Source organism: Haliotis rubra, unplaced genomic scaffold (assembly GCF_003918875.1).
Source record: "Haliotis rubra isolate DU_JTF1 unplaced genomic scaffold, ASM391887v1 Scf402, whole genome shotgun sequence".
Taxonomy (NCBI): Eukaryota; Metazoa; Mollusca; class Gastropoda; order Lepetellida; family Haliotidae; genus Haliotis; species Haliotis rubra.
In genome coordinates this window covers 950,192-1,011,503 of record NW_025767083.1, presented here as the reverse complement: position 1 = coordinate 1,011,503, position 61,312 = coordinate 950,192, and the positions used below count along the sequence as shown (strand labels likewise).

The 61,312-nt window shown below is 41.3% G+C and overlaps 3 protein-coding genes across 5 annotated transcripts; 2 read left to right on the top strand and 1 right to left on the bottom strand.

The window, feature by feature from the left end:
* Positions 1–7,729: 7,729 nt before the first annotated feature.
* LOC124287607 (endoglucanase 4-like) lies at positions 7,730–29,117 on the bottom strand. Of its 3 annotated transcripts, none has more exons than XM_046724103.1 (16): positions 29,038–29,117; positions 26,724–26,779; positions 25,703–25,900; positions 24,881–25,181; positions 24,256–24,416; positions 23,741–23,945; positions 23,337–23,507; positions 22,776–22,960; positions 22,190–22,349; positions 21,636–21,747; positions 21,364–21,514; positions 20,842–20,989; positions 20,020–20,185; positions 19,731–19,862; positions 8,149–8,207; positions 7,730–7,820 (listed from the first exon to the last, which is right to left on the bottom strand). In XM_046724103.1, exons 3-16 carry the CDS (start codon positions 25,874–25,876, stop codon positions 7,765–7,767), a joined length of 2,181 nt encoding a protein of 726 aa, XP_046580059.1. In that variant the 5' UTR covers positions 25,877–25,900; positions 26,724–26,779; positions 29,038–29,117; the 3' UTR covers positions 7,730–7,764. The 3 variants fall into 3 exon arrangements, with proteins under 3 accessions (XP_046580059.1, XP_046580058.1, XP_046580060.1); XM_046724102.1 differs by having other exon boundaries at positions 8,149–8,221; positions 19,745–19,862; XM_046724104.1 differs by lacking the exons at positions 7,730–7,820; positions 8,149–8,207 and adding an exon at positions 19,170–19,270 and having other exon boundaries at positions 19,672–19,862.
* LOC124287611 (endoglucanase E-4-like) lies at positions 27,602–37,155 on the top strand. Its single transcript, XM_046724110.1, has 12 exons — positions 27,602–27,656; positions 30,135–30,310; positions 30,858–31,065; positions 32,267–32,440; positions 33,014–33,201; positions 33,432–33,591; positions 34,215–34,326; positions 34,577–34,727; positions 35,295–35,439; positions 36,084–36,255; positions 36,662–36,852; positions 37,051–37,155. The coding sequence occupies exons 1-12, from the start codon at positions 27,617–27,619 to the stop codon at positions 37,113–37,115; spliced, it is 1,782 nt and encodes a 593-aa protein (XP_046580066.1). The 5' UTR covers positions 27,602–27,616; the 3' UTR covers positions 37,116–37,155.
* A 7,521-nt stretch (positions 37,156–44,676) lies between these two features.
* LOC124287612 (endoglucanase E-4-like) lies at positions 44,677–53,718 on the top strand. Its single transcript, XM_046724111.1, has 10 exons — positions 44,677–44,785; positions 46,995–47,207; positions 47,623–47,810; positions 48,163–48,322; positions 48,565–48,676; positions 49,501–49,651; positions 51,039–51,183; positions 51,815–51,986; positions 53,252–53,442; positions 53,608–53,718. Exons 2-10 carry the CDS (start codon positions 47,000–47,002, stop codon positions 53,670–53,672), a joined length of 1,392 nt encoding a protein of 463 aa, XP_046580067.1. The 5' UTR covers positions 44,677–44,785; positions 46,995–46,999; the 3' UTR covers positions 53,673–53,718.
* Positions 53,719–61,312: the final 7,594 nt, after the last annotated feature.

Here is a 61,312-nt window from a genome sequence, read left to right as displayed (position 1 = left end):
ACCTGCCGGTTCTGCATTATTCTTACTGTTTTCATTATGTATACGAAACGTTGAAAGAAAACGTCTGTGTGGCCAGACGGACCAACAAGTAGACAAACGTCACTGCCTACCAAAGATGGAGACATTTTAGTTTGATGTCGCCAAAACATTTGAAACTGCACTTACCGTCATACCATCCTCCAGTGAGGTCCTCCCCATTATCGCCCTTGTCTCCGAGGGCGGAATCTGCTCTCCAGGGGATGGGGTTGTTGGCCGGAAGTTTGCCTGACCTCTGAAGCGTCATAGAACAGAATGGACTTGTAGGGACCTCATCGTAGTTGTACTTGGTGCCTCCGGCTGTTAAGTGTATGGCAAACACTGATTTCATGTGTGTTCTGTTGACTTACATAATCAAACTACAACATGATCATTTTCCTACTTTCAAGTGGTTTTGCAAACTCTGTGCAAGCTGTTTATTGAGTCAGTGGACTTAAGAGGGAAATGAAATCAGAATACTGAAGCTGCCTCCGTCCAACCCACCCATCCTGTCCACGCCCAACTGTGAGTGCTAACCAAAACAAGGCTTTATTCTGATGCTCCCTCCTCCTCCTCCTATCACTTAAGTACTGTCTCTTCACGTTTGGAAATCCATTGTCGTCGTGACCGAGGTTGGTGGAGTGTTGCGACAGCAGTTGGAGCGATCGACGCCTGTGTGTTGCCAAAGAAGGAGTTTCACAGTTTCTTTGGAGTAGAATTCTGTCTCTTAAGCCATTGATGACCACTCCAGTTTTTGCCATCCGCAGACTTTCGGTACACATCATCTAGCTGCAGCTGTAACATGACATTAATCGAATTTTGATAAGCACTAGTCACATGAGAGACAAGGAACCTTTATAGCAATAATATACAATGTACTTAAGTACACTCGGTACATTCAGGAAAATCAACTTGGAAAAACTCAGCTATCTGGATATAAAATATGTTTTTGATCAAATGGTTTTGCCAAAAGCAAACTAAAGGATACAACGGACATAAATAAAGAATAGCCATTCATGTTAGTGTGTAGGCAGCTTGTTTGTATTGGTCCCAACGGATGATGATTAAGGGGCAAGACGTAGATTGGTAACGTTCCATCATACGCAAATACAGAAACTAAAACTCCATGGCATCTCTACGTAAAAGCCGTTTAGTCAATCTGTCTATTGATAACATAAATATTTTGTGCTTTTTAAAAAGAAAACTTTCGATTGACTGACGTATAATCAGAAATTCAGCAGGAAACTGAAGACTGACAATAATCAACAATACGCCATGTTCCCATGGCTATCCCTCGCAAAACGATGAACGTGAAATATTACTAACCGTCCAGTTTATCAACCAGCTCTGAGAAGTTAATTTGGCCACCTCCCAACCTTCGCGGTACCAGTAGTAGCAGTGAAGGAAGGAAACTCGGCTTCGGTAAACCTGTTCCCCGATGCATTGTAGATCTGCATGTTGTTTTGCTTAAGCTGATCTCTTCCCACCACCAAATGCACCTCTTACCTAGAAACACAATAGCAGAGTGGTGCAGAAGAGCTATAAATTATGTACATGTATTATTGATGCTGTTCAGGGTAACGTGCCGCTACTGCATTGTGGAGTATTGTGCATCTAGGCGTTGCTGTGACTCGTGCAACCCGAATACGGAAGAGGCTTTAGTTCCGACAAAATTTAGAACTTAACTCTTGCCTGTGCCAGCGATGATCAGTTCCAAGTGGAATTAGTTCCACATCGAATATGTCTATTGCCAGTGTAAATGTATGGTGGAAATCTGTGGCCTGGCGATACTCATTATCCAGGAGAACATAATGAAACAGGAGAAATTGCACTTCAGGAGCAGATAGTCTCTGACACTTAGGAGATATCTAGAGAACTGTATGTACTGGCTATATGATAGTAACGTATCCAAACGTGCCTTTTAGGTGGAAGGTAATCTTAGGTTTGCTCTAGCAGACATCTGATGTCATCACTTACTTTCCAGTAATCCATGAATATATTATGTAATTTGTCTTCTTACGCCTATAGAATCTACTTCAGCAGAAGTTCAAAAGTGAACGTCAGTGGCATTGACGTTTTGAAAAGTAACTGAAACTAGTATTTAATTTGTGGTTGCTTATATAGGTATGTAGAGTGCACATACTACTTACTGACATTCGTAGATATTGGGACAGTCACTGCTGACACTCCGGTGTTGCAGCAGTCTGCTGGTTGTTGTTGTTATTGTTGTTGTTGTGGAAGGGTTTCCTATGGTCCTGTGCTGTTCATCCCTTCTACAGACATCACGTCACTTTATGACTGAATGTCCCCCAGTAGTTTTGGCCACTAAGTCCAAACAAAGTTTATCTCCTACATGTTCATTGGTAATTCCCAATGTTTGTTGGAGGGACAAACTCCATCCCCCGTCCATCATATGGACATCTGCAGTACCCGTCTGAGGACAGATCAATTATTATAGTTGATATGTATATGTTCACATGTTCCTGCGATAATCTGTGTTTTGGCCTAACATCGTTTTGTGCAAAACATGTATTTCAGCTATGTCACGATATAGTCAGCTTTGGACGGCAGACATCACGCTGATGAATCAATCGCAAATGGGTGTTCCCTCGCATCATTGATGACAACAGGTGTACTGATTGACAATAGGTGTACTCGTGATGGCTCACAGGTGTACTCGAGCTCGTCATGGTGGTCTGACAGAACAAAGTTCTGACGCGTCCGATATCTTCATGAACACGGTATGTGTCAAAAAGAGACAGACTCAGAGGAAGCAAGTACTGGGTACATTCCTGGGGTAGAAAATCCTGGTCTGAGAAAGAAAGACTTTTCCTTCCGAAATGCAATTTTAGCATCTCTGCGGCGTAGTGACTTTAGGCTAACTAGTAATATTTTATACATATAGAGGCGAGAAATTCGTATTGGAACATTATTAGTTTGTGTGTGTGCGTGCGTGCGTGCGTACGTTCGTGTAAAAAATGGATTTGCTAAAAACATTATTAGAATTACATTTTGAGACTCAAATACGAGCAGATCAGGTAAGGGGAAAGCTTTGACGAGTGGTCCGCAGCTTACAGTGATTCGAGTCAACTCAGAGTCTGTTTGCAGCGGAAAATGGCCCAGTTATTTATCAGAGTGCGAGATTCAGATAACTATTTATTATTATCTCAAACTAATTTCGTGTAATAATCTACTCGCTAATATTTCCAGTTTATCCAAGAGGAGGTTTTATCAGTTAAAGAGATACGTATTTCACTGAGGAGGTTGCCACAGCTACCTGAACAAAACCTGTACTTTTCGACATCTTAGCTTTTACTGTCTTTTCAGAAAGCATCGCTGGGATTTTTATCATTTTGTAATCTTTCTGTAACGCGCAACTGAGCTGGCAATAACCTGGATATTAGAGCGCGATACAATCAATTTGTCATTCATTCATTCATCTTTGATAGACAAACCTCAAAGGCCTTCCGACAGCCTGGTCAAAACTTGACGTGGACTTTCCACGTGTGCAGCTCTGTAGTGACAGGTATGCAGGCTCAGACCTGGAACCCCCGGGCCAGTGGTTGCCGATGTTTACGTTAAGATCACTCACTGAAAGGGCGACAAATGTCGCCAGCAGCACTAAGACAAACATGTTAACTGCAACAAATGGAATACGGTGGATGATGCTCAAAATGTTTATTGTTTATCCACAATATCCTGTTACTGGCGAAAGGTTTACACGTATCACTACAGGTACATGTAATGAGTACTGAATGAATGAACAGACAGGAACAGACGAACGTCATACATGTTATGCAGGACACAGAGTCAGCCGTCTAACCCTCTCAGCCAACGAAGGCTGGCTTCGTATGCTTTGGCGATTAGGTGCTGACCCTGAGCATGTAGCATATGTTACAGGTAAAGTGTTTGACAATCCACAAGGTATTGCTTACACTTGTCTAGAATACTTTAAGGGATATAACTCCCTTTTCTCATATTATGAAGCATATATATTTGGAGACAATGATTTCATGGAAGTTGCCTGTGTTGAAGCCCGCAATGATACATGACGAGGTGCCACCAGAGTCCAGATCCACTGCATGACCAGCCACCCACTACAATAACACATCACACTTAATGTCAAGTCAATGTGAATCTATTGGGAAATGTAAATAAAAATCCATACATATACCTGCTTGAGATACCGTCGGTCATGTCATATGCTACACACGTTTTGCGATTTTTATTTATCAATCTAATTAAAGGTGTCACCTCTGATAAAGGACGGACACTTCTTGTTCAAAAGAGAAGACACATGCTATATATGGGTATGACACCTTGACCTGATTTAGTTTCAGGGGCATCACGTATATATTGTATGCACCGCTTATTATATATTATATCTATCAAACATAAGTAAAATGTAATGCAAAGCACTAGCATATGGCAATGACAAGATTCAAAATAGAAAATCTTAAAAATCCCCCACTCTAAATACGCTTTATTTAATTTTCTTTTCCTGAAGTGTAGGAACCACACGGTATGGTTCACTCTTATCTACTGATAGGAGGGAACATGACTTGTTCTGTAATGTTTTTTTACCTTGATAAAAGAGACAAAGTTTTCAAATCTTAGCGAGACAAATACTGGTAAAGTCAAGTAAACACGTGGATCTCAGGAACAATTTTGATATTTTGACACATATTCACAGCTGTGCTTGCTGTTTTGTACTGTTGAGGGGCATTTGGTGATCATAATAAGAAACATCTAAAGGAGGCGTGTATATGTTTGATGGCTTCTTTCCCGGAGACCTATGTGTATTTAGAATTACAGATTTCTAATCTAGGGGTAGCCACAATTAGTTAAGAACATTTTTCTCGTCACGTGGAAAACCCGCGCCCCTTTCCCACGTAGTGTGAAGCCACATCCTGTTGGAGTTCCCACCGAATTTCATTAGCCGTGACTATAGCTAGAAGCGTCGTAAAGAAACATGCTCACTACTCCGCTCACTGTAGAAGAATATGCAGCAACGCACTCGTTTAGCTTGTAAGTACGCTTCACTTCGTATGACGTCGATGTTGTGAATAATGACAGAATTGAGACTAGTCAAAGGACAATGGTCAAATCAAATCCTAATTGGAAGATATTGCCAAACTTAATGTAATACTAAAATGTAATTACCTTTTGAAAACAATGGGTCAGTGTATGTGGTAACCACGTATCGGTTTTCAATAAGGTTACAATGGAAGGGGAAGAGGTTTCAAATGTTGTGTGTCAAATTCCAAGTTGGAAGTAGCATGGGAGGTTTCAAGGGGAAGTTTCAGAATGTTGTGTGTCAAATTCCAAGTTGAAACAATACTTAAACCAGAAACCAGTCAGTTCATGCAATAACAAAGAAACCATTCAAACCATTTAAACAATAAAATAACAAAGAAAGTTTGTACAATTACCAAATGTAATCTAATGTCAACTAAGTTTACAAACCAGTATGTATTACTGCTAAGGAATTACAATGTACAGTTCAAGATATACTGGCAGTATGAATCCAGGAGCAATCCAATAAAAAGGCAGTGATTATAGCAATAGAGAGAGTGATGCTATCATCCATCTCGGAACAACAGTGGTAAAGTTTCCTAGAGAGCTTGGCTGGGATGCAGGGTGAACAGATACTTCAGCTTCACAGACATAGTGCTGCTCTCCATGTAATGTCGTAATGTCAGGTGATAGTCACGAGAATGTATTGCCGGTTAATCCTTTGAAAGAAGGACGTTGTTTTTACGCAGACACCGACACGACAGAGTGTATTCAGTATAGATTAGTAAATCTACATACATAAACACTACCTTTTGACAATTCCGCTGTGTAAGATAAAAGTAATTAATCAATCAGCGTGTTATCGGTTAATCCTTTGATCGATGTTTATAATGTTGAATATTTACTCCAGACACAAGAAATGAAAAATGGGAACCTTTGTCGGGTAATATAAGTGTGTTACCACTAATTATACCTGTTATAAATTCATTAACTGACCATCAAGTGAATGATGACAAATAACATGTGTAGGTTTATACCACCTAACACGGGTTACAGCAAGGGAGTATTAATTGCTGTATTGCATGGGAAAACTTATGGGCCGACACTGTTTTGAGAATACAAACAGAATTTTACATGACATGATTAAATATCGAGGTAAAAAAACACAGAAATGGGATCAATTTGGATCAGTCATTATACAAATAGGGCCTAACGACACCAATCGATTTTGACAGAATCGTCTATGAAAACAAGTTGTAACTCGGAAACTAGGCAAAGCAGGAGACAAAATTAAATGACAGTAGATTGTGAGAACATATAGCTTTCATTTTCCACAACAATTGTCACGATTTCAGGTTTATACAAGCCTGTAAACAAGATAATTTAACCCCTAAAATGTAGATGAATTCTGCATCGGCCCTCAAAGCTATTCCTCATAACACGTCACAGAGGCGCGCCGCTCTGATTGGTTGAAATTTCGTTCGCGGGTGAGAATTGTGCACTGTTGTCAAAAAGGTCGATTTAATTCAATTAAAGATCGAAATGAGTAGTTTTAATGACGGGGTTTCATTTATAACGATGTCAGTTATTGATTTATGTATTTGTACCCCCTAGGGTTTATGTGACCTTTAAAAGTTTTCGTGGGTGTCGATAACAAGTGTATGCTGCTTTTGGACACTGGTATGTACATTCCAGTAGTGATTTAAGATATAGTCGCCAAGGTTACCAGTACGCTGTTAAGGTCACCTGTCCTCTTATGTACTCCACGTGTAATGTGGCTGCCGTTAGATGTATGACCCTGACCTTGGAACAATTTGTTGAATATTTAAATACTTGGAGTAGAGAAATATTTTTATAGGCAATCCTTCGTAGGTCAAAAGAGCATGTTTATCACATGCGTCAAGAGCATGAATCGCCTCATTTCAAACACACACGAGATGAATATAGGGAACGAAAGTCTGGGATATGTTGAGATTCTATGTAAGACACAATCATATTTACATTTGTCAAATGGACATTAAGATACAATTTACAAAGCCCCTTATGACGTAACTCAAAATGAGATCTTGCTTACATGCTACCGTACACTCGCCGCCTTTGATCTTTTTCATCTTAGAACAATAGAGAAACCCAATAACCGTACTATTCCTTTACGAATTCATTTCGAATGTAGAACAGATTTACAAACTAAATGATAATATTAAGTATGAACTTGGAGACAATATGGAGAAGACTGCTTTGGCTGCAGCAATTTGGGCACATTGTTAATCTCCTGTACAAGTGGGAGGCGGTGGGGTAGCCTAGTGGTTAAAGCGTTCGCTCGTCACGCCGAAGACCTGGCATCGATTCTGCATATGGATACAATGTGTGAAGTCCATTTCTAGTGTTCACTGCTGTGATATTGCTGGAATATTGCTAAAACGGCGTAAAACTAAACTCACTCACTCAGTTGTTCACGTGGCACTGCGTTGTGACGTCAGTGTTATTGTGACGTAATGACGCCACGCACTGCAACGAACTATCCGCTGCGTATTGTTTAAAGAGAGTAGCTGAAGCCATCGGTAGATGTACCCTCGATGTTTGTTTATATTGCCTGAGCCCATGTTCCCCTCGAGAGCAGTGAACAACTTATAATACTGCAAGTATTTAATTATGTTGAATCACGGCCAGGTGTAACGGCAACGGAAAAACACAACTGTATGCATTCATTTCAGTTTATTACGAATATTCAAGTTAGGGCTTCGTCAGCTGTTCTGGATGAACCTTTCTTGTGACCAGGGACCTCAGCCCTACAACAAAAATAGTAAAAACGTTTTAACATTTTTCTACTAAATTTTCACAGTTTCTCCTCATATTCCAATCAGGAGAGGTGCGTCTGTTCAATCTGTCAACATCATATTACTTGGTGGTCTTGTTCCACTCCGCCGTAACAAGATTTCAAAACCAGAAGTAGTTTGGTTATGTAGAGGTAAACATTTAAATTCGATTATAAAATGAAATGTGATCAAATTGCTTGTACTCAAACATCAAATATAACACAAGATAATTTTCACATTATAATCCATCCAACATAATGCTAAGTAACAGGGTATGTATTGCTACTAGAACACCACGCACCTGCCACAGCGGCTTGGAAGCCGGCGTTGTAGTCACAGGCCACCTCGTTGTTGACGTAGTTGGATCGGTCGTCCTTGTAGCCGTCACTGTCATCTGGCCCTCCCAATTACCAGGGCATTCCGTGATCACTGGATTGTCTGGGTGTGGACATTAGACCGCCGCCATATAGTGGCTGGACATCACAAAGTGGAGTCAGGGAGCCGCTGATTCTGTGTCAGTATTGTTTATCAGTCATGGCACTGTCATGGGAAAACAGGATAACAAAGAATATGGAGTTCTTTAACTCTTTTGAGCAGTATATGTTGTAAAACATGACTCACGATAAAGCAAATCCTGCTCAGTGACAATGCGGTTTTCACCTGACCTATCTGATAACGTCACAAATATGCAGGCATGGTCCCAGAATACCAAGTGCCCGCCAGACAAAAGTTGTCTGGAAACGCGCCTGTTCATCTTAACCATTTAAAGTAGATTTCATGTTAAAGACGTAAGTCAGTACTTTATTTCTCTGATCTAATGGTGACTGCAAACTAAAACTGAAATGCCAGGTGACAACATCAGACATGGTCTGAGATTAAAGCGTTGTCTCTCAAAATATATTACCTTTACAGAAACACAAAACTATAGAATAAATCGGAAATGAATGCCAGTGCGCTGGTGGTCCTCGACGTGCTGAAAAGCCACACTTTCTTCATTTAGGTCTTTTATAGTACTGACTGGGTGGAAGGACAAGTACAATGAATTGGGCGCTTTGAGACATCGCTTTGTGTTGAATTCCCTGTGTTGGAACATGATTCGTATGGCTAACTCTCTATTTGGAGATGTGACCACTTGCGCCAGAAGGACATATCTTAATGTTAAACGTGATTACACGAACAGTTGAGAGATCTGACAACCTGTAACTGATCCTCTGGTTACTGGACACAACTTCTTGATGAAAGGAAACGCCCACACAGAATATGTGCATGTCGACCTACTCAAGCAGCAAATGATTTTTACCCTGGCCACACAATGTCTTTCGTGTCCTAATGCAACACGTGTGTGATGTTTGAGGCCTGTCTGTGCCAGACATCCGGTTGTGGAGACACCATGCAGTGTTACAAGAGAGATGTCCACGTGTTCTAATAGCCACAACCCGTACAGATCCTGGCTTGCTGCTGGTGTCATACAGTATACTGATGATATTAACCACGTATTTCATTCCTGGTTTATAAGAAATTGGGTGTTCCTTTACTTTTTGTTTGGCCACATATTATCTTCCTATTCTGCTGGGGATCCACATATCTGACGTTTACTTATATCGGGAAGTGTATCAGTACGTTTTAAGAAATATACATCTATGTATGATCAGAATACTGTCTGGGGTTCTGCCCACCTTGATCTGTGATGGGGACTGTGTGGGTAGTTCTTGCCGAACCCAATGAGATAGCTGAATCCAGTGTCTCCCAGAGCATAGTGGATCTGACTCATGGCCCACTCTCGGTACTTGTCCGGGTTCACTCCTGCCTCTGCAGCCATCAGAGCTGCTAACGCCATGTTGGCTGAAAGTAGACCCAATCATAGGAACAACTGCTTGAAACGGCGTTCTACGGCTTTTGTGTAGTAAGGCAACGGTTCCGAAAAGAATGATGAGTCGTAAGTTCAAAGAAGCGGTAAATACAACCGAAACAATAAAAAAACCTCAGTTCTTACGGGTGATATAGATACACAGCCTGAACAGGAGAAACAGCACATTAGAGTATAAGACCAGCAGGCACATCTGAGACTTTCGACCAACGGCCGTATCTGAGACAATACACGTATATACATTCTGAGACATTACATCTACATGCACATCTCGGACATTACACAATCATGCATATCTGGGACATTATACCTACATGCATATCTGAGAGATCCCCACTGCAGCCTCCATGCCAGCCCTTGAGGTGTGTACTTAATGACCTGATTAGGGAACCAGTACTTCTCGAACGTGTCCTCCAGGTCCTGTTTGTAGATGTCTTTACGGGTCAGCTTGTAGAACAGAACCTACAGAATGCATTAGTGTTGAAATAGTGTGTAAAGTAACAGACAAACAGAACATTGTACAAGATTCGGCAATATAATAGTGAATAATCTCAACGAATAACAGATAAACCAAAGCTAACGTCACAATTGTAAGACACAGTTCATCTCTCTGCAACTGAAGATGGTTACTAGTATTTTACAACCCTAAGACATTGTTAAACGTACATTGTTGGCCGTCAGGTTTAACGTACATTGTTGGCCGTCAGGTTTAACGTACATTGTTGGCCGTCAGGTTTAACGTACATTGTTGGCCGTCAGGTGTAACGTACATTGTTGGCCGCCTGGTTGTCGTCCCAACTCATGCCCCACGCCTCGCCAGGCTGGTGATATTTCTCGGCCTCAGTCAGATATTTAGGGTCTCCAGTCGCCTGATACAGCCATAGTCCGGCCCAGGCATGCTCGTCAGTGTTGTTCGTGGACCTGTGTGCAGGTACATGTTTGTTTATTCTCATTAAATGGTACACAGATACACTGTATCGATAGCCATTACATCATCATTAGTATAACCCAACTTCGATAAGGAATATATGACATACGGATAAAACTGGGCGGCTGCTGGAACACTCTGGCTGTATCGACCCTTGTTGGCCATGGCGAAGTCATACAGCTGTACAGCGTGGTCCAACAGTGTCGTGGAGTAGTTTGCGTCTGTGCAGAAACAAAACAAATGTCCAAGAAACTGTTCTTATTTTGGAGTATAATAAAAAAACCAAAACAATCCACACAATTCTTTGAAAACTATAAGACATACGTTCTCTTTTATTGCAAAGTTGATGAATGGAGATATGACAACCTTTGTCCTTAAATGCCATTGATCCTGCGGCAAAGGCAGCTGCTGTTTGTCCAGCTACGTCACTTCCGGGTTTTGAAGGAGTGATCTTAAACGCGGGTCTGGCCATTTTCATGTCTTCCGGTCGGCCCCAGAAACTGTGGTCTGCCCCTCCGTTTCCAACCTAAAATAAACAACACACACTTGTCAAGGTAATGTAGCGAAGGACAAACCAACGATACACAACATCCGCCAAAATAATGGAGAACATATGAATTCTTTCATCATACTGCGATGAAGTATAAGTAACCTCCCTTTTCACGCAATAACGGTATGATATTAGTTTCACTGGCTTAAAGTATGTCTCTGCATTATGTATCTAGAGTAAGCATGGGACTCAACTATACTATCGTTCCTGGTTTAGTAACACTTCAGGAGGTAATCGGGTGGCACCTACGAGACTCACCTGTACATAGGTTTTTGGGGGGATTCACCTGTACATAGAGTTCTAGGAGACCCCCCAGTACATAAAGTTCCGATGGACTCACCTGTACATCATCCTCGATATCTCCAGGGTATACGTTACGATCACTCTGCACTATACCCTGGATGCATCCACGCCTTGGCCCGATAATTATATTACCTCCCTTTGCTGGCTCCGCATTCTCACAGTAGCCAATCAGCTAAGCCGCCGTTACACCCGAGCTTGCCAGTGTCAACAGCTTGACAGCGGTCGCAGTCGCGAAGGTTTGTTTGCAGTACCACTCAGATTTGAGAAATAATATAAACAAGTTGACTGATCTGAAACTTTAAAAATTATGTACAAGAACTCCTTCCACATCTTCAGAGTACCCTCTGCATCAATTGTGTTGCCAAGTTTAAACGGTTAGATAATTTAAGAAGTGAAAGTGAGTTGTGACTGGTTCGCTCAACTTCCCAGCGTAGACACCTGATTGGATAAAAGCCAGCCAAGGGAGGTAATAAAATCAACATAAAAAGCCGTGGATGAATCCAGGGTATAGTGCAGAGTGATCGTAACGTATACCCTTGAGATATCGAGGAGGCCTGTATATATGAAATACACAAAGTTCGAAGGGGCTCACCTGTACATAGAGTTCGTCCTTCGCTGTGTGACACTTGAGGAGGTAGTCGAGCGGCCACTTGATGCTGTCCAGCATGTTGTCGTACTGGCCGGACTCCACATACGCCTCCTTCCACTGCAGCAGACTCCAGGTGAGGATGGTGGTGGACCACGACATGGGGAAGTTGAACTTGACGTGGTCACCAGCTAGGAAGACATGGACAGATTCACCAACCGTAGACTTTTACTGCTAAACAAGTTCCTGAAGTTGGATCAGGCAAACTTCGTTCTTTCTCCGTTTTGTCTCATATGATACACAGTCAGGATACACCTCGGGGTTTGCTTTTTGTTTAACGTCACATCTTCAGCTATATGACCACTGTTTGTAGATAATCGAGTGTAGACTAGACAATCCAGTGATTGGCATCATGAGCATTGATCCGCGCAATTGGGATACGATGACATGCATCGACCAAATCATCATCCGTGTCTAAGTGATCACGTTATTCGCCCCTAAACCACAAGCATGGGTTGCTAAAGATCAATCCCAATCTTCACGGGTCACACGGCGATTTAATACCTTGGGTATTCCTTATTGTAGGGCCGATGAGACAAAATTGCTTAATGCTCTTTTCTAGTTTCATAACTCAGCATTTGAAAGGCACCATTGTATTCAATATTATCAAATGTGCCAACATTCAAAACGTCATCCTTTCCCTTGAAATTTGTGGTTAAACCCGGTGTAAGGTCGTGATAGGTTTACGAAATATCTACTTCCATTGACACAGATTTATGATACACCTGCCGGTTCTGCATTATTCTTACTGTTTTCATTATGTATACGAAACGTTGAAAGAAAACGTCTGTGTGGCCAGACGGACCAACAAGTAGACAAACGTCACTGCCTACCAAAGATGGAGACATTTTTAGTTTGATGTCGCCAAAACATTGTGAAACTGCACTTACCGTCATACCATCCTCCAGTGAGGTCCTCCCCATTATCGCCCTTGTCTCCGAGGGCGGAATCTGCTCTCCAGGGGATGGGGTTGTTGGCCGGAAGTTTGCCTGACCTCTGAGCGTCATAGAACAGAATGGACTTGTAGAGGACCTCATCGTAGTTGTACTTGGTGCCTCCGGCTGTTAAGTGTATGGCAAACACTGATTTCATGTGTGTTCTGTTGACTTACATAATCAAACTACAACATGATCATTTTCCTACTTTCAAGTGGTTTGCAAACTCTGTGCAAGCTGTTTATTGAGTCAGTGGACTTAAGAGGGAAATGAAATCAGAATACTGAAGCAATGAATTTCTCGACATTGGACGTTTCAGCTGCAACAGGAGAGTAGCCGTGAGTGCTAACCAAAACAAGGCTTTTATTCTGATGCTCCCTCCCTCCTCCTCCTACTTACTGTTCTTCACGTTTGGAAATCCATTGTCGTCGTGACCGAGGTTGGTGAGTGTTGCGACAGCAGTTGGAGCGGACGACGCCTGTGTGTTGCCAAAGAAGCGGAGTTTCACAGTTTCCCCCTTTGAGTAGAATACCCTGTCTTGCTTATTGATGACCACCCAGTTTTTGCCATCCGCAGACTTTTTGTACACATCGGCTACCCACAGCTGTAACATGACATTAATCAATTTGACATATAGTCACATGAAGACAAGGAACCTTTATAGCAATAATATACAATGTACTTAAGTACACTCGTACATTCAGGAAAATCAACTTGGAAAAACTCAGCTTATCTGGATATAAAATATGTTTCGATCAAATGGTTTGCCAAAAGCAACCAAAGGATACAACGGACATAACAAAGAATGGCCATTCATGTTAGTGTAGGCAACTTGTTTGTGGTCCCAACAGATGATGATTAAGGGGCAAGACGTAGATTGGTAACGTTCCATCATACGCAATACAGAAACTAAACTCCATGGCATCTCTACGTAAAAGTCGTTTAATCAATCTGTCTATTGATAACATAAATATTTGTGTTTTTTAAAAGAAAACTTTCGATTGACTGACGTATAATCAGAAATTCAGCAGGAAACTGAAGACTGACAATAATCAACAATACGCCATGTTCCCATGGATATCCTCAAAACGATGAACGTGGGGTATAACTTACGTCCAGTTTATCAACCGGCTCTGAGAAGTTAATGGCCACCTCCCAACCTTCTATGTTTTCAGTAGCAGTGAAGGAAAACTCGGCTTCAAACCTGTTCCCCCAGTCATTGTAGATCTGCATGTTGTTTGTAGTGATCTCTTCCCCACCACCAATACCTGTACCTGAAACACACAACAGAGTGGTGGAAAACCTCAATTATGTACATGATGCTGTTCAGGGTAACGTGCCGCTAATGTATTGTGGAGTACAGTACATCTAGGCATTGCTGTGACTCGTGCAACCCGAATACGGAAGAGGCTTTAGTTCCGACAAGAATTTAGAACTTAACTCTTGCCTGTGTCAGCGATGATCAATTCCAAGTGGAATTAGTTCCACATCGAATATGTCTATTGCCAGTGTAAATGTATCGTGGAAATCTGTGGCCTGGCAATACTCATTATCCAGGAGAACATAATGAAACAGGAGAAATTGCACTTCAGGAGCAGATAGTCTCTGACACTTAGAGATATCTAGAGAACTGTATGTACTGGCTATATGATAGTAACGTATCCAAACGTGCCTTTTACAGGAAGGTAATCTTAGGTTTGTCACGGATATCTGATGTCATCACTTACTTTCAGTAATCCATGAATATATTATGTAATTTGTCTTCTTGCGCCTATGGAATCTGCTTCAGCAGAAGTTCAAGAGTGAACGTCATTGGCATTGACGTTTTGAACAGTAACTGAAACTAGTATTTAATTTGTGGTTGCTTATAGGTATGTAGAGTGCACATACTACTTACTGACATTCGTAGATATTGGGACAGTCACTGTGACACCCGGTGTTGCAGCAGTCTGCTGGTTGTTGTTGTTATTGTTGTTGTTAGAAGGGTTTCCTATGGTCCCTGTGCTGTTCATCCCTTCTACAGACATCGTCACTTTAGGCTGAATGTCCCCAGTAGTTTTGGCCACTAAGTCCAAACAAAGTTTATCTCCTACATGTTCATTGGCATTCCATTGTTTGTTGGAGAGGACAAACTCCATCCCCCCGTCCATCATATGGACATCTGCAGTACCCGTCTGAGGACAGTAAATTATTATAGTTGATATGTATATGTTCACATGTTCCTGCGATAATCTGTGTTTTGGCCTAACATCGTTTTGTGCAAAACATGTATTTCAGCTATGTCACGATATGTCAGCTTTGGATGGCAGACATCACGCTGATGATTAAATCGTAAACAGGTGTTCCCTTTCGCACATCGTGATGACAACAGGTGTACTCGAGCTCACAGTCACTGACATGGTCTGACGAACAAAGGATTCTGACCAGTCCGATATCTTCATGAACACGGTATGTGTCAAAGACAGACTCAGAGGAAGCAAGTACTGGTACATTCCTAGGTAAAAATCCTGGTCTGAAAGGAACATTTTCCTTCCGAAATGCAATTTTAACATCTCTGCGTGGTGACTTTAGGCTAACTATTAATATTTTATACATATAGGAGAGAAATTCGGATTGGAGCATTATTAGTTTGTGTGTTCGTGCGTGTGTGCGTGCTAAAACATTATTAGAGTACATTTTGAACTCAAACCCAAACAGATCGAGGTAAGGAAAGCTTTGACGAGTGGTCGCAGCTTACAGTGATTCGAGTCAACTCAGAGGTCTGTTTGCAGCGGAAATAGCTGATTGTGCTCAGAGTGCGAGATTCAGATAACTATTTGTGTGTCTCAAACTAATTTCGTGTAATAATCTACTCGTAATATTTCAGTTTATCCAAGAGGAGTTTTATCAGTTAAAGAGATACGTATTTCACTGAGAGGTTGCCACAGCTACCTGAACAAAAACCTGTACTTTTTTCGACATCTTAGCTTTTACTGTCTTTTTCAAGCATCGCTGGGATTTTTATCATTTTGTAATCTTTCTGTAACGCGCAACTGAGCTGGCAATAACCTGGATATTAGGCGCGATACAATCAATTGTCATTCATTCATTCATCTTTGATGAACAAACCTCAAGGCCTTCGACAGCCTGGTCAAACTTGACGTGGACTTTCCACGTGTGCAGCTCTGTAGTGATAGGTATGCAGGCTCGAACCTGGAACCCCCCGGGCCAGTGGTTGCCGATGTTTACGTTAAGATCACTCACTGAAAGGGCGACAAATGTCGCCAGCAGCACCAAGACAAACATGTTAACTGCAACAAATGGAATACGGTGGATGATGCTCAAAATGTTTATTGTTTATCCACAATATCCTGTTACTGGCGAAAGGTTTTACACGTATCACTACAGGTACATGTAATAGTACTGAGAATGAATGAACGAACGAACGAACGAACGAACGTCATACATGTTATGCAGGACACAGAGTCAGCCGTCTAACCCTCTCAGCCAACGTGGAAGCTGGCTTCGTATGCTGGCGATTAGGTGCCTGACCCTGAGCATATAGCATATGTTACAGGTAAAGTGTTTGACAATCCACAAGGTATTACTTACACTTGTCTAGAATACTTTAAGGGAATATAACTCCCTTTTCTCATATTATGAAGCATATATATTTGAGACAATGATTTCATGGTGCCTGTGTTGAAGCCCGCAATGATACATGACAGTGCCACCAGAGTCCAGATCCACTGCATGACCTGCCACCCACTACAATAACACATCACACTTAATGTCAAGTCAATGTGAATCTATTGAAATGTAAATAAAAATCCATACATATACCTGTGAATGCCGTCGGTCATGTCATATGCTACACACGTTTGCGATTTTTATTTATCAATCTAATTAAAGGTGTCACCTCTGATAAGACGGACACACTTCTTGTTCAAGAAAGACACATGCTATATATGGTATGACACCTTGACCTGATTTAGTTTCAGGGGCATCACGTATATATTGTATGCACCGCGTATATATTATATCTATCAAACATAAGTAAAATGTAATGCAAGCACTAGCATATGGCAATGACAAGATTCAAAATAGAAAATCTTAAAATCCCCACTCTAAATACGCTTTATTTAATTTCTTTTCCTGATGTGAACCACAGTATGGTTCACTCTTATCTGCTGATAGGAGAACATGACTTGTTCTGTGTTTTACCTTGATAAAAGACAAGTTTCAAATCTTGAAGGCGTCTTTGGTAAATTCAAGTAAAGCAAATGAATCTCAAGACAATTTTGATATTTTGACACATGTTCGCTGTGCTTGCTGTTTTGTACTGTTGAGGCATTTGGTGATCATAACAAGAAACATCTAAAGAGGCGTGTATATGTTTGATATTTCTTTCGGGAACCTATGTGTATTTAGAATTACAGATTTCTAATCTAGGGGTAGCCTAGTGGTTAAAACATTTTCTCGTCACGTGGAAAACCCGCGCCCCTTTCCCCACATGGTGTGAAGCCCATCCTCTTGGAGTTCCCTGGAGTTCTATTGCTTGACTATGGCTGAAAGCGTCGTAAAAACATACTCACTCACTCCCTGTGAAAGAATATGAAGCAACGTGTGCATCGTTTAGCTTGTAAGTACACTTCACTATTATGACGTCGTGATGTTGTGAATAATGACAGAATTGGGAACCTAGTCAAGGAACAATGGTCAAATCAAATCCTAATTGGAAGATATTGCCAAACTTAATGTAATACTAAAATGTAATTACCTTTTGAAAACAATGGGTCAGTGTATGTGGTATATCGGTTTCTTACAATCAGGTTACAAATGGGATGGAAGTAGCATGGGAGGTTTCAGAATGTTGTGTGTCAAATTCCAAGTTAAAACAATACTTTAACCAGAAACCAGTCAGTTCATGCAATAACAAAGAAACCAGTCAAACCATTTAAACAATAAAATAACAAAGAAAGTTTGTACAATTACCAAATGTAATCTAATGTCAACTAAGTTTACAAACCAGTATGTATTACTGCTAAGGAATTACAATGTACAGTTCAAGATATACTGGCAGTATGAATCCAGGAGCAATCCAATAAAAAGGCAGTGATTATAGCAATAGAGAGAGTGATGCTATCATCCATCTCGGAACAACAGTGGTAAAGTTTCCTAGAGAGCTTGGCTGGGATGCAGGGTGAACAGATACTTCAGCTTCACAGACATAGTGCTGCTCTCCATGTAATGTCGTAATGTCAGGTGATAGTCACGAGTGTGCTCCCAGTCTAAATAGAGTAACATGCACCCAACATCCCTCAAACTGAGTCTTCCTTGTGATACAGTGAAAACACTGTTTACAATGAATTACTCTGCCACCTAACCTTTGGTTTCTTGAGATGACTGAACACATTCTGTACATTCTGGGGGAAACAAGCTCCATGGTTTGTCTGTGGACCCTTTAACGATTTCTTCTTTCCATGGGGAAAAACAAAATGCATTCTGAATAAACGATCCATGTATTCCGATTTCGTGGCTTTCATTTATTTGTATGTAAAGGGATCTGTCTGTTTGTTTGTCCGGTCAGAACGCCCAAGACCCTGGTTCGATTCCGAAACGTTGTGTTCATCATAATAAGAAGTTGACATCCATAAAAACTCTCTTCCTTGTATATTCTCGTTTGGCTGGAAACTCCTGAATAGAATTTCTTGCCTTGGATAAGTAAGTTAAAACGGACAGCAAATACAATAACTTGTCGACTGATAAACACCATATCAACCGATTTCATGAGGAAACAACCCACGCCTGTGTAATAAATGACTGATTTGTCACATATCTGTTCATCAATGCCAATATGAACACAAATTCATGGTTGATTTGTTCTCCTTTACAATCAGAAAGGCTAAATAGCAAAGGTACGTAAGCGTTTTACGCTGGTTTGTCAGTCTGTTCAAACCCATTACAAATTGGTGGGTTCAGATCATCTTAGCTAAGTGTTCCGATAACCACATGCAGTGTACACATCGTTCTTTGATTAGTGTCCGAAAATTTTACCAACGATGCTCGTGATTTCAGTCACTAGATTCAAGTGAAAACAATATGAAAACGCAGTAGATGTCTCTGTTTATTTTATCCAGTAATGATCCGAACTCTGTAACTCTAGGGTCCCAGCTGTTCCGGGTGGATGTTTCTATTGGCAAGAGATCTCAGACCTGATCGAGGAAACAAACACATGGCGTGTATTGAGGACATATTGGTATGGTGTGGGTCAGCAGACCTCACAACTGAGGTATAAAATGCACATGGGCTGTATTATGGACTTATAACTCAACAGAGGTACTACCATTACACTGAAGTTATATAATATCACTAGTTTACATAACTGATGGTGAATCGAATAAAGAATTTAACACATTTTAGTCATGAAAACATGGAGATTGTGAAATGTCGATATGCTTCATCTTTGTTCAAACTCTGCTGTAAATGAAATGGAAAAAAACAGCTTGCTAACATGTAAGTACCACACATTCCCTGGTGCAAATTATTATTCAGATAAGTCTTAGTTTAATTATGTTTGTGACACTTACTGGACGGGGCAACAAGAAACACACACCTGCCACAGCGGCCTGGAACCCAGCGTTGTAGTCACAGGCCACCTCGTTGTTGACGTAGTTGGATCGGTCGTCCTTGTAGCCGTCACTGCTATCGGGCCCTCCTACCATAGCTCCGTACAGGGTGTGGACATTAGGGGCGTGGCTGGACATCACCTGGGGTCCACAAGGAGCCGGTGGCCAGGGACAGGAGCTGAAGTTGCACCGTGACTACTGAAGTTCCGTCATAACTTGTAATTATTCCACACAAGAAAACTCTCAAGATATAATCCCTAAGCATATTGTTAACCAAGGTCGATATCAATTCCTACTTTCGTCACTGTGATATTCATCATTATGACAGTTCCTACCTTGATCTGTGATGGGGACTGTGTGGGTAGTTCTTGCCGAACCCAATGAGATAGCTGAATCCAGTGTCTCCCAGAGCATAGTGGATCTGACTCATGGCCCACTCTCGGTACTTGTCCGGGTTCACTCCTGCCTCTGCAGCCATCAGAGCTGCTAACGCCATGTTGGCTAAAAGTAGATCCAATCTAATATTGAAGTGAGTTTCTACAATTGCGGCTAGCATTTCAGTTAAACATCAGTTGTGGCTGTAGGTGAATGTAGAAGCCAATGGAGATGAAACTTTCTTCACATCTTCACGTTAGAATGATGTATTCACTGTGCCACTGTTTACCATACAAAATCATCATATTGGCAAGACATGGGAGCATGTGTTGTGGGGTGAAATACATTTGTCTCGAAGGAATGTTGACGGACCTTCATACAGACATTCAACCTTTAGACACATACATTTGCAAAAGCAAAGAGATACCAATATACATATCTCAGTCAATACCCCTACATTCATATCTGAAACATTAAAGCAACATGATATCTGGGACATTACACCTACATGCATATTTGAGACATTACACCTACATGCATATCTGAAACATTAAAGCAACATGATATCTGGGACATTACATTATCTGGGACATTACACCTACATGCATATCTGAGACATTACACCTACATGCATATCTGAAACATTAAAGCAACATGATATCTGGGACATTACACCTACATGCATATTTGAGACATTACACCTACATGCATATCTGAAACATTAAAGCAACACGATATCTGGGACATTACACCTACATGCATATTTGAGACATTACACCTACATGCATATCTGAGAGATCCCCACTGCAGCCTCCACGCCAGTCCTTTAGGTGTGTACTTAATGACCTGATTGGGGAACCAGTACTTCTCGAATGTGTCCTCCAGGTCCTGTTTGTAGATGTCTTTACGGGTCAGCTTGTAGAACAGGATCTGCCCAAATTTGAAAACACCGACTCGTATGAGAAAAACGTGAAATTCCTTAAGCTGAAAAACTTAAGTTCACAGTAGATAAATGGTAAACATATAGTTTCCCCATGAATTAACTGCCATCAAATGTTCGTAATTGTAATGTAGCGCATCAATGGTACCATCCGTCAGGTTTAACTCGGGAAGAAGGCCTGGGAATTGTAGTTTGTAAATCCGTCTTGAGGAAGGCAGGTTAGAGTTAGCTTCCTTTTGTTAAATACTTCCTTCGACCATAGGCCTCTTACATTTTGATCCTCACTCAAACAAGATAGAAAGCAAGGAATGCATAAATATGTCAGACATGCGCCCTGTCTCAAGTGCATGTAAAAATATCGTACATTGTTGGCGGCCTGGTTGTCGTCCCAACTCATGCCCCACGCCTCGCCAGGCTGGTGATATTTCTCAGCCTCCGTCAGGTATTTCGGGTCTCCAGTAGCCTGATACAGCCACAGTCCGGCCCAGGCGTGCTCGTCCGTGTTGTTCGTGGACCTGTGTGCAGATACATGTTTGTTTTTTCTCATTAAATGGTACACAGAGACACTGTATGGATATCTAGCCGTTACATCACCATCAGTATAACCCAACTTGCATAAGGGAATATATGACATACGGATAGAACTGGGCGGCTGCTGGAACACTCTGGCTGTATCGTCCCTTGTTGGCCATGGCGAAGTCATACAGCTGTACAGCGTGGTCCAACAGTGTCTTGGAATAGGCAGCGTCTGATGATGACAAAAACATAGCTGTTGCCATCTCAATAGAAGCTTGGTTTATTTAAAAGGCACTGCAGTAGTGAAAACGTAAATAGATTTCAAGTGACTATTTTACCTACATATTTATACACGTTAAATCGTATTCCCATATAAGCTATAACCAATCATGCCACAGCAAGACGTGGGATGAAAGTGGGTCTCAAATGTTACCATGTGCACTGCAAGAGCTGACAAGTTCAGATCTCACCCAACTACTTTCCACAACGAAAGGATCATGACAAGATCTATACAGAGGGTCTCGATTCTCTTGTATCGTGCTACATAGTAACATATACATATTTTATTGTAAAACATATGATTGGGATGATCAGGTGAATGCTTTTGAAACTATCTAACGTCATTATGCATATTCCGGCTGATCAGAGAGATCTAGATCATTGTTATTCTCTACCTTTGTCCTTAAATGCCATCGATCCTGCGGCAAAGGCAGCTGCAGTTTGTCCAGCTACGTCACTTCCGGGTTTTGAAGGGGTGATCTTAAACGCGGGTCTGGCCATTTTCATGTCTTCCGGTCGGCCCCAGAAACTGTGGTCTGCCCCTCCGTTTCCAACCTTCGATATACAGCAGACACTTGTAAACGCAATGTAGCGAAGAACAGATACGTTCTTTCATATTTGGCGTTTAAGAGTTCCATTTTGGTTGTGTGGAACTTGAGGAAGTAGTTGAGCGGCCATTGGGAGACTCATCTGTACATAGAGTTCTAGGAGACGTCCTGTACATAGAGATCCAGAGGACTCATCTGTACATAGAGTTCTAGGGGACTCCTCTGTACTGTAGTTCACAAGCCCGTGAGTTGAATTAGCCCCAGCAAAAAGGCGACTAACGTGATCGATTGGTCGTATCCTAATTACGTAGATCGATGCTCATGCTGTTGACCACTGGATTGTCTGGTCCAGACTCGATTATTTACATATAGCTGAATATTGGTGAGTGCGGACGTAAACAACAAACCAAATAGCAAGTTCTAAGGGACTTACCTGTACATAGAGTTCGTCCTTGGCTGTGTGACACTTGAGGAGGTAGTCGAGCGGCCACCTGATGCTGTCCAGCATGTTGTCGTACTGGCCGGACTCCACGTACGCCTCCTTCCACTGCAGCAGACTCCAGGTGAGGATGGTGGTGGACCACGACATGGGGAAGTTGAACTTGACGTGGTCACCAGCTAGGAAGACATAGACAGATTCACCAACCGTAACACTTCTGCTTAGTTAAAATTCAACAATCAGTAGCAGGACAAGACCAAACATCCATTCCTTCCCCCTTTCCCTTGACACATTTGAGGTTGTCACCAGCTCAGAGCATGATGGTGTTGATATCACATGTTTAGGGACGCAATTTACTTGACAACATCTCAGCGACGCTCCCTTCAACAATCGTTGACGTCATCTGATGGCCTTATTTATAAGATACTGACAAATTGCACGCCTTTGATGTACAGTTCAGTGGAGATACCTCCTAAACGACAAGATAACCTGGATGTGAATTCGACTTGATAGAAAGAGACACATGGATTGTAAAGTGACAACAGAACTACGTACCGTCATACCATCCACCAGTGAGGTCCTCCCCATTATCTCCCTTGTCTCCTAGGGCGGAATCTCCTCTCCAGGGGATGGGGTTGTTTGCTGGCAGTTTGCCCGATCTCTGAGCGTCATAGAAGAGAATGGACTTGTAGAGGACCTCGTCGTAGTTGTACTTGGTGCCTCCGGCTGTTTATAGGATAGGTAAGCTGTTAAACATGTGTTTACTTGTGAAAACAGGAATCTGTAGATCACCTGCAATTAAATAATAATTTGCATAACTGACATATTTGTTTGAGATTTGCCTATTCTTACTTCTTTATATTTACTTCCTTGGCACTATTGCTGGATTGTCATATAGGTTCACTTATAAACATGCCTCCCTTCTTAAACATTCATGGGTTATGTGAGAAGGCACTTGCTGTTTTTGACATTAGGGAATCCATTGTCGTCGTGGCCGAGGTTGGTGAGTGTAGCAACAGCAGATGGGGCGGACGACGCCTGTGTGTTGCCGAAGAAGCGGAGTTTGATGGTGTCCCCTTTGTCAAAGAAGACATGATCCTGCTTGTTGATGACCACCCAGGTTTTACCATCGGCAGACTTTTTGTATACATCGGCTACCCACATCTGTATATCATACACATGAGTTAAAAGAAATACGTTGGCTATAACATTGACTTTCACCCAATAAAGTCATCATCATCATCATCATCATCATCATCATCATCATCATCGCTACTCAATCATTCTTTTGATATCATTATCACTACTTAATCTTTCAATAATATAATCCCCATGAAGAATGATTATAACAGACAGTTGGGGAGAACATGCATCTTCATGTTACATCGTGGGTAGAAATTTACAATGAAAGAGAACCCATACACATGTTGTTACACTACGAAACTCTATACGGTTATTGTATCCACAAACTTACATCCAGTTTGTCCACAGGCTCTGAAAAGTTGATGGCTACTTCCCACCCCTCTATCCTCTGGTGGACAGGAAAACTAAACTCGGCTTCGAATCTGTTACCCCAGTCGTTGTATATCTGCATCTTGTTGGTGATAACTTCCTCACCGCCACCAATACCGGTGCCTTATAACAGCATGCATGTATTTTGAAAGATATATTTTCTTGACAATGTTCAAAGTCTCACACATGTCAGAACATAATTATAACGACTGCTATTCTGTGTTAGCATAGTATGGAAATAACATAGTTAAACGCCACAAATCCTATCAAAGTTATGAAATGGTTATTTCATAAGAGACATTTTAATTCGGATACTGTGGATTGGGTGGCTGGTTGTGACTTGCTGGTATGTCAACCTCCTCTGTCAATGGATCTGAACTACAAGTCTTACTTCAGGTTAAGCTACACGACACCAATGAAGCCCATTTCTGGTGTCCCCTGCCGTGATATTGCTAAAACATTGCTAAAAGCGGCGTAAACGTAATCTCACTCACTCACTCACTCTACGCGACAACAGCTACATATAGATGGAGGCAGATATTGAAGACTGATTATTTCCCTGAACTTCGGGAGACATTGTTTGATACCTGATGTCACAAAAGGAGCTGACGTGGCACCGACGCCGGACGTTGCACCGATGCCGGGTGTCTGCCCACTACTTCCTGGAAGTAGGGAGTTTTGTGGTCCAGCCGTAGGCGGCTGATCAGTAGGACCGTCCATACCGGCGATGTAGACTGTGGCGGAAGGGATAATATTGCCATCCGTTTTTCCCAGAAGGTTGATACAGATCTGGGAGCCAACATGTTCTTCTTTGTTCCAGTCTTTGTTGTGCATGATGAACTCAGTGTTGTTGTTTCTGGTCTCCACAATTTCAGCAGCTTGTTGCACCTTCAGATATATATATATAGCATCGCTAGTCCGGATAATCATTGTGGGTAGGATATCAACATAGCAAAATGTCACCCCGACGTGACCTTGACATGTTATTATAGGTATTAATGTTTTTTATAGTTTATAGTTTTAGTAGTTTATATCACAACTAATCTGTCTGAAAATAATTTCATCAGGACCAGACGATCCAGTGGCTGACTTCGATCACCACAACTGGGGTACGATGACACACATCCAGCGAGCACGGTGTCCCGATCCTGTTAACCGTCTCTTACTACAAGCATGGGTCCAAGCCTGTGCATTTTTACTTGAAACGCTACTGTCCAAAATACCATATTTCCTCTAGGTACCTAGACGCTTCTAATCATATCCACATGACTATTTCACCCTAAAGTCACCACAGTAATCAATAGCACCAACATGTTTTGCGCCCGTACTTGTGGAACACAATAATAGCTGGTCAGTGTATATTAGACGTTGAATGCGCCTTGTTTATGGTGTAAATTGATAATACGTACATCAAGTGACTTGATTGACTGGTCAAAGATGACATGGGCTGACCATCCGTGCAGGTCTTCCGTGACAGGGATACAAAACTGACCATTAAACCCTCCTTCCCAATGTCCAGTTATCTTAACCTCTGATTCGGCGTGCCCATTCGCCAGCAGCACCAGTAGCAGTAACAGTCTCATAGTGGAGTTGAATGTTCTGATGACCTGCATGTAACCATATACTGTGACACATGTGACATATAGCTGCTTCACATCATAGTGGTGATACAAATTTTATTCCACCTCTGACAGGTTCGTATATTCAGAAAATGTCATTATTTTTCATATGTAGTATAAGTATTTCTTCCTTAAGTGGCATTTAGAAGCTGGTATGATGAAGTGAAACACACTTTATGGATAGACAACTTCTTAACACCGTTTGCAGTAGTAGATTGCAAATGATCTTCATGTAGATCCTAACACCGACGATTTCGGTGTAGATCCTAACACCGTTATCAAGCAAATGATCATCATGTAGATCCTAACACCGTTATCAAGCAAATGATCATCATGTAGATCCTAACACCGTTATCAAGCAAATGATCATCATGTAGATCCTAACACCGTTATCAAGCAAATGATCATCATGTAGATCCTAACACCGTTATCAAGCAAATGAAATGATCTTTATCATGCAAATGATCATCATGTAGATCCTAACACCGTTATCAAGCAAATGATCTTACATGTAGATTCTAACACCGTTATCAAGCAAATGATCATCATGTAGATCCTAACACCGTTATGAAGCAAATGATCTTCATGTAGATCCTAACACCGTTATGAAGCAAATGATCTTCATGCAGATCCTAACACCGTTATCAAGCAAATGATCTTCCGAAACGTCGCAACTAGTGGATATCTACTGCAACAAAGAAGTTGTCTATCCATAAAAATGTTCCACTTTCGTATAAGTATAACGGTTAAAAAATTATTGTCCTGTTTCATAACACGGATAGTTGTTTCATGACAAGCATATGGGTCCTACCTGGCTCAGCGTTTCTCGTGACTGTCTGTCTGCGTTGTCAGTTGTTATCTCTTTACCTAAATAATCTTTAACTTCAAAGACGTATGTCAACAAATTAAAGAAACAAGATCAAATAACGTTGTATTTTACAAACACAATCTGACCTCAATGACTTGTAACATGACACTAATTTGAACTGCGTACTTGCGAAAATCAACTCATTTACACACAGGATTGTAACGCAAGAAATCTGGCATCAAGGTATAAACTTCTACTGACGGGGTCTTAACGGTATATAAAAGGAAATGGGTGTAACGAGGCCAATATAATAAGTTCGTTTCAGGGTGAATTCAACAATGCTCAGTGTATATATCCACTTAAAACCTGTATGCGTTTCAAGGCAACCGAGTCACCAACAAAATGAGATATAGATCACAAAAATCGAAGACGTACTTTGGGAGCTAGGGTCTTCGGAAGCTCGAAACATCGTTATTTCATCCTATACACTAATAACTTATGTTATATTTGGGATTACAGTTTCTTAGTAAAGTACAAATTCTAGTACTTTTTGGGTTGCGTCCCATCCGGGATTCGAACCCACACCCTCAGAGTCATAGCTATACACTAACGATACGCCCCAAAACATGCTGAATTGATGGCACCTGTCAGCGCACTAATCTCCATTCTTTCGGGGACACATACACCTAAGTGCCATAAAGAATTTACACCCATTTATTCATCGCTAGCAGGCCTGTGTATTGCCCGTGCATTGTCACATCACCTTGGCCTTGACCTGCCCAGCACTGACAAGAGGCAGCGATCTGACTGGCTATACATTAAACATGTCCCATCAGATCGCTGGTAGAAGTATCCTATTAAGAAAAATCTGATCTTTCCATACCGGTTAATCTGTCATGGCACGAGGGATTAACTTCAATAACAAGAAATTATCAGGTGATCATTAATTTGTTGTAGTATCACTGAAATTTAACTTATTGTTTTAGTTACAGCAAAATCAGCAAAAGCGCTATATTGTCACTGACTTATCGGGCTTCGATTTGCTTTCACAGGATTGAATTGACCAAACATGATTGGGTAAAGGGCCACCGTCGCAGGAACAACGCTGGGTTCATGAAACACCACACGAGATTGAAATGACGATTCTCTGTCCGATATAGTCCAATAATAGTCAAACAGCCAGTTGTAAATCCACTGATTTACCCGTGAATACGGAATTCCTTGAGGAGAAATGGACTGTCTCAAGTATGCACATATATGGTATTTTTGGTAAACAATCGACTGTTCGACCTGAGGAGCGGATGAACAAATGGCCTGGGGTTCGGAAATGGCTGTATACAAACGTACCTCCCTTAGGCGTGTCACAACCATTTGATCGCGGGTTCAGATATGAGCTTCACGCTGATGTCAATTCTCGTGTTGTTTTTCTAGTGGACGATGTTCCCTTAGCGCCAATCTTTTGTGTCCACATTTTATAATATGTTTTAGGTTCAATCAAACATTCTCTGTCTACGAAGATATCATAGACGTCTACTCTCTAGATGAAAATGTGTTGGGTCAAGGTTAAAACATTCACGACCTTCAAGTGTTTTCATGGAAGATGTAGGAGATCCAGTATATTGTTATCCTCCATAGCAAATTGTCGTTCTCAGCTCCTTGGGGAGTATACGACCCAGCCTAATGTTTCGGCGCTAGAAAGTGAACGTATCTCATTATACCGGGTACCCGTTCACTTGTTAAAGTAGACACATGTGCTTCATGCTTCAAAGAAACTCTCAGGAATCAAGCAGCCGAAGGTAGTCCCCAATTCAACTATTCTCTGTGACAAAGGTTTCTTTATTTCACCTGATTTCTTACTCATCCACAGGTTCACATGCAACAACTTTGCCGCAGTTTTCATTTTGAAGACGCTTAATGACTATATTTTGTCTCAGTATAATACGTTTAAAGGTTTCTATTTTAAGTGCGTGTATCATTACTATTGGTGTATGTAAAGTAGGTTGCAAGATAAGACGGGTGATAGGTAACTATTTTAGGCGAGGCTGGACGACTACAGTGTCTTTTGTAGCCTTACCACAGTCAAGGAGTCAAGAGGTAAGCCTACGTATGTATTGTACGTCGTTCAAACAGCCAGGTTTTCGTTACTTTATCCTGATGTCTAAATTATACATTCCTGAAGATATTTCAAGAATATATCTATATACATTTTCATATTTGTGAAGTAGAATTGGTTTATTGATCGTTGTACGTTTGTAAAACGAGCAGCCATTTTAATGGATTTGTTTGCTTGTCGACAAACAACAAGTGATAATCTTACCTGCATGTGATTGACATGACCATTCAGGATTAACATCCACGTTACCCTTCAAGGCCACCCGTCTATGGAGATAAGGCTGAGATGTGGGTCAACTTGACAATGAAGAAATGTGTGAGCGTTGATTTTAAATCGCAGAAAAAATTAAAACGTGTGCAACATATTCTAACATCATATCACGCCATTGCTTTATAGGATAGACCTATTTTGGATGTACATTGATACAGACTGCAGATTATATAGCAAAGGCTTTCCAAGAAGTTAAATCACTGCATGTTTGTGATGAGCGAGTTAAGCGGAAGGTTGTTTTACTCTGTACGATATGTTTTCTTACTGATAATTACTCTATGATCTGTTTCAAACATTCCCCGCTGTGAGATTGCTGGCATATTTGCTATATTCACTCGCTCACACTGTTTCAAATTCGCAAAGGAAAATCCTGGTGATGACAGCATGCGTTATCAAGCGTTTCGTGAGAGTGAATCATGTGTTTTCCTAACATTCATTTAGTTGTGGAACATTCCTTCCACGTAGAGCGCAGAGTGGCTCATATCTCTATTAATATGGGTTCTTAAGTTGGTGTTACATATGTTACAAAGTCCACTACCAACTGAACACGAACCTTGTGAAGATCCGGGTTACACCTGGTCTTCAGCAAACTACACTGGGCCCCGTTCCTGAAAGCAATTGTAGCGCTACGACTATCGTAAGTCTATGTTAAAGTATAGGAGTTACGATCAACTTAGCGCTACGATTGCTTTGAGGAACGGGACCCTGGTCGTAAGAGACGACTAAACATTTAGCGGTTCAAGGTGGTCGTCAGGCCCTCTGACTTGGTAGATCGATTCTCAACTACATGGACATGCGTCTGTGGTTGTTCATTTAAGCAATAACCTTGCCTTTGCCAAGAATTTGTCTGTTCCCCTTTCGGCGAAGGCCTGGTATAAATGTTTTTAACATATTGACACATAAACAAGGGTTTATGAATATGAATCGTTCCATGGCCTCTTTTATCGCTTAACGGAAGAAGACTTTGTCGGTCTTGTTGTAATATCATTGCAATTTATCTAGATACTATTGGTATTTTCTGCTCTTATCAGACATCATGCTGGTGTTGGTATTGGCGGCTCTAGCGGCTGCGGCCTCGGCGGCGGACGTCACCATCGGTAACCATTGGAACGGCGGGTTCCAGGCGAAGGCCTGCGTCCCCATCACCACTGAGCTTCACAGCTGGAAGGCTCACTTGAAGTTCTCTGAAGCTGTGGACACCGTAGAAGTGAGGATATAGTGTGTTGATCTTTAATAGTCATCGATTGAATGGGTCATACATATGGACCCTGCTTGTAGCAAATATGTCTCTTCAGGCTTCAAACTTCAAGTGTATGGAGTGGATGTTAATAAAACAGAGGCAATGTTTTTTCTTTAAATAAATAGAAATCTAGATATATTATGTTATTCCATATTCATGACAGATTCTATCACTGTTCCGATCCAACTTACTGCAGCAAATGTTTTTTCAATATTTCTTACCTATTTTTACACAACCAGAACGAGTAATGATCTAAATTTATGTAAAATTTGCTTGCCCATCTTGTGCTAAGAAGGTAAGGGTAATCGGACGAGCGATATGATCATGGTCCCAATCCGTGCTCGGGCCCGCTGGTAGTCGGGTCGAACTCAAGATTCACCAAAATCGAGGGCTTGTTTCTGATTGCTCCGTGGTATTACTACTCAACATGCACCTGTAACCATTACAGTGTAGGAGCCCAGTCTGTTCAGTAACGTCGGTCGCGTAAAACTCTATACTGAAACCTTGTTGACAGGTCGGTACAGCCGATGTCCAGAAGTTGAGTGGCGGAAAGGAATTCGTCCTGACGAACAAGCAGTGGAACGCAGATGAACACGCTGGTGACACACTGTGTCTGGACATTGTCGGCCACACCACTGGTGACATCAACCCTAAAACAACCATCACTATAGAGGGCAATGTGGCTGGCGCTACTCAGGCACCTCCGAAGGTGGTTCACACAGGTGCGTTCTGTAGTTTGTGATTGCACACAGGTGCGTTCTGTTGTTTGTGATTGCACACAGGTGCGTTCTGTTGTTTGTGATTGCACACAGGTGCGTTTTGTTGTTTGTGATTGCACACAGGTGCGTTCTGTTGTTTGTGATTGCACACAGGTGCGTTCTGTTGTTTGCACACAGGTGCGTTTTGTTGTTTGTGATTGCACACAGGTGCGTTCTGTTGTTTGTGATTGCACACAGGTGCATTGCACACAGGTGCGTTCTGTTGTTTGTGATTGCACACAGGTGCGTTTTGTTGTTTGTGATTGCACACAGGTGCGTTTTGTTGTTTGTGATTGCACACAGGTGCGTTCTGTTGTTTGTGATTGCACACAGGTGCGTTTTGTTGTTTGTGATTGCACACAGGTGCGTTTTGTTGTTTGTGATTGCACACAGGTGCGTTCTGTTGTTTGTGATTGCACACAGGTGCGTTTTGTTGTTTGATGATTGCACACAGGTGCGTTCTGTTGTTTGTGATTGCACACAGGTGCGTTTTGTTGTTTGTGATTGCACACAGGTGCGTTCTGTTGTTTGTGATTGCACACAGGTGCGTTCTGTTGTTTGTGATTGCACACAGGTGCGTTTGTTGTTTGTGATTGCACACAGGTGCGTTCTGTTGTTTGTGATTGCACACAGGTGCGTTCTGTTGTTGTTTGTTTGCACACAGTTCTGTTGTTTGTGTTTGCACACAGCTGCGTTTTGTTGTTTGTGATTGCACACAGGTGCGTTTTGTTGTTTGTGATTGCACACAGGTGCGTTCTGTTGTTTGTGATTGCACACAGGTGCGTTCTGTTTATGGTTGCAACAGTACTATATAGCTGTACACATATCCACCAGTGGGATTGGTCGAGTATGTTACCATGTTTGTTAATTAACTTTGTTGTTGAAGGTGGTACTTAACGATCCCAGCTGTATGGCAGTAGCCCAAACATCCTGGATGACAGATAATCCAGAGACCTGCTTCGGTTTCTCAGCGAGTCTGACAAACGTATTCATTTGGCCGCCAGACAGTTCTTGAAACACAGGCTCGTCGAGGATAAGCCGCTGGTTCGTCAAAGGGATGCAACTCTGCATATCAAATTGTGACGATGGAAGATTAAAGAATAACCTATATCCGAAATGATATGGAGATGCACAAGTAATGTGTACGGTATATTCCGTGTTGCAGGAGGCGGTACAGCCAGATACAACTATGGCGAGGCTCTTGGCAAGTCCATCCTGTTCTATGACGCTCAGAGATCCGGTAAACTTCCGGCCAACAACCCCATCAAGTGGCGAGGTGACTCCGCCCTGGGAGACAAGGGAGATAATGGGGAGGATCTGACCGGAGGCTGGTATGATGGTCAGTAGTCGGTTCCCTGGACACTATTTGGTTATATTTAGAACCCATAAACACTTTCGAAATTGCCATTGGGAAAAAATGTGTACATTATTGTTAAAATTGTGAAATATGCAACATCCATGTCACAGAGCAATCTTAAACACGATGGTCAGATGTAACAGATAATTCGTTACCACCCACAAAATATTGTTGTGTATACCCCATTTACAATTTACAGTGATGATGTTAATTCAGCGTATTGATGCACACCGTTTCAAATTGTCAATAAATCATTGTCTAAGTCCCAATTACGACAAGCATAGCTAAATGTGAGTGGAAAAGTTGACACCAGAAGTAAGTTTACATTCATATATTGTACTGGTCCATTGATCTTGGCCTCGAGTGACGAGCGAACGTTTCAACCAAAGTGCTATGCTCTTGTGCTAAAAAGCATTGTGATGAAAATCTGAGTATAATGACCAAATGTGTACTATAATACATAATTAAAACCGCATATTCCCAAACGTATCATTGTTCTTTAACACGGGAACCCCGTTGCCTATCTTTGCTATGAACTACTGACTTTCTCTCCAGCTGGTGATCACGTCAAGTTCAGCTTGCCCATGTCCAGCTCCTCCACCCTCCTGCTGTGGGGCTACTTACAGTGGAAAGATGCCTATGCCACAACGAAACAAACAGACAAATTCTTTGACATGATCAAGTGGCCCTTGGACTACTACTTGAAGTGTTGGATTCCAGCTAGTCAGACGCTGTATGCACAGGTGAGATGTCGTTTTGGTATGTTTTCCAGGAAATGATTTGAGTAAATGTTAGTTCCCTACATCTATGGTCAGGATCATATTCCTTGTAGAAAGAAAGTAATGTTACGATTTTGCCTTTTATGCCTAATGGTATGTGTTGCGCAAATAATCGAGACGTTTGGAACAGAATTTGGAATTGTTAATCACCGTATCCATTCATGTTTTCAAACATAGCTTCTGATTTCCTCAAGGTTGGAGAAGGCAATGACGACCACCACTTCTGGGGCCGTGCTGAGGACATGAAGATGGCCAGACCCGCCTACAAACTCACACCAAGCAAACCTGGATCAGATGTTGCTGGAGAGATTGCTGCCTCCCTAGCTGCTGGGTATATGGCATTCAAGGAAAGAGGTGAAAATAGCAAAGTCGACAGGCGAAAGAATGTAGTTGTCAGTAGCAGTTTTTATGACATGACCAAATGTGAAACATACATAATTGCGAGTGGCGGATAAACGATTGGAGAAATCTCACTTTGAAAACCCAATCAAAAATAATAGCGACCACACACATTTCTAGAATCATAAGGAAATGCACATGACACTAATACAAATAGGAAATTTCATCTCACCTCATTTTTGTTACTGATGAGCGAGATTCGTTTTATGCTGAGACATAAAAGAAGAAGGTGAATTGTACTGGAAAGTCTGTAAAGTGTAGGGTGTATAACAAAGGGTGTATCTGCTGGAACGTTTACAATTAGAAAGATGAAGAAATACCTCTTGTTGGGGAGAGTTAGTCGAACATCTACAAGGTTATTCAACATTATTCATGTTTTGCGGCCCTAGTCGTAGTAACGTTGATCAGGCCATGACCTTGGATATCTCGTTCTACATTAAAGCCATTACTTTTACATTCACATTGCAGCAGCATTTGTTGTGAAAATTTCAAACCACTGTAGACATATGGACCCCGGAGTTATAATCAGTCAACCCTTGTGTGTATATTTTATGCTGACAAAATATTTCCCATGCCAGATAAGGCCTATGCCACCAAACTTCTGACTGCATCAAAGCAGATATATGAGTTCGGAAAGAAGTATCCTGGAAAGTACAGCCAGAGTATCTCGGATGCCGGCCAGTTCTACTCGTACGTATGTCCATTGTCAGGTGTAAATCTGTTCATATGTCAATTCCAACATACATCTCTAATCATATGTACATATTTCTAGGCAGCTTCGTGATAAAGTCACACATGCACATTGTTTGGTCTAAACGTGACAGTTCTGGAAAGAAATATTCAAGAAATTACTGCCATGATCGTCATAAAGTATACCGTCGTGATGATGCCACATGTCAGAGGTGAGAAACATGACTCAGCCATTTATGTCTTGATCCAGATCCAGCGGATTCAAGGACGAGATGTGTGAGGGCGCCATGTGGCTGTACAAAGCAACAGGTGACAAGTCCTACCTGGCCGATGCCAAGGGATACCACGAGAATGCCTGGGCGTGGGCTCTAGGATGGGACGATAAGAAAATAGCTTGCCAGGTGAACAGGTCTTTTCCCTGTTGAAGTTATAGGGGCACTAAAGCAGGCCAGTTATGTTAAATGTAAATATGTCAGAGCCTACTTTCATTGTCAGCCGACCTATACTCGTGAGGCATGGAAGTATATGGATACCTAAAATACGCAAGGTGATATCTTACATACATTTAGCATATATTAAATGCTACATCTGGGTGTATATGCTAACACCGTTATCAAGCAAGTGATGATAACGACGTTGCATCTACACCGAAACGTTGCATCCATTGCTATAAAGAAGTTGTCTGTCCATAAAGTCGTCCCCGTTCATCATACCAGCTTCTAAATGTCACTCAAAGAACTACATATATTGCCGACATATTCAAATTACGAATTAGTTCAAAATCATTACTATTTCTTACACAAATACTTTAAAAAAATCAGTGTTGACATCTTTTGCTTTGTAGAATTTTGAAAAAGTATTGAATGAAGTACTATGGCTTGTTGGAAATATTTAATGTGACGGCAGGTAACGGAATTTCACTCAGTTGTTTTTGTTTCATCCATGCTAACACGTGTATCTGCATTCAGCTGATGTTGTACGAGGCTACAAAAGACACGGCCTACAAGGACGAAGTGGAGGGTTTCTTCAAGGGCTGGCTCCCTGGTGGCTCCATCACCTACACTCCATGTGGACAGGCGTGGAGGGACCAGTGGGGATCCAACAGATATGCAGGTCAGATGTTACATATTACGGCGTTTTTCTCTTAAAACAAACAAGGGATATCATAAAATAAAGGGCAATCCTTTTTGACAGATCTTTTAGTAACTATTGTAAATCATACTTTTCGGTAAAATATCGTTTTACCAAAAAATGCATTTGACAACAAATATTTATGATAAGCGACATACTAAAGTACTTTAGTTTTGGTGTAAAAAGTCTACCCCGTTTATCACTGCGCTAGCACTCAAGCTATGAGTGCCGTTTTTGGCCCTATTATCACTTTTACACCCAGTGGAATTTGACCTTGCACATAACCATAACTGACAATATCCGTTCATAGTTGCATTAAAGTTGTATCCCAACCAAACGTGTTTGTAGTAAAACAAAGTAACTACCAGGTATAGTTGAAGGTCTCTTTGGTTGTACTAGACAGGAAGATGGACAATGAAATATTTTGTGACAAACTATCTCTTTGACAGTGTCTAACGCTTGTCTCTGCTGTTAAGAGGAACGTCCAAATGCAAGTCGTTATAGTTGATCATTTAAACATGAAATCACCAAATACATTGCTGTTCACTGATATATGACGGTAAACTGTTCATCGACAGTACATAATATGATAATTGAGTAATATCAGCACCTTTCTATGCTCTCAGGTGATGCAGCATTCGTCGCTCTGGTGGCTGCTGATGCTGGACTTGACACTGCAACCTACAGGAAGTGGGCAGTTGAGCAGATCAACTACATCCTCGGGGACAACAACTACGGCATCAGCTACCAGATCGGCTTCGGCTCCAAATACCCGAGGAGTCCTCATCACAGATCCGCGTACGTTCTTTCACCTCAAGACATGCTGGCAGTAGTATCATTTTGAACATTTCTGAACACATCATTGTGAATAATAATTGATGAGACAATTATGTTTGTTTGTTGCACACCCACAGGAAGAATCGTGTGTATAGTTCCTGTAACTTACCATTGACCTTATTCTCACACTCTCGATGGAACACCATCGTTGTATGAAGGAATTATCTTCTTGCAAGATGAACAATACACAATGGCTACAACTGGACAAGACTATGAAGAAAAAACTACTTAATTAAATATCCAATAACAAATTTATGATTGTCCAATCATCACATTCGTATTCAAAACAATATTGTATGTCACAAAATCTTCATGGACTCCAAGCTGTCATTCGACAATAACCATTACACGACGATCTTCACTCCAGTTCCTGCCCCGACCGTCCAGCTCCCTGCACAGAGGCCAACCTACACGCTTCCGGTCCCAGCCCCCAGCTCCTTGTGGGCGCCATAGTGGGAGGCCCTGGTAAAGATGACTCCTACAAGGACAACAGGGAGGACTACGTCCACAACGAGGTGGCCTGCGACTACAACTCAGGCTTCCAGTCTGCTCTGGCTGGTAAGTATGTCGACTCAGGTGTGAGGTGCAACCGGAATTGAAGGAAATCGAAAAGTTCATACAAAGATTAAGACTGCACGTCCAATGTCGATTTTTTAATGTTGGTAATTTATTACAATTTCTGTAATAGATCGTGATTATTAGATTCAATCATTTAGGTTAATTATGCTTTTACCTAACACAAATATTTTACTTCAGGTCTCACTCATCTTGTCAACACCAAGGAGCTGCCAGCCATTCCCGCACCAAAGTGTCATGGTTAAAAATATTATTCTTTGAATAAAAAATATTCATTGAATTGTCCATGTACTGTTGTTAAGTTAACGTCGATCGGTATAAATTTGAAAAAATAATGACGTAAAGGCATGAAAGATCACATGAAAAGCTTATTTCATAGATTCTGGTAAACATTGCTATTGTACCTGCGAGTTATGTTTGCTTTATGTCTTGTATCTGTTTGTTTGTTAGTTGTTTTACGCCGCACTCAGCAATATTCCAGTTTTATGGCAATAATCGAGCCTGGACCAGACAATCCAGAGATCAACAACATGAGTCAACATATGTTATATTTGGGATTACACTTTCTCAGTAAAGTACAGATTCTAGTACTTTTAGGGGGTTGAGTTTAGGCATCTGACTTTGTGTGCTGTCGATTAGGTGCCTGACTCTGAGGGTGTGGGTTCGAATCCCGGATGGGACTCAACCCCCCCAAAAGTACTAGAATCTGTACTTTACTGAAAAAGTGTAATCCCTTCTAAAATGGCATTGTGTATTTCACAACATGAGTCAACCAAATCAGTGAGGTAGACCAATTGATCCCTTTTGTTGCCTCTTAAGACAGGTGTGGGTTGCTGAAAACAATGCGGAAATCGAGTTTTCTATAAATCCCTAATTTGTCAACACATATACTGATAGAGAAACGTTAATAAACTGATACACTTTCAATTCAAAACAATTTTACACATAGCAAAACACACTTGTACTAGTTCAGTGCATAATTTTGAATTGCAGAATCGGAAAATCCATTCCATTTCGGTAGCAACCATTAGCTTTTACTGGAATTTATCGAAAAGCCGACTGGTTTCTGAGAATCGGTTCGAAAGGCGTGTTCAGTAACAGGAACGCGAGTGGTGAGCGCTGAGCGTACATGTTCTACCGTCTTTTTAATCACTGTGCGAACCCACGCGTGCTAATATACGCTGGCCCCGCAGTGGCACTATATAGGACCATGTTTCCTCCGTCCACTCGTACTTCATTTCCAGACAATAGCTGAGCAATAGCGCTCACATACATGAGTTACATAGCGCTGACGTGTATTACTATTTCAGTAAGGGAATCCCGATTCAAAATGGCGCCGCTCACATGCGAGAGATCGACTTAGATGTTTGATGGCTTGCAAATATGGCTATTTTGATAACGAAAATAGTGCGCATTTGTAGGTTTAAGTACAAAGAAGTGATACATATAAGTTTTTCATGCGTAATAATCGTAACGGGTGCACGAAAGTGTGACAAAAGATATCCCCTATTGCGGCCTATAGAGGTGCTTCATAGCATATGTGGGCGCTATGTATCTTAGCTAAGACATGGGTTGACAGGACAAAGACCTTTGATGTGAAATGGTATATACTGGAGATGAGAGTGCCGTATTTACGATGCGAGTACCAATCTCCGACAGAGGTCTGGTAACCGTGATGCTCTTGAAATCAGCTTCACACGCACGCACGCACGCACGCACGCGCACACACACATCATCAAACGTCCATCTCATTAAAGTTCTCAGGTGCCTTCAAGGTTTGGTTTTAAAAGGCTGTTCTTGTTAGCAAACAACACTAAACTTCTGTAACATTTCAAGTTTGCTTGTATGCTATAGGCCTTCATGGTAGACATCATAACGTTATTGTTTTGAAGCCATTTTCTGCAGCATATGCTCAGAAATTTGATATCTGATTTCTCTAAAACAAAGGCGTATTGTGAACATGTACATAATGAGTATGTGTCACCCACTCCTTAAAAATCCAGTTCTGTTCCCTGCTGTAAATATACTGAGTCAAAAAAGAAACTTCACAAAATGTAATTTGAAACATAATGAATAATTTGTCTCTGATGATACATCTATGTATCCGAAATGGGATCCCTATCCTTCGACTCTAGAAAAACGTTAGCAAAACCCACTCAAACCCATCCATTCGTCGTGCAAATCGTTAGTGCCAAAATCTTTGCATCAGAAGTTTTCTTCATAAGTTTTCGTCATATGCACGTCTTTGCATTGGTCTCAAGAATTGAAAAAAACACATTTAAACCACAGTTCTAACGGTACTTGAAATGCCACGATTGTCAAATGTGCGACGTGAACGTGCCGTTGGCATGTTGCAAGCGGGAAGATCAGTTATTGACGTCGCAAGAGCAACGGGATGCAGCCGTCATACTGTGTATGACTTGCAAGTTCGTCTACAACAAACTGGCACCACTTCTGATCGCCCAAGGTCGGGTCGTCCACGTGTGACGTCACGAGCAGAAGACCGTCAAATCGTCCTACGTCACCTACGTGACAGATTTCTGCCGGCTACACAAACCAGGGCTGAGATGTTTAGATGACGACTGTCCTCACAGACCATTCGAAATCGGTTGCGGGCTGCCAATCCCCATTCTCGACGTCCATATCGTGGGCCAATATTGACGCCGTTTCATCAACGTCAACGTCTGCTGTGGGCCCAACGTCACCTCCGATGGACCCAGAGAGACTGGAATCGAGTCGTCTTTAGCGATGAATCCAGGTTTACCCTCAGATTCGCGGACAGCAGGCATAGAGTCTGGAGACGACGTCGTGAACGGTATGCCCAATGTTGTGTACAGGAAGTCGACAGATTCGGGGGCGGAAGTTGCATGGTGTGGGGGTGCTTTCTGTGGGAACAACCGTTCCCGACTTCTGGTCATCCGTGGAAACCTCACAGCTGCTGCTTACTGGTGCTCACCCCTGAACTCGTTCCTTTCATGGCGGCTCATGGCCCAGGTCGACAGTTCCAGCATGATAATGCTCGGCCGCATACCGCGATGTTGACACGAAATTTCCTTCAAAACGCTGGAATCAACGTCATGGACTGGCCATCGAGATCCATTGACCTTAATCCAATAGAGCACGTTTGGGATGCACTTGGGAGGAGGCTTCGTGGTCTTAGGAACCAACCTCAGAATTTGCAGGAACTTGGCGCAGAATCCCCAACCACGTGTTGACAAGCATCAGGCAGTCGATGAGGAGACGATGTTTGGCAGTGGTGAATGCGCAGGGCGGCAATACACGATATTGAACTGAGAAATTTCGCATTTATATTCTTGTGACTTGACATTCTGTATACCCATGTTTTGGAACGGCGGTGTAGTCTAATGGAACTGATTATGGCACTGTAAGTGTATCGAGTACATCACACACATCTCAGCAATGAAATAATAACAATGTCACCATCTTACCATCTCTTGTTCTTTTATAGTGCCCTGAAGAAAGAATGTGAAGTTTCTTTTTTGACTCAGTATATAAGACTTAGTACATTAAGTACGGCAATGTGTCTGCAGTAAATGATGGACAACGTTCCATCAGTAAATGCAAGGCTACCTTATTTCAGTACATGTAATGGATATGTCCTTTCAGTTATTTCAGTAACTATATTCCAGGAATCTCATCAATTCTTTTTCGTATTGGGAAAGTGGGCTAGGTGAACTAGCTACCACCACTGCATGAACAGATCTGACCTGTCTATGGCACATATGGCCTACATTTGTATTGATAAAGTACATCTGGACTCACAAAGGCTTGGAATCATCCGTCAGTGGAATTTGCCAATACCCTTTCATTAGGTTAAACTTTCTGATGTACTTAACGTGACTGATCGTGACGTTATCGATTCTTGGGAAAGAATCAGTTTGAGAAAGAACGATCACAAGTTCCATGTCTGAAAAGTGTTTATAACTACCATCATGTTTACGCACAAAAATACCGGAGGAACTATTGTTTGGTTCAGCATCTATTGACCTTCCTTCATGGAGGTTTCAAGCTGATCGGATCAATAGCATAGGGATGTTGTTTCACATGGCGTCACCTATATCTACATCATGACACAGCTCAATCTGCACGGCCAGATATAACCATACACAAGTGAACAAACTCTTAAACGAATCTCGAAGCTTGAAGAAGATGATAAATGATTTGTACTAATTTCTCTTCAGAATTGATTATCTTAGTCAGCTTAGTCTAGAAAAAGCAGAAAGTTATTACAATTTTACATTACAATTCTCAGCCGTATCTCAGTCTGATACATTAAGTGCAGGACCAATAGTGGCAATACTCTGAATAGAAACATTCCATTTCTTTCTAGTTTTATTGGCATGTCAAAGTTGTATCATTTTACGATGGCCTAGTGTTAGCACAACATAGTCAGTTACATAACTTTCTGATAAAAAAACATATGGCCCGTAGCAGTCGTAGTTGACCGGGGAGTGCCGAAAACGCTAGGAATTTATCACCCGGCTGTCATGTTTACCTTTATCATGATGATTAGACAAATAGCTGGAATAGTGCTGAGTGTGACGTTATCATTATGAATTCTTTTCATTTTGTCCATTTCTATTAAATTACCCATAGCAGCCTCACAAACTCCCAAAGCCCAAACCAAATGATAAAACATTCACTAACAAACCCATCTCAGAATTAACATGAGGCAAGACCAAAAGGATTATAAACATAGTCCTTCACAGCAGAAAACATATGAGGACCTTCACCCTATTCCAACCCGGTAAGCATATTTCAAGGGCCAAGATCACTTGAGGGATCAAAATTTGATTGTGCTTCAACATGCTGGGGAAAACAAGAACCACATATAAAAAATTTCTTTAGAGTACCCCTGTAGGTACAGCAATATATGTTCATTACGGAATGGCGTGACTGGACATGGGGTCGCACCTGCGGTCTTGTACGCCATGTATTACTGCAACACAGTCACAATGGAAGAACAAACTAGCTTGTCTATACAGATTCAAGGAAAGTATTCAGGAATTCGGGAAAGTATTTGACAAAAGTTTGATTTGGATTTGGTATTTTAGATATGAATCCATTACTAAATCGCACAACTTTCTCTGCTAAGAGATATGTTTATACATGTACTTGCTCTTCTAAGAATGTTGAAAGACATATTCACCACTGAAATATTCATTTCCAGAAGAAATAATACTTTTGAAAGCTTCTCAACCAAATGGTTGCCTCTCTTACCAGTATTTAATAATGAATAACTATTTAATGGAATAACTGTTCAATGGTCAAGCTTGCTTCCTAGGCTGGCTATCCATATTCTCCTAGCAGCACCAATGGTCGAGCTTCCTAGGCTGGCTATCCATATTCTCCTAGCAGCACCAATCGTCGAGCTTCCTTGGCTGGCTATCCATATTCTCCTAGCAGCACCAATGGTCGAGCTTCCTTGGCTGGCTATCCATATTCTCCTAGCAGCACCAATCGTCGAGCTTCCTTGGCTGGCTATCCATATTCTCCTAGCAGCACCAATCGTCGAGCTTCCTAGCTTCCTTTGGCTGGCTATCCATATTCTCCTAGCAGCACCAGTGGTCGGTCGAGCTTCCTAGGCTGGCTATCCATATTCTCCTAGCAGCACCAATGGTCGAGCTTCCTAGGCTGGCTATCCATATTCTCCTAGCAGCACCAATGGTCGAGCTTCCTTGGCTGGCTATCCATATTCTCCTAGCAGCACCAATGGTCGAGCTTCCTAGGCTGGCTATCCATATTCTCCTAGCAGCACCAATGGTCGAGCTTCCTAGGCTGGCTATCCATATTCTCCTAGCAGCACCAATGGTCGAGCTTCCTTGGCTGGCTATCCATATTCTCCTAGCAGCACCAATGGTCGAGCTTCCTTGGCTGGCTATCCATATTCTCCTAGCAGCACCAATGGTCGAGCTTCCTTGGCTGGCTATCCATATTCTCCTAGCAGCACCAATGGTCGAGCTTCCTAGGCTGGCTATCCATATTCTCCTAGCAGCACCAATGGTCGAGCTTCCTAGGCTGGCTATCCATATTCTCCTAGCAGCACCAATGGTCGAGCTTCCTTGGCTGGCTATCCATATTCTCCTAGCAGCACCAATGGTCGAGCTTCCTAGGCTGGCTATCCATATTCTCCTAGCAGCACCAATCGTCGAGCTTCCTAGGCTGGCTATCCATATTCTCCTAGCAGCACCAATGGTCGAGCTTCCTTGGCTGGCTATCCATATTCTCCTAGCAGCACCAATGGTCGAGCTTCCTTGGCTGGCTATCCATATTCTCCTAGCAGCACCAATGGTCGAGCTTCCTAGGCTGGCTATCCAGGTTGAAAGTAACCATCTTCATAGACAAGTCGTCTTGATGTCATGCGGGTCCTTGTCACTTTAATTGGTGTAGGTCTTTCCAGAACATTATGTAACATGCTAGATTAGACAATACTGGGTAGATCTATGTTGTTCAAGAAGCTTCCAGATTACACGTGACCCCCTAATCGACATACAGCAACAAGCACATCATTGACCTACAATTCGAGAGAATGAGTGTTTCACAATGAATTGCACTACCACAAAACAACTTGCATTTATTTTACAGCTGCCTGGTTAGGCAGGATACGCTAGCTTTTTCGTGAACACATTTCAATACCAAGAGGTGGTTAATATATGTACTTCCAGACAATGAAAGGTAATCGTACTTGGATTAGACAACAACAATTACAAAGGTTAGAAAAAAACACTTAATGTTCAATGATTATAGCACTAGTAAAATGCTATCGAATCCTAGCTGGTTGCATATTTAGCCTGCACCAAACATAGGTCTTTACATACATTAACATCTTCATTGCAACCTGAATCGTATAACTGTCTTGAATGAATTTTGTCGCTTTCCATTATCACAACCTTTTCAAAAGAGTTTTGTTTGTTGTTTTACGCCGCACTTAGCAATATTCCACCTATATGGATGCGGTCTGTAATTATTCGAGTCTGGACCAGACAATCCTGTGATCAGCATCGATCTACGCAACTGGGGTACAATGACAATGACAATGTGATAAACTCCTAAGGAACGTCACATCGGGTTGTTGTCCCTCAAACGGCGTTTTACACTAGGAACGTAGATTTCTGTTTCCGAAGAATATGTTTTACTGTAATTAATTCGTTTATACTCGTGGAGCTACAATGGATCATTTTTACTCGATTTTTAGTCTGACAACAGCTATTCCGGATACTCATGCACTGCTTACATTTGCCAAGAAAACACTGCATATGCTTCAGTAGGTAGCCCTAGACGCTATCAGAAGCCATGACGGTCACCCACCCAAATACTCGGAAGGCCCGGCTTTGCTCTACATCAAAATAATTGTGGAAATAATGAATTTTGTCGTTGACATTAAATCACCACATTCATGCCCCTCCTACACAGCTCTGATGGGTCTTCGTTATTGTACCAATGGCATAATTCACTGAGTCATTATGAGCCTGCATGCAATCATCAATGAAATACACATGCCACTGTTAACCACGGGCAATGTCTTCCTGTGCAGTCAGTGTTCCTTTCCAGATCCAATGGGAGTGTATTTGCTTCAGTGTGGGGAGGACCAAAGACACTCATGCTGCCAAACATTGCTGACATGATTTGTGGCATGTGCCGTGTACACAGACTCACGTTTGGCCACGCCCACGCTGTGGCAAATCCTTCAACATTTTTAATTTTACAAACGGTTCTAAATGTGTATGATACTTTTAAACGTTCCTATGTAAAGCGACTTGGGTCTACGTGTTTCATTGTTATTGGTGAGTGATAAGTAGCTTACAAGATAAGACGGGTGCTTGGTAACTATTTGAGGCGAGGTGGGACGACTACAGTGTCTATTGTAGCCTTGTAACAGGTCGGAAGGCAGGAGGTAAGCCTGTGTATACAGTGTATGTTTCAACTGCTAGGTTTTCACGACTGATATACGAATTATTCTGTGGCACGCATGCTTGCCATGTCACTTCTATCACAGGACACCGAGATCATGGTTAAAGAAGTGAATGTATGTTATCGAACATCTTCATCCTGTGTATGCCTCAAATGAAATACCATCTCTCAAAACAGCCGATTTGGTTCTTAGGATCTGTAATATATGAAAATTAAGCAAAAGATTTAAACAGTATTCCGACAGATATCGGTTGTTAGATGTTTACGAACAATGTTATGGTATTTGACCAAATATCGACAGCATGATTCGACTCTCTCATGTGCTTGTGTTCATCAACCACTATCCGATAAGGATGGTAGCAGGTGGTAGCCATCCTGCAACAGCTCCGGGTTACAGGTAAGGATACCACTGATGGGAAATGATGGTTTGTCATGTTTTCAGGAGTGTTAGTCTAATATCTAAACTCCCGTCAGTCTCTGGCACAATCTGGTCTTCATACGTCTTGAAGCACCATATTATGAAAATACCATTATGGGTGAAGGACTTGCCTTTATTAATAATGAACCTTTAGAAACACATACGCATTTGGCCATATCAGACAAAACTAAATGTTTATTTATAAAAAGGAAAGACTTAGGTTTGGAGCAACCTCAACAAAGGTGAGACATTTAATGTAGCAGTAGCAAACATGCATTCGGAGACTACGTGAGGTATATAGCTGATTCCATATTGCGGTAAGATACCATACCATCGATGGGAGAGAGGTGCGACATGTTTTGGATAGCATTGCCTACCTCTAGTTTATCTATATAGACAGATTGTTTGGCAGTTATGTAGACACAATGACACTGTGTTTTTCGGAGCTTCAGATTTCTATGCTTCTATCTGTGGGTCAGTCTTACATCGATCTCCTTCACAACACATGTCCAGTTTAGAATGTATGGAAGATAGAACATGTGAGGATTAGTTCCCGCTAATTTGGACGACATAAATTAAAAAAAAAAAATATAACTATATTTATTGTTATTCCCCTAATTGTTTATGTTTTCAGACATACGTATTGTTGTGGAAATGTGTAAAATGAAACATTTAAAACAGATATCAACACATTTTTCCAGAAAATATGTTAGGATCTGCAATGCCAGATTTACACAATGGAGTGGGTTTGATTGTCCATTTGCTAAAGGAAAACGCAATTACCTTATCAACACATAGCGGTGACATTAGCAGCATGTGGCCATTATTACATGGCTCTTCAAGGCCATCCGTCTACAGATATGGATTAATGAGGGACACCTTGATGACACATGTAACGTTGATGTTACACCCCTGACAACCATGTATAATATGTCCAACAAGTTGATATTTATGCATAGTGACCCATAAAAACTCACATCAATGACAGTTGTGGATGAGTGAGCTGGGTGAAACGCTGTTTTTGCACATATTTAGAATGAGTATCAGTGATATCCTTTGACTGACTGACTTACTTGACTTTATATGGATTTAACCATAAGAATACTTCTTAGTTCCACTTTCTTAAAAATACGTGTGATTAATTAATCATCATATTTCTGTCCTTACAACTTGTCCTCTGAATATCAGAAGGTCATGTAAATAAATGAGTGAGTGAGTGAGTTTGGTTTTATGCCGCTTTAAGCAATATTCCAGCAACATCAAGGCGGGGGACACCAGAAATGGGCTTCACACATTGTACCCATGTGGGGATTCGAACCCGGGTCTTCGGCGTGACGAGCCAACGCTCTAACCTCTAGGCTACCACACCGCCCCGATATCCTTTGATATCCAGTGATATCAGAATGTTGGCACTCGCAGCATGCTTTGTGTAACAAACGGGTGTTACGTGAGTCGTGTTTCCCACCAACGTGATGTCAGGTACAATCTCCTTGTGACTTAGGCCAGATGTTCCTGTTCAGGTGAAACAATCTCACGTCATTGCAAGTGTTTATTATGGGCTCTGTCGCTGGGGCAGAATCCGCTCACGTATTTCTTGAACACCTGGTGTCGTTACTACTTGATAGTGATTCATAGACACATGCTGATGCCATTTCTCTCGGAATTATACTCTGTTTTAAGTAGATTTTATCGTGATTATTAGAAATGTTTATTTGTTGCTTTTATTGAAACATTACCGAAGGATAATCTAGATAGTATTTTCTGTTCTCCTCAGACATCATGCTGGTGTTGGTATTGGCAGCTCTAGCGGCTGCAGCTTCGGCAGCAAGATACAACTATGGCGAGGCTCTTGGCAAGTCCATCCTGTTCTATGACGCTCAGAGATCCGGTAAACTTCCAGCCAACAACCCCATCAAGTGGCGAGGTGACTCCGCCCTGGGAGACAAGGGAGATAATGGGGAGGATCTGACCGGAGGCTGGTATGATGGTCAGTAGTTCTCTGGACTCTGTTTGGTTATACATGTATTTAGAACCCATAAACACTGTCCAAGTCAAAATGATCGAATTAAAATAGGGAATTTATATTCTTTGTCAATGAAGTTTGAAACTCTGAAATGTCCTTTTCGAACACCATTTCGTATTTTAATCACTTGACGTTGTTTGGACACTTGGTATAATGAGCATGCTGGATTTACCTCAAAAGTTGTGAGGAGACTTTTGGGTTCAGCTTCCCTTATTTTTCTGTAAGTTATGACTCTCTCTGGTACTTTTCCGTGTCCTCGTAAAAAGAGACTTTGAACTACAAAGGTTCTCTAACTGGCAGGCCCTCTATACCGCCATTTTTGCCGGTCCCAATGCATGCCGGTTTAGAGGGCTTCCAATGTACTTACTCTTCCCTCCAGCCGGTGACCACGTCAAGTTCAGCTTGCCCATGTCCAGCTCCTCCACCCTCCTGCTGTGGGGCTACTTACAGTGGAAAGATGCCTATGCCACAACGAAACAAACAGACAAATTCTTTGACATGATCAAGTGGCCCTTGGACTACTACTTGAAGTGCTGGATTCCATCCAGTCAGACGCTGTATGCACAGGTGAGATGCAGTATACCAGGTGTATTCTAAAGCAGGTTTGTACTGATGGGTATGGCTGAACAATGTGGAATAGATCATAAACTGCACCTTGAGCAATAGATGATGCAAAGTTGCAAATAAAAATAACTCGCTTGTATGTCTGCCGCTATCGCAGTATTACCAGATACAGGGTTAATATGGCTGCATGTCGAAAGTGTGATTGGCCCGTGTTGCAGCATAGAAGGACGCCATGTTTACCCCGTGTGTAATCTGTTTGGGTAGATAATCGTGAGTAACTATTCAACACACGTTGTAAACACACTGATCACTATATTATTTTGTGTTCCCATATTTAGTTTCTGGTTTTAAAAAGGTTGGAGAAGGCAATGACGACCACCACTTCTGGGGCCGTGCTGAGGACATGAAGATGGCCAGACCCGCCTACAAACTCACACCAAGCAAACCTGGATCAGATGTTGCTGGAGAGATTGCTGCCTCCCTAGCTGCTGGGTATCTGGCATTCAAACAGAGAGGTGAGAAATACGTCCAGGAAATGTATAAGGTTATCAGTATCAGTCCGTGAGTGTTACATTCTTTTCCATATTTTGGTCAGATCTGCAAATGGTGAAGCTTATAATAGATAAGCACAGAGCACGTAAAGTACAATTGTAACAATATGTTGTTGAAACATCTGTCCTCTTACCTATAGTAGATGACATACTGATCAGTCATTAGTGGATATCTTGCTGACATGACAAAATGTTTCCCATGCTAGATCATGCCTACGCAAATAAACTTCTGGCTGCATCCAAGCAAATCTATGCGTTCGGAAAGAAGTACCCTGGAAAGTACAGTCAGAGTATCTCGGATGCCGGCCAGTTCTACTCGTACGTATGGTCTTTGTGCATGTCATTTTCAGAGTGACGCTCTAACCGTACGCATATCAATTCTAACATATGGATATATTCATCCATAGACACGTGCCATTATGCTCGTAGGTATGTTTAGCGATCTTGTGATGTTTAAGGTTACACGTAAAGTATTTCTTCGCACCTGAATGGCATATTGATGTATATAAGCTAATAGCCTACATTTAGAGTGATGGCACACTTCATACCAGTTCAAACCAAGCTCTGAATTCTTCATTTTGCTTTTGAGGAAATACCTAGTCATCTTCTTCAGCTGGAAAGTAACGAATGCTTCGTGTTTCCCCTTAAAGCGCAAATTCTGTAAGCCATATACAGGCGTGTTGTTGGCATCAGAGCTGCAATGGTTGGCAACTACGTTTGTAGAGGAGGAAGGTGACTTGGACACATTATCGCTCTGTGGATGTTGTGATGATCATTATAGGGTATATGGTTGCGATAAGATCACTTATGATAAATTCCAAATGGGATAAACGTTATCAAGTGACTTGGCAATTTGACTTGAATCAAGGTCCAGCGGATTATGTTTACCCGATTAAATTAAACAGTTTATGTTGTTCATTTGAATACTATACACTTCTAAGGCCGCAGCCGAACAGAACACATAAAGCCGTGACTTCAACGTTCATTGTTAACTACGGAGGTGGGGTTACATGCAAGGTCACCAAGGAACGCAACTCTAATCGGCTGGCCGCTACCGTCACATAAAGCTGCAGGAGTTGTCTCTCATATATGTATATACCGTAGTGTCCACATACTACAGTTTTCATGAACATTTACTTCAGATCAAGTGATGACAAGGACGAGATGTGTGAGGGCGCCATGTGGCTATACAAGGCAACAAATGACAAGTCCTACCTGGCCGATGCCAAGGGATTCCACGAGAATGCCTGGGCGTGGGCTCTGGGATGGGACGACAAGAAAGTCGCTTGCCAGGTGAAACAAGTCTTTGTCTTGTTCATGTTGAAGGGCAATTTTGTTTTTGACTGTGTGGTGATGTGTTCACAAGAGTGTTTTCTGTACGACATTTTTGACCAGTGAAGATCCGGTTTAAAATCTTCCTTCAGCAACCATTTCTCGTCGTTAGAGGCACTAACGGCATCGGACGATCAGGCTCTCTGACATGGTTGACAGATGTCATCGCATTCCACTTGCGTAGATCAATATTCATGATATTGATCACTGGGTTGTCAGGTGCAGACTCGATTATTCACAAACCGCCGCCATATTGCTGTAATATTGCTGAGTGCGGCGTTAAACAACATCCAAGCAAACACAACAACCATCGTTATGAAGAGGAACTGAAGCAGGCTACTGGCAGTCAATACATATCTTTCATAACCCAGTTTCGTTGTCATTTATGATGAAGGACAGTAAATGATGTGATACACGTGGCGAATTCTCATGTCGACATTTGACAATGGGGAGACACAAACCTGAATGACCATCCAGAGCTTTGTCCCTATTACATGGTTTATCCACTTACATTTATCAATATGCGTTACGTGTTTCACTGTTACTCAGATGTTCCAAATTAACATAACCAGACAAATGTACACTTAAGACAATGTTGATCAGGTATCTACTAAAACAATATACAGCACCCAGGTTTCTCTGTACTTGTTACGAATCCGTGGTGTTTATTCAGACAAAGGGTGATAATGATAATGATGAGTTAAACATGTTTGAACTTTGGATTGGGCGCTGTTTGTGTCAAAATGAATAACATGTTGTTATTGTCTTCTTTTGTTCAGTTCCCCAAAACTAATAAATCAGGGCTACATATTTCCTAAATATTTATATAATATTCACAACATATTTCATTACCATTTCTGAAACAAACAGTGTAACTGGAATTGTATCGTTTTGACTTCTTCAAATAAGGATAATATATAGTAAAAAACCCAGCTTGTTGTGTTGTAAAATTTAGAGAACGTATTAGAGTATGAGCCATATTCCATTAATGTCATGGAAAGGTGATTGAGTGAGTGAGCGAGCGAGTGAGTTTAGTTTTACGCCGCACTTCGCAATATTCCAGCTATAAGGCAACGATCTGTAAATAATCGAGTCTCGACCAGACAATCCTGTGATCAACAGCATGAGCATCGATCTACGAAATTGGGATACGATCACATGTGTCAACCAAGTCAGCGAGCCTGACCTGCCGATCCCGTTAGTTGCCTCTTACGACAAGCATGGGTAACTGAATATCCATTCTACCCCAGATCTTCACGGGTCTCATGGAAAGGTGGATACTGATGAATACATATATCTAGTGATCTGTATTACATCCATGCTTACCTTACCCTGTCCCTGTATTCAGCTGCTGTTGTACGAGGCTACCAAGGACTCTGCTTACAAAGCGGAAGTGGTGGGTTTCTTCAAGGGCTGGCTCCCTGGTGGCTCCATCACCTACACTCCATGTGGACAGGCGTGGAGAGACCAGTGGGGCTCCAACAGATATGCAGGTCAGTATGACAAATATCGCAGGAGTCCGGGACAGAGTTGAGAAAAACGTTAATGCTAGTTCTAAAAGTGTATTATTTAAAACAGGAAATCACCACGAGGGTGCACTTCGTGAGGATACGTACTCCACTGTGTTCCTGAATAAAAAGAATGCAAACTTTTATTGTAGGCTGTTTGATCGGCATTAGCCAAAAATACAAAGCTAACAACTTTATGGGTGGCAACTCCTTATTTATTGCACAGATCGACGTTTTGATTCTTCTAGCTTGATAATAGTGTAGGAATCTACGTGAAGACGTCGCTCTATGCCATAAACAAGAAGTTGTCCTCCACACAGTTGTCATCAATCAGCCAAGGTACCAACTGATGGCTGTTTTCGCCAGTCGTGGTGTCCTCCTCCGTGATATTGCTGGAATATTGCTAAAGGCGGAGTAAACCCCGACTCACTAACTCACTCACTCAAAATAGAGAAGCTGCTATCAGATGCTTCAGAGAAAAGGTGCAGGTGAATTATATCAATATAATGAAATTTGATCAGTTGTACTCATGGCCAAGCTGTACTGGACTAGAAAGTGATCTTCATTGGGTCATAAAGTATATCCGTTTGACACTCTCTGTCACTTGTATCTGCAGCTAACTCTGCCTTTGTTGCGCTGTTGGCTGCTGATGCTGGTATTGACACTGCAACCTACAGGAAGTGGGCAGTTGAGCAGATCAACTACATCCTCGGGGACAACAAGTACGGCATCAGCTACCAGATCGGCTTCGGCTCCAAATACCCCAGGAATCCTCATCACAGATCTGCGTAAGTTGTTTTTCACTGGTGAAACACTGTAAAATTCCATTTTTAACAATAACTCGTGGATGTCTTTAAAAACAAAATTAATGTTTGTTGCTATTGTCACTACATTCTTTTGCACATCCGGGAAGTTTACGGTCCAGACTGTAACTTGCTGCAACCTTATTCGGACGCTGTCAAAGGTGTATTCCATAATTTGCTGCAACTTGAAACTATGTCTTTCAACACAATACTCTTGACTTTATACGGATTTAACCAAAACAATACTTCTTAGTTCCACTTTCTTAAAAATACGTGTGATTAATTAATAATCCTATATCTGTCCGTGAAACACGTGGTTATCAGAAGGTCATGTAAATAAAGTGAGTGAGTGAGTGAGTGAGTTTGATTTTATGCCGCTTTTAGCAATATTCAAGCAACATCATGGCGGGGGACACCAGAAATGGGCTTCACACATTGTACCCAAGTGGGGATTTGAACCCGGGTCTTCGGCGTGACGAGCCAACGATTTACCCACTAGGCTACCCCACCGCCCCTCATGTAAATCAGTAACATCAGTGCAACAGAATTCCCAGGTTTCTCTTTGAAGACATGTGAAGGGCAAAAGAACAGTGAAGATTTTATGAATGGCCCTCTGAAAATTATTGAAGACTCGGTGCCGTCATTAGAGGTCAGGAACAACGTTCAAATATACATGGTCACTTACATTTCAGTAGTCTAATAGGTGTTAGTGTTCTATATTGCATATTTTGCAGTAGTGTTGGGAATTGGTTAAAATCTCACAATTGATGACTGGTTCATTACAACCGATCAATCATCGAAAGAAAATGGTTAGCAAGATTTATCAAATTCTCCTGGTTATGTTTGTTAATGCACAAAAAAAATACAAAAAACATGTAGTTCTTTTTTTTTTTGCAAAATGCACAAAATGCATTTACAAATTTCACATCTTTAAAGGATGACTATAATGTTAGGAGCATAAATTTCCTGGAATCTTTAAGATAAATTCAATCATGACTTGGAATGAGCTTGTAGTACTTATGAAATGTAACAGACATAACCAACCTTTCGAAAAATGTTGTTAATGCAAACAAGTGTTCCAAAATTGTTTGTGTTCGATTATGAGAAAACATGATCGATTGCTTAGTCGTTTAGTCATTGCGACCAATCTTCGATTATTTCAAATAATCGGACCACCACTAATACTAAGTTTTACTCATATTTATGTACGTCGTATATGAGTGTCACGTTACCTTCATTCCTCGCTTCAGCTCCTGTCCCAACATTCCAGCTCCCTGCTCAGAGGTCAACTTACACTCTTCCGGTCCCAGCCCCCATGTCCTTGTGGGCGCCATAGTGGGAGGCCCTGGTAGTGATGACTCCTACAAGGACAACAGGGAGGACTACGTCCACAACGAGGTGGCCTGCGACTACAACTCAGGTTTCCAGTCTGCTCTGGCTGGTAAGTCTCAGGTGTTTTGTGTAGCCAGAGTTCCTAAACATCATGAAAGTGCAATCTGCCCACTTATTATTTTCGTGTTATGTTCTAGTAGATATAGCAATAACTGCAATGAATAAGTTATTATGAGTAATTAGGTATATAACTAATTAAAACATTCTGTTCCAGGTCTCACTCATCTTGTAAAAGTTAAGGAGTTGCCAGCAGTTCCTGCACCAAAGTGTCATGGTTGAGACATAACGTGTTTGTATTAATAATGAAATAAAATACTGAATGGCATTGAATTAGGTTATATTGTTAGTAGCTTTTGTGACAGTGTGAATATGTTTTATAAAAAGTCTTGAAAAGTCTTGGTGTTGTGGTTGTATCAGTGCTCACTCACTGAGGTAAAAGCACGGTAGTGCGTCTAGGGTCAACTCGTCTAGTAGCAAGCATAAAACAATACATAAAAAGAAAGTGAAAAGTGAAAAGAAAGAACACACAGTCTAGACTTTCAACACAAACAAAGTATATAAGGTGTAAAGGGGAAAAGAGTTGTACGAACGGATCTCAGCAATGACAGCGTATCAGGTGTTAGCGTATCAGGGTAGGCACGTCCTGAGCTGCCGGTAATATCCGTTACTCACAAAACTTGCCTAAAAATGGTATTTATTGCATGACGTGACAGGGGTGTATTCCCACCATGCGACGGTGGCCTATTCGTCTGATGCTGATGTTCCTTGGTAACTCCAGAGCAGCGCCATCGATTGTCCTTTCAGATAACTGTCATATGCTCGAAATGGATATAGGAGTGAGGTTAGTTTTACGCCGCTTGTTGCAATATTACAGTAATATCACACTAGAAATGGGCTTCACACATTGTACCCATGTGGGGATTCAATCCCGGGTCTTATGTTGACGAGCGAACCCTTTAACCACAAGGCCGCAAAGGATACGCTTCTGTTATCTTTCAGCATCACATATGCTATAGACCTTCGTGGTTGTGCCGTTTTTTTAATTCTAGGGGGCTATTGTTAGTGCTATCTTGACTTTGTGTATCATACAATCTAGCAATGTCTTTTGATTTTTAGCAAAAGTGTCACTAAAGGCTGCATTATTTCTTAGACGACATATGATTTCGTAAATCGTTGAACGTTCTTCAGATCAGGGCTACGCTTCGTCAGTAAATGTACACTTAGGTTCCAATATGTCGACTTTCAGTAATATTCCTTCAGTAAATATATGGCTATGTTCCTTGAGTAAATATATGGCTATGTTCCTTGAGTAAATATATGACTATGTTCCTTCGGTAAATATATGGCTATGTTCCTTCGGTAAATATATGGCTATGTTCCTTGAGTAAATATATGGCTATGTTCCTTGAGTAAATATATGACTATGTTCCTTCGGTAAATATATGGCTATGTTCCTTCGGTAAATATATGGCTATGTTCCTTGAGTAAATATATGGCTATGTTCCTTCGGTAAATATATGGCTATGTTCCTTCGGTAAATATATGGCTATGTTCCTTCCGTAAATATATGGCTATGTTCCTTCCGTAAATATATGGCTATGTTCCTTCCGTAAATATATGGCTATGTTCCTTCGATAAATATATAGCTATGTTCCTTCAGTAAATATATGGCTATGTTCCTTCCGTAAATATATGGCTATGTTCCTTGAGTAAATATATGGCTATGTTCCTTCGGTAAATATATAGCTATGTTCCTTCGGTAAATATATGGCTATGGTCTTTCAGTAAATATATAGCTATGTTCCTCCAGTAAATATATGGCTTTGTTCCTTCAGTAAATATATGGCTTTGTTCCTTCAGTAAATATATGGCTATGTTCCTTCAGTAAATATATGGCTATGTTCCTTCAGTAAATATATGGCTTTGTTCCTTCAGTAAATATATGGCTTTGTTCCTTCGGTAAATATATGGCTATGTTCCTTCAGTAAATATATGGCTTTGTTCCTTCAGTAAATATATGGCTTTGTTCCTTCAGTAAATATATGGCTTTGTTCCTTCAGTAAATATATGGCTATGTTCCTTCGGTAAATATATGGCTATGTTCCTTCCGTAAATATATGGCTATGTTCCTTCGATAAATATATGGCTATGTTCCTTCGGTAAATATATGGCTATGTTCCTTCCGTAAATATATGGCTATGTTCCTTCGATAAATATATAGCTATGTTCCTTCAGTAAATATATGGCTATGTTCCTTCGGTAAATATATGGCTATGTTCCTTCAGTGAATGTATTGCTATAACATTTCAGTAAGTATATGATTATATTGATTCCGGTAGTGTATGGCTACATTCCTATTTGAATAATAATCAATTAAGAAATTAGAAATATACGACGAAAAACTGAAAAATGTAGTACTCTTGAATGTATTTGCCTTGATGTCCTGTGTAATATATGTCGGTTCTTATCTTTCTGTTTTCATTTGCTCGCAGTGATATCGGTGATTGTAATAGGCGTATGAAGCATGAAACCACCACCAAACATCAATACAAATAATATACGAACGAACAATAGACATTGCAAATATCAAGAGTGATTTCAGTGACATCCGTATCTTAAATGATGAACAGCTTGTGATTACATTATGACATGAATTGGAAGACATTAAATAATTTCGAGAACATTAAAACTGAGCATGTGTTTGTTGGACTGCAACAGAACCTCTCGTTAAAGGTCACATGCAACGTAAAACACAACTTTGCAGATTCTGATACCTTTCGGTATGGACATACCGAAACAAAGCGTGAAAAATGCAAATTCAACTTATAAAGTTGAAAAATAACGCGATGAAAAAAACCGCGCGAAATCGGAGTTCAAACGTTTCACTAATTTTTTTCCAGACTTTTCTGGGGAATACGGGTTTCAACAGCTGGCTGCGCTCATAGCACGTGCACAGTGAAATAGGTTCGCGCAACTTGGAAGCGGGCTGTCTGGTGAATACTCGGTGAAGGCTTTGGTGTGAGCTAGTTTCATAATGTTTTGTTGATATCTCACAGGTGCGAGCTTTTTGTATGTTATGACAGTAAATAAACTGTTTATATAATTTCATTTGTCTATTTCACCACACGTTCTTCTTACCGAGACACTTTCTCAGTTCGATACTTAAAAGCATTATTTAGAGTTGACACGATTTCTAACTGTGATATAGATATGTCGCTGTCACAGACAAAACTCAATGTTTTGTTTTATTGACACCAGTGTGTCTGCCTGCCAGTCTGCTAATGACAATATTCAATACACAACTGCGATCACTGACCACATGCAATTTGAAATGAACACCAATCAGGCTATACACCATAAACAAACTGCATTGATTTATGGCCCGAGTTCGGTCTCTGTCACATTATGTAATTACACAGACAGGCAGGTGTGATACTTGAACACATGACATGTTATGATGTCTGTTGATTGCAAAATGTTATACAATGTTTGATTTTTTGGTTGCATGTAACCTTAAAATCAGTGAAAGCAGTTTTATTGGATTGTCTGGGCCAGAATCGATTGTTTACATCCCGTGGTTGACCCGTTCCTTTGTACAGCGTTAGACAAATATTCGATTTGTTTTGATATTCAAATTGTGTGAGTGGCGAACATACGATTATCACATTAATCTGTATGCAATGCTCTACCTATCTCTGTATGTAATGCTCGTCATTGTTTATCTCTGTGTGTAATGCTCGTCACTGTTTACCTCTTGATGCAATGTTCGTCACTGTGTATCTCTCTATATTATGCTCGTCTCTGTATGTAATGCTCGTCACTATTTATCTCTGTATGTAATGCTCGTCACTATTTATCTCTGTGTGTAACGCTCGTCACTATTTATCTCAGTAAGTAATGCTCGGCACTATTCATCTTAGGATATAATGCTCGTCACTATTTATGTCTGTGTGTAAATGCTCGTCACTATCTATCTCCGTGTGTAATGCTCGTCACTATTTATGTCTGTGTGTAATGCTCGTCACTTTCTATCCCCGTGTGTAATGCTCGTCACTATTTATCTTAGGATGTAATGCTCGTCACTATCTATCTCCGTGTGTAATGCTCGTCACTATTTATGTCTGTGTGTAATGCTCGTCACTTTCTTTCTCCGTGTGTAATGCTCGTCACTATTTATCTTAGGATGTAATGCTCGTCACTATCTATCTCCGTGTGTAATGCTCGTCACTATTGATCTCTGTGTGTAATGCTCGTTACTATTTATCTCTGTACGCAATGCTGGTCACTATTTATCTCTCTATGTAATGCTTGTCACTATTTATTTCTTTATGGAATGCTCGTCACTAATTTGTCTCTTATGGAATGCTCGTCACTATGTTTCTCTCTATATAATGCTCGTCACTATTTATGTCTGTGTGTAATGCTCGTCACTATCTATCTCTGTACGCAGTGCTGGCCACTGTTTATCTCTTTATGTAATGCTCGTCACTATTTATCTCTCTATGCAATGCTCGTCACTATATATCTCTGTGTGTAATGCTCGTCACTATTTATCTATGTACGCAGTGCTGGTCACTGTTTATCTCTTTATGTAATGTTCGTCACTATTTATCTCAGGATGTAATGCTCGTCACTATTTATCTGCCTATGTAATGCTCGTCACTATTTATCTGTCTATGTAATGCTCGTCACTATTGATCTGTGTGTGTAATGCTCGTCACTATTTATCTCTGTACGCAGTGCTGGTCACTGTTTATCGCTTTATGTAATGCTCGTCACTATTTATCTCTGTACGCAATGCTGGTCATTATTTATTTCTTTATGTAATGCTCGTCACTAATTTGTCTCTTATGGAATGCTCGTCACTATGTATCTCTCTATATAATGCTCGCCACTATTTATCTCTGTGTGTAATGCTCGTCACTATTTATCTCTTGGTGTAATGCTCGTAACTATTTATCATTGCATGTAATGCTCGTCACTATTTATCTTTGCATGTAATGCTCGTCACTATTTATCTTTTACACCTAGTCAGTAATTATTCGACACTGATTATTGTCTGGCGTTAATGTTTTCAATTTACTCACGTTTCATTATTATACCAACTTAATGCCTGTGGTAGTTCCCCTATTCATGATATTCTGGCCAACATGTTTCATAACACGTACGCATCTCGTGTACCACCGCCTAATGTTTAAAGTGTCTACTGTTAGACTTATCTATAGAGCTAAAATATATATCTATAAATACCACATATCTATAAGTAGCCATACAACTTATTTATAATTCATATAGTACGGCCCACCTGCACCCGTATCGTTAATTAGGTCTGTGTTCTTAACTACGGTTGCTAAAACTTTGCTTCATTTACCAAAATATCCATGTCAGAGTGAAGCCCCAAGTTGAGTCAGTCGATGTAATGAGTAGTGAGATACAATAATCAGTTACACCTGATATTGAGGTAACTACCATTATCACATATTGTTCACTGTTCGATACATCAGCACCTGATCTGAACTTCATTGATTAACTCACTCACTCAGCATACACAGGGATCTAAGTAAAGTCTAGCTGAATAGAGCCAGACAATCTGCGACCTCGAATTAGGATATTTAAATATGCATATGGAAAAAGGTACCGCACACGTTTGATTTCTACCTCCATAGCCATTTATATTCGTATCATAATTATGTTTTATTTGTAATATATATGAGGTGAGCACCACCCGTCATTAGGCATTACGCACGTTTCGGTAAACTGTTCTGACAGTTCGATAACTTGGAAAAATACATTGATTTCGTTGTTGACAAGCAAAATGGGGCCTCCTCAAACGCTAACATCTGCTCAAAGAGAGCAAATTATTGGTATGCTGACAGTGAGGCTATGGTCGTTGTCATCCATCGATTATCAGCCGATTGGCCAGAAAACATAGCAATGTACGACGTTAAAGACTAAAAACTTCTAGGGAGGATACAGCGATATTCAGAATATTAAGACTTCATATGTACCATGTCAAGTAGCGTGTTAAAAGCAGAGTGGATTCCAGATCATCGTTTGCCCCAAATCGCCTACAATCGACTGGATGTAGAGCCAGACGACCCATTAGACGTCCGGTGTTATCCACAGAGCAGAAAGCAGCACGACTAGCTTGATGTCAAGCTCAACGTCACTTGAATGTGAGGTTATGGGGAAAAGACCACTGATCAGACGAAAGTCGATTTCTTTTGCTCATGCCTCGTGTTCGGAGCTGCAGAAACAGTGTATGTTCCCAACGGAATATCTGGAGCAAGTACCGTTTGCCGGGGGATCGTTGACGGTGTGGGCGGTACCCCTCACGTGACTGTAACCTTGACCTTGTGACGAGCAAACAAAATCTGAATGGGCAAAGGGACATCTCTGAACACAAGGCCAGTCGTCATGGACAACAATGCTTGGCCACATCGAGCATGTGCCGTTGGAGATATCTTGCGGCAAGAGGCGGAAGCAAATATACATTGGCCCGCCAGGGGTTCAGATCTGAAGCCCATAGAGCTTCGCTGGACATTATGAGGTGCAGAATACGCCAGAGAGATCCTGTAGTATGAAGTCCTGATGTACTGGAACAAGCCCCCCGTCAAGAATAGAACGCAATACCTCAAATCAAATTCTGCGTCTATTACAGCCAATGAGGAGGACTGTCTAGTATGCTATTGAAGTTGGTGGATGTTACACCAGATTCTGACATTGTGCGCACCTATTGATACTTATGTGATGTCTTGAGGGTTGTATGCCGGAAACTTTAATATGACCACACCTTTGTACGTCATCCGACTAAAGTTACCAGCACTACCAATTGAGTCATCCGTATTGCCACGTTTACTTCTATGAATAAAGTACAATCTTGCTTTCTGTTTGCGTTTACATTTGCCATGTAATTATTCCGAAGGGGTCAGTTTATCCAGACAGAAAGATATATTGATTTTTGGATAAGTTCCTTTGCTATTGTTAATGGTAACATATGCGATTCCTTTTCCCATCCGTATATCACATGAGCCCAATAAAATAATTCAGGATCCAAAATGGCATACCCCAAACCTTCTATGCCTTGACATACATGTGTGATGAAATTGATAACATTTCCATGATTTGCTGAAGAGTGTTAACGCTTAAAGGCACTGTGTGATGGAAAATTGAATCAATATACATTCCATGTAATTCATGTTGACGCATGGTTTGGGGTGTTGCGACACGCTGTTCCATGTCTATAGTCGTGCACAATAGTAGTACAGCTGTTGTACTTAGTCTCTATTCCAGTGATGATGGTGCAACTCGAGCAAAGCACGGTGATTTAATATCAGCCCATGTCTTTTGTTTGTGCCAGAGTCAAGAACGTAACCGTCACATAACTTATTAAACCGAAAAACACATGGAGAAAATTGTATCCTCGTGCCTAGCTAGCAAAACATGTCGTTCTGTGAGAACTACAGCAACTTCTATCTGTTGATAGACCAACACAGGCGACTCCCACAATGTATTTCAGTCTGGCGACCAAGATAATGTCATGATCTTGCCTTAAACTTCTGCATCATTGAGGGGATGAGGAGTGAAAAGAAAAAGGTGCTCATATTTGGTTTACCCTCATGTGTTAAGTTTTTTACATTATAAAGGTAATGCATACGATAAAGCCCCGTGGAAGGATCAGCCTGCATCCACTGAATGTGTCTTGGTTGAATTGAATGGACGTGTCTTGATAGGGGTTTGAAAGGATATGTCTTAGCTGGATTGAAGGAAAGCGTCCTGATTGAATGTGATGGTTTAGTGTTTTATATCTTGTCTGAGAAGCCAATACGACGTGTTCAAAAGGCATCTCAGCCTAACTATATTCTCGATGTCCAATGTTTGAAAAGCTTCCATTCTGCTTTGCATGCATGAATCATTAG

What these genes read in the sequence shown, in the direction of transcription:
- LOC124287611 (XM_046724110.1), top strand. Translation starts at nt 27,617, where the DNA reads ATGGCACGAGGGATTAACTTCAATAACAAGAAATTATCAG. An exon ending in TATGGCATTCAAGGAAAGAG is followed by an intron (nt 33,592 to 34,214) that starts GTGAAAATAGCA and finishes TTCCCATGCCAG; the next exon opens with ATAAGGCCTATGCCACCAAA. An exon ending in ATAAGAAAATAGCTTGCCAG is followed by an intron (nt 34,728 to 35,294) that starts GTGAACAGGTCT and finishes ATCTGCATTCAG; the next exon opens with CTGATGTTGTACGAGGCTAC.
- LOC124287612 (XM_046724111.1), top strand. Translation starts at nt 47,000, where the DNA reads ATGCTGGTGTTGGTATTGGCAGCTCTAGCGGCTGCAGCTTCGGCAGCA. An exon ending in GTCAGACGCTGTATGCACAG is followed by an intron (nt 47,811 to 48,162) that starts GTGAGATGCAGT and finishes GGTTTTAAAAAG; the next exon opens with GTTGGAGAAGGCAATGACGA. An exon ending in TTTCCAGTCTGCTCTGGCTG is followed by an intron (nt 53,443 to 53,607) that starts GTAAGTCTCAGG and finishes ATTCTGTTCCAG; the next exon opens with GTCTCACTCATCTTGTAAAA.
- LOC124287607 (XM_046724103.1), bottom strand. Translation starts at nt 25,876, where the DNA reads ATGAGACTGTTACTGCTACTGGTGCTGCTGGCGAATGGGCACGCCGAA. An exon ending in CACTGGTGGATGGTATGACG is followed by an intron (nt 22,961 to 23,336) that starts GTACGTAGTTCT and finishes ATGTCTTCCTAG; the next exon opens with CTGGTGACCACGTCAAGTTC. An exon ending in ACAACCAGGCCGCCAACAAT is followed by an intron (nt 20,990 to 21,363) that starts GTACGATATTTT and finishes AAATTTGGGCAG; the next exon opens with ATCCTGTTCTACAAGCTGAC.